The sequence below is a fragment of the Callorhinus ursinus genome, unplaced genomic scaffold (genome assembly GCF_003265705.2).
Source record: "Callorhinus ursinus isolate GAN/ISIS: 27379988/994484 unplaced genomic scaffold, GSC_fseal_2.0 scaffold41, whole genome shotgun sequence".
NCBI lineage: Eukaryota > Metazoa > Chordata > Mammalia > Carnivora > Otariidae > Callorhinus > Callorhinus ursinus.
The window spans coordinates 11,720,740-11,791,217 of record NW_027397103.1 but is presented as its reverse complement, the minus strand read 5'-3'; the positions used below and the strand labels follow the sequence as shown (position 1 = coordinate 11,791,217).

General features: G+C 43.3%; 4 protein-coding genes and 1 long non-coding RNA gene across 18 annotated transcripts in view; 3 read left to right on the top strand and 2 right to left on the bottom strand.

The window, feature by feature from the left end:
• CCDC62 (coiled-coil domain containing 62) overlaps positions 1 to 14,444 on the bottom strand; it is a 44,411-nt gene extending 29,967 nt beyond the window's left edge. For 5 of the 10 annotated variants that reach the window (XM_073881237.1, XM_073881238.1, XM_073881239.1 and 2 more), the window contains exons 1-6: positions 13,445 to 13,498; positions 12,058 to 12,250; positions 9,681 to 9,847; positions 7,216 to 7,317; positions 3,874 to 4,045; positions 720 to 821 (exon numbers count right to left, since the gene is read on the bottom strand). In XM_073881237.1, the coding sequence (XP_073737338.1) occupies positions 720 to 821; positions 3,874 to 4,045; positions 7,216 to 7,317; positions 9,681 to 9,847; positions 12,058 to 12,250; positions 13,445 to 13,489 (781 nt within the window). In that variant the 5' untranslated portion in view covers positions 13,490 to 13,498. Of the gene's footprint in view, positions 1 to 719; positions 822 to 3,873; positions 4,046 to 7,215; positions 7,318 to 9,680; positions 9,848 to 12,057; positions 12,251 to 13,444; positions 13,499 to 13,997; positions 14,160 to 14,240 lie in introns of those variants that run through there. The other 5 variants (XM_073881243.1, XM_073881245.1, XM_073881241.1 and 2 more) reach the window with 4 other exon arrangements.
• A 94-nt stretch (positions 14,445 to 14,538) lies between these two features.
• On the top strand, positions 14,539 to 17,093 carry LOC112837486 (uncharacterized). The gene is made up of 3 exons (XR_003211745.2): positions 14,539 to 14,783; positions 16,671 to 16,756; positions 16,891 to 17,093. It is a non-coding gene; the product is annotated as an uncharacterized lncRNA (long non-coding RNA).
• Positions 17,094 to 18,188: 1,095 nt separating this feature from the next.
• DENR (density regulated re-initiation and release factor) lies at positions 18,189 to 31,021 on the bottom strand. 5 transcript variants are annotated; one of them, XM_025889810.2, is made up of 9 exons: positions 30,761 to 31,021; positions 30,077 to 30,100; positions 29,865 to 29,979; positions 25,386 to 25,405; positions 24,383 to 24,467; positions 22,342 to 22,425; positions 19,839 to 19,955; positions 18,587 to 18,726; positions 18,189 to 18,481 (listed from the first exon to the last, which is right to left on the bottom strand). In XM_025889810.2, the coding sequence occupies exons 1-9, from the start codon at positions 30,974 to 30,976 to the stop codon at positions 18,437 to 18,439; spliced, it is 846 nt and encodes a 281-aa protein (XP_025745595.2). In that variant the 5' UTR covers positions 30,977 to 31,021; the 3' UTR covers positions 18,189 to 18,436. The 5 variants fall into 5 exon arrangements, with proteins under 5 accessions (XP_025745595.2, XP_025745597.1, XP_073737348.1 ...); XM_025889812.2 differs by having other exon boundaries at positions 30,805 to 30,921; XM_073881247.1 differs by having other exon boundaries at positions 30,077 to 30,184; positions 30,761 to 30,852.
• Positions 31,022 to 48,267: 17,246 nt separating this feature from the next.
• Positions 48,268 to 52,292, top strand: HCAR1 (hydroxycarboxylic acid receptor 1). Its single transcript, XM_073881236.1, has one exon. It carries the CDS (start codon positions 49,055 to 49,057, stop codon positions 50,066 to 50,068), a length of 1,014 nt encoding a protein of 337 aa, XP_073737337.1. The 5' UTR covers positions 48,268 to 49,054; the 3' UTR covers positions 50,069 to 52,292.
• Positions 52,293 to 62,805: 10,513 nt separating this feature from the next.
• Positions 62,806 to 64,856, top strand: HCAR2 (hydroxycarboxylic acid receptor 2). The gene has a single exon (XM_025889813.2). It carries the CDS (start codon positions 62,879 to 62,881, stop codon positions 63,968 to 63,970), a length of 1,092 nt encoding a protein of 363 aa, XP_025745598.1. The 5' UTR covers positions 62,806 to 62,878; the 3' UTR covers positions 63,971 to 64,856.
• Positions 64,857 to 70,478: the final 5,622 nt, after the last annotated feature.

The window sequence follows — 70,478 nt, the reverse complement described above, 5'->3', positions numbered from 1 at the left end:
CAAATCTATGATTTTCCTCATACTAAATACAAAGCCTAATAAAATTTGGCTGGCAGGGACAGAGATAAGATCTATACATCAGTGATTCTCAACCAGCAACGGAGAGGGAGAGGTCTGAACTAGTGGAAACTAGTGGGGTATATAGGGGACGGTGTGGGGGAATGTGGCTGGGGAGATGGAATGCAATTTTTATGTTTATCTGGAAGGGGGCCTAAGGCAAACTACTGATAAATTTGCTATTTTTAATTATGAAAAATTCATCCTTAACGTTATCACTTCAGGTTCATGCTGATATAACAAAACACATGTGCATTTTTCCAACTGTAATCACAGGCGATCTATTTGCAAAACTGGACAATTGAATTTCTAATTTTTACCTAGTATTTGCAAAAGTATAAACATCCTTCCTTCTTCGATTCATAAAATCCTTTCTTAATGGATTTTTAAGCACATGTGTCACGATTTTAGTGAAAAGTATAGTCACATACTCAAGCTAGAAGAGAGGGAAGGTAGCTCCTTATTTAGAAGAGGAAACAGGGTTAACTGGGAGGCATGATGACAACTTTAATATTCCCTGCCTGGTCCCTCCTGGTCCAAGTGTATTTAAAAAGTTACTATTTTGAGAGAGGTGTAATTCCTTTAATCTATCATAGTTGTACCACAGAAAGTTTAGGCTACAAAGAACTATTCAATCACTTAAATTAATTATCTATTTTTACCAGTAAAAACCAATTCATCATGCAGGCAACTTTTCTCTTGCTTGAGACGAATGATCTCTTCTCGTTGTTCATTATTTTCTGTTGTCTTTTCATTTAGATCCTCTTCACAAATAGAAGAAAACAAAAGTCCTTGAATAAATACTATTTGCTAGAAGAATATACACTGTGAGTACCTCTCATGCCCTCGGCACCCTTTCCAATTAATGTGAAGTCCCGTCGGAGCTGCAGCCAACATATATCTAAGCCTCACTGCATCCCTGGCAATGACCTCGTCAGGCTTCCCTATCCCTGACTGGTCTCTCTGCTCAAACCATGCCTCTCCTGCTACAGCCTATTGCCCAGAGAGCAATAAGGGCATTTTTTTTTTTTTTTGAAGTAGTGGGGCTCAAACACACACCCCAAGATCAAGAGTCACATTTTCTTCCGACTCAGCCAGCCAGGCACACCAGGGCAATTTTTTAAAAGTAAAAAATCTGTGGGGCGCTTCGGTGGCTCAGTCGGTTAAGCGTTTGCCTTCGGCTCAGGTCAGGATCCCAGGGTCTTGGGATCGAGTCCCGCATCGGGCTCTTTGCTCAGTGGGGAGTCTGCTTCTCCCTCTGCCTGCTCCCCCTGCTTGTACTTGTGCTCTCTCTCTGATAAATAAATAAAATCTTAAGAAAAAAAAAGTAAAAGATCTGCTCATGTCACTCTTCTCCTAAAAGCCCTCCTAACTCCCTTAGGATGAAATCCAAATCACTACCCTAAGCCCTGAATGGCCTGGTTTGGCCTATCACTCTCCCCCTTCTTTTGTTCTGTTCCTTGAACATGTCCCAACCTCAAAACCCACTCAGGGCTTGTGCATTTGCTGTTCCTCCTGCCTGGAAGGCTCTGGGCCCAGATCTTCATGTGGCTAGTTCTTCCCACCATCCAAGTTTCTCTCAAATGTTCTCCTCAAAGTCACCTTCCCAGTCCACCCAAACTGAGTTGATTCCCCTGTCCATTACCTTGTTGTCCTTTAAAGAGATAACAGAGTCTGTCCCTGCTGTCAAGGGGCGTATAGTGTGATTACGGTTTTATAGCTGAAGCTACAAATGTAGACAAAGCACATGATTTGCCACAAGTCAGGGCATCATAAGAAAAAGATTTTAGGGGCACCTGGGTGGCTCAGTCATCAGCGTCTGCCTTTGGCTCGGGTCATGGTCCCAGGGTCCTGAGACTGAGCCCCACATCGGGCTCCCTGCTCTGCGGGAGGCCTGCTTCTCCCTCTCCCACTCCCCCTGCTTGGGTTCCCCCTCTCGCTGTGTCTCTGTCAAATGAATAAATGAAATCTTTAAAAAATAATAATAAGATTTTAGAAGGCTGAGTCTTTTAAATTGACCACAATAAACTTTCACAATTTCAAAAGCAACTCACTGGCACAGGGTGTAGGAGTGTTGAAAATCCTGACTCCATCCTGTTCATGTCCGTGCAATGACCTCCCTCACGCCCATGTGCTCCAGGCCCTTTGGAGGTTAATGTGTGCCCTGAATGGAATTCGGGAAGGCTTATTCTGATCTTCCCTCTAGTGCACAGATGGCACCACTGTAGATGACCACCCTCTGACCTCACCAGAAAGTCCCCTGTTCTATAAAAGCTGTGGATTAAGGTCTGGAATTTGCGGAGAGTAGTTATGTAGCACCAAGGTCGTGGTCTACCTGACCCCCCATCAGTAAGTTACCCTGAATAAAACTCCATGTAAATGGTATGGAGTGACTTCCTTTGCTTTTCAGTCTCAAAGTGCCTTCCCGGTCTGGAGAGTACTCTACTGTCCCTCCTCCACCTTCTAACAATGAGGTACCCCACTATGCACAGAGGTGAGAGTAACTTCCACCAAAACATGGCTTTGTCATTCTAAGGCTGCTTGCTGCATAGTGGGAGTCTGTCTGTCTAACACGATGACCAATGACTCTGCCCCAGGGAGGGGAAAGGCCACAGAAAAGTGGGCCTACCTCCATGCCCTCTGTAGGCAAATGTAAGCTCTTACTCCACCACCTACCTCCACATTCACATAAATAGGACTAACCTATTTGGTATACCTAGCCTCCCCTTCTTTATAAAACTTTAAGTAACATTACTTAGAAGGAAATGAATCACTGAGTTACTCTGAGAACAAAAATAGAAAAGGAGAACGCAAAAAGAATTTTCAAAAATAAAACATGCGTCAAAAAGCTACCCTGGCAGATTGTGTTGTTAGTGGCAATCCTTCATCCCTCCCTGCATTCCTCCCAGAGGGACAGATATTTCTCCACTGCCTGACTTTGGGCTCAGCCACATGATGCTTTAGCCAACAGAGGGAGGGTGTGTCGGGTTCTTGCATCTTTCTGCTTCTATTTTTCATCTAATTATCTATCTATCTATTTTAAGTAAGCTCCACACACAACTTTGGGCTCCAACTCACGATCCTGAGATCAAGAGTTGCATGCCCTCCCAACTGAGCCAGCCAGGTACCCCTGCTTCTTCTCTTACATTTCTGCCTTTGGGGATGCCTGGGTGGCTCGGTCGTTAAGCGTCTGCCTTCGGCTCAGGTCATGATCCTGGAGTCCCGGGATCAAGTCCCACATCGGGCTCCCTGCTCAGCGGGGAGTCTGCTTCTCCCTCTGACCCTCCCCCCTCTCATGCTCTCTCTCTCTCTCATTCTCTCTCTCAAATAAATAAATAAATAAAATCTTAAAAAAAAAAAAAAAAGTTTCTGCCTTAACCGTGGTGAAAAGTGCCCAGGCCAGCTTACTGGTGAGAAACGAGACATGGGAAGCAGAATTGCCCCAGAAGAGCAGCTCAGCTGGGCCCAACCGGGATAAGCCAATCCCCGTCAGGCTGATACCTGAGCTTATTAGATGCTTCTGGGTGCATACCACCAAGATGTTGTTGCTGGTTGTTATGAAGCATAAATTAACAATAACTAACCGGTACAGCAAAAGCAACTTATTTTAAAAATATAATGCATTATACAGTTTCCTCCAAGTCTGTTATTTACCTTATAACATGAATACTGCAGCATAATTCTGTATAAATGAAATGAACATTTCACGCTAGGATCTAAGGCCAGCAACAGACCTCTCAATCACAAGATGAAGTGAACCCAAATGAAGAAGTATGTGCCCAAGATGAAATGCTTGAATTGATGTCTCTTTCTTACCTTTCAGTTTATTGACTTCAATTTTAAGTGTCTTCAGTTTCTGCTTGTAATCTTGCTTCTCTTTCACAATACAAGTCTCCACCATCTTCGCGTCACGCAAGGCATGCTCTAACAGTTTAAATTTTCCTGAGCAGTCTGCAATGTGATTGACAGCCTCAATAATATCTTTGTCCTAAGAACCAAATTTGAAGACTGTTCTGTAAGATTTTTTTTAAAGGGTTTTATTTTTATTTTTTTAAAGATTTATTTATTTAAGAGAGCGAGAATGAGAGAGAGAGAGAGTACATGAGAAGGGGGAGGGTTAGAGGGAGAAGCAGGCTCCCCGCCGAGCAGGGAGCCTGATGCGGGACTTGATTCTGGGACTCCAGGATCATGACCTGAGCTGAAGGCAGTCACCCAACCAACCGAGCCACCCAGGCGCTCCTGTTCTGTAAGATTTTTAAGTTTCAACTAATCAGGGGTGCCTGGGTGGCTCAGTCGTTAAGTGTCTGCCTTCGGCTCAGGTCATGATCCCAAGGTCCTGGGATTGCACCCCACATCAGACTCCCTGCTCCTCAGGAAGCCTGCTTCTCCCTCTCCCACTCCCCCTGCTTGTGTTCCCTCTCTCGTTGTGTCTCTGTCAAATGAATAAATAAAAAAATCTTAAAAAAAAAGTTTCAACTAATCAGTGTAAGATCTCACTTGTTAAGATCCCACCATGTGCCAGATTTCGTTCTAGACACTTTATTGTCGTTAATTAACGTAATCTCACAGCAACTCTCTGAGCCGGTACTACTATTGTCCCCATGTGACAAGCGAGTCAATAGTAAAAAGCCCACAGTTCTGCAACTAGTTAGGGATGGAGCTCCAATTTGCACCTAGCCAGCTGGCCCCTGCAACCACGCATGAACCACCACAGCTTACTGTTTCAGAAAGTTTATAACCACGATGTGATTACTTAAGAGACTATAATTGCAGTAGGAGAGCTGGTGGCCCTTGAAGAGAGTAAGCTGGTGGCTTACTCTCTGCACTACAGATAAATCCCATGGGCCTCTCTCCTCTACCCCTTTGTTCCAGCTTGTTAAAATGGCAGACTCCAAGACATTATTCCCAAACTACCCAAATCAGAACCTCTTATTGTTGAGGTGGTTGTTTTAATTACAAAAAAAGGTATCTGCTTGTGGAAAATTCAAACAATACCTAGAAGTATAAAAATATTAAGTAAGGGGCGCCTGGGTGGCTCAGTTGGTTAAGCAACTGCCTTCAGCTCAGGTCATGATCTCAGGGTCCTGGGATCGAGCCCTGCATCGGGCTCCCTGCTCTGCAGGAGGCCCGCCTTCTCCCTTTTCCACTCTCCCTGTTTGTGTTCCCTCTCTCGCTGTCTCTGTGTCAAATAAATAAATAAAATCTTTAAAAATATATATATATAAAGTAAAAGTTCCCCTCCCCCACTCACATGGAATAACTATTATTATAATAGCTATAATATAGAATAGTTATTAGTAACAGGTTTTCCTCCTGCTTAAGGACAAGTGTTTCTGCTACAGCACCATATATGCATTCCTGAAGATGCTCATGGTCTGCACATCTCACACCAGGAAGATTTTATGGGAAAATAAGGGTTGGCAGATCAATGGAACTTCATGATTAGACTGGTAGCAAAAAACAACAGGCCCATTTAAGTATGCAAACAGTTCAGCAAAAGCCAGCGCCGACACACCAGTCAGTCTTTTCCAGCATCTTCATTAGCACTCACAGCCTCACCAGGACTTTGCCACAACGGAAACCAGAGTAGTTGTTAAAGCCACTAAATTGGTCACTATTTGACTAAAGACAATTCCGCAGACTTTAATATTTTCTCTTCAATTTTAAGAAAGCTTGCCCATGACCACTTTAAAACATTAAAATGCAGGGAAAAAGCACATATGAACTAGCATGAGGGTCCCATTATGCCTAAATCATTCCCTATTCACCAGCTGCCAAACACATGTTATAGCAGAAGAGACTGTCAGTCAATCACTAATCATGACATGGTAGTGGCTCTAGCAACTGCTGGACTGCTAACAGTTTTTCTCTCCATTAAAAAAGAAAAACAAAGAAACATTAACAAGCAATCTGATTATCAATGACATTGTGAGAACTAACACTGGATACCTTGGAAGAAAACAAGTTAATCCAGACATGCTAAACCATGTAATGAGCCTTTGGAGACAGAGACCAAAAGTGGAGTCCTTTCTCCTCTCTCAGTGTCTTGGGGACATCATTTTAAACTTGTTTCCAACATTTCTAAAATGAGTCTTATTTTAAAGATTCATTTATTTATTTGAGAAAGAGAGCGCGCACAGGCATGCACAAGCAGGGGGAGGGGCAGAGGGAGAGATTCTTCAAGCAGACTCCCCACTGAGCCTAGAGCCTGTTGTGGGGCTCGACCCCATGACCCATGAAATCATGACCTGAGCCAAAATCAAGAGTCAGACACTCAACTGACTGAGCCACCCAGGCGCCCCCTTTTTTAAGATTTTTTTATTTTTGGGGGGGTGCCTGGGTGGCTCAGTCGTTAAGCATCTTCCTTCAGCTCAGGTCATGATCCCAGAGTCCTGGGATCGAGCCCCACATCCAGCTCCCTGCTCAGCGGGGAGCCTGCTTCTCCCTCTCCTCCTGCTTGTGTTCCCTCTCTCGCTGTGTCTCTCTCTGTTAAATAAATAAAATCTTTAACCAAAAAAAAAAAAAGATTTTTAAGTAATCTCTACCCTCAATGTGGGGCTGGAACACAAACCCCAAGATCAAGAGTCACATGCTCCACTAAGCCAGCCAGGTGCCCCTAAAATGAGAATTTTACTTTTTAAGATTTTATTTACTTGACAGAGAGAGAGAGAAAGAGAAAGAGAGAGCATAAGCAGGGGGAGCAGCAGCAGGAGAGGGAGAACCAGGCTCTCCACTGAGCAGGGAGCTGGAGGCGGGGCCCAATCCCAGGATCCTGAGATCATGACCTGATCCGAAGGCAGACACTTAACTGAGCCACCCAGGTGCCCCTATTTTCTTTTTTTATTTTTTTAAAGATTCTATTTATTTATTTGAGAGTGAGTGAAAGTGAGAAAGATCACAGAAGGAGAGGGAGCTGAGCAGACAGCCTGATGTGGGACCCGATCCTAAGACCCTGGGATCATGACTTGAGCCAAAGGTAGATGCCCAACCAACTGAGCCACCCAGGGCCCCCCCTAAAATGAGAATTTTAAAAGAGACAGCAACATTGGTAGCTCTACCATCTCATTGCAATGGGACTTAAGTAAGATAATGTATGTGACCATACTTTATAAAGTACCAAGTGCCCTGACAAATGAAGGTATTATTATTTTGAATTACCTTTAGCTTTATCATTGTAGTGAGAGCCTGTTCTCGAGCTTGTAATTGTCCTACCTGGGCAGAAAGTTCCACTAATGTGTTGCTGAGATTTTCGTTTCTAGCCTACAAGGGAACAACACATAAAATACTATATTGAGTCATTTAAAAGCTTTCATTACTAGCATTAGCTGCAGTCTGTGCTCATTCTGTTTTGTTTGCTCTTTAACTTTTATTTAGCAACAAAGTGGGCCAAGTAATCAAAAAAAAAATTTTTTTTAAATCAAAAAAAAAATACAAATCTTTCTCTCCATTACCTCTAGCATCCTCTCAATGCTTATGTTTGCCTTCCTGAATCATATTGGTTATGCTTATAAATGTCTATTTCCCAATCTCTCTTATGTATAATTCTAGGTTGGCAAAAAAGAAAATGAATGAAAATTGGATTAGTAAGAGACTTCCTTTGCTGAAATAAAGTAGCATTAGTGAACTTCTATGCACATATATGTGTGTGTGTGTATAATTTTTACTCTACATTGAAAGACCTTCACTTCATATTGGGGTATTCCCATTTATCAGGTTTTTGGGGGGTTTCTTGGTTTTTTTTTAACCCCAGAACTACATATTTATTGGTTGGAAAAAAAGAATAATGAGACTTTTAAATGGTATCTCCATGAAGGAAGTTTAAATACATGCTACAAACTAAAAGAAGCCAATCTGAAAAAGGTACATACTATACGATTCCAACTATAGGACATTCTGGAAAAGACACAACTATGGAAATGGTAAAAAGGTCAGTGGTTCCAGAGCGGGGTGGAGGGATGGAGCACAGGATTTTTAAGGCAGTGAAACTATTCTGTACAATACTACAATGGTGGATACATGTCATTACACATCTGTCAAAACCCACAGAATATATAACACCAATAGCGAACCCCAATGTAAACTATGACTTTGGGTGACAATGATGTGTTAACAGATTCACTGATTATAACAAATGTACTACCAGGGTGCAGAACGTCCATAGTAGGGGAGACTGTGTTTGGTGGTGGAGGCAGGGGGGTATAGGAGAAATTTATGCATTCTACTCTGTTTTGCTGTGAACAAAAAACTGCTCTAAGAAATAAATCTTATTAATAAAAAAAAATCCTCCTGCTATGAACTGAATTGCATCCCCCCAAAACGCGTTATGTTGAAGCTCTAACCTCCAATATGGTATTATTTGGAGATGCTCCTTTGAGAGATAATTAGGTGTAAAAGAGGTCATGAGTGGGGCCCTCATGATGGGATTAGAATCCTTGTAAGAAAAGACACCAGAGATCTTGCTCATTCTCTCTCATACATTTCCTTTTTTTTTTTTAAAGTAAGCTCTATGCCCTATGTGGGGCTTGAACTCATGACCCCAAGAACAAGCGTCACATGCCTCACCGAGTCAGCCAAGCACCCCCTACATTTTTATTTTTTAATTCAACATATCAATAGAATAGCTTTTACTTATTTTTTTTTAAAGATTTTATTTATTTATTTGAGAGAGAGAGAATGAGAGATAGAGAGCACGAGAGGGAAGAGGGTCAGAGGGAGAAGCAGATTCCCCGCCGAGCAGGGAGCCCGATGTGGGACTCGATCCCGGGACTCCAGGATCATGACCTGAGCCGAAGGCAGTCGCTTAACCAACTGAGCCACCCAGGCACCCTAGCTTTTACTTATTTTATAGCTAGAAACTGTCTAGAATAATAATCTGAAAGAATAAACAAGGCATTATCATTATGAAACAAGAATACAAATGCTATAACAAAAATATGGCTCTCTGTGCCTCTCATAAAACATGAGTTCAAAAAATATCTGATGACCAGTTAGAACTGAAAAGTGAGGGGCGCCTGGGTGGCTCAGTCATTAAGCATCTGCCTTTGGCTCAGGTCATGATCGCAGGGTCCTGGGATCGAGCCCCACATCGGGCTCCCTGCTCAGTGGGAAGCCTGCTTCTCCCTCTCCCGCTCCCCATGCTTGTGTTCCCTCTCTTGCTGTCTCTGTCAAATAAATAAATAAAATCTTTAAAAAAAAAAAAACTGAAAAGTGAAAAATCAGTCTTACAAATTTTATTCCCCATATGCCACTAACATGATGTAGATACTGTTTATCGTATCAGATAAGGCACATTTAGAAAGCATCATGTGAAGCTACCAAAATTTGATGCTATTCATCTGAGACTTTGAGAAAGGCTTTCTAAAATAACCCATTGTTGATAAAGTGACAGATGCTCCTCGACCAAATGGGCTGACAGTCAGAAAAGGTGGTAATGAAGTTTATCTCCCAGACAACTCAGCACTGTGCAGCCAACCAAAGCCATACAGTGAGCACGAAACTATGGTGGCAGATGGACAGATCGACTTTCATACACACATACATTTTAATGGAAACATTTAAATCTAATTTCTCAATACCTGAAACAAAATTTGGGCTAGAGAAGCTTATCACAAAATAAAACCAACCTCAAGGTCTTCAGAGAGGAGAGAGGAATGGGTTGCCTTTTGAGCCATTTCCTGAAGCTGTAGCTGAGTCTTCTGAAGAACCGTTTGGCATTCAATCTGATTAGATTCAAGGGTTTTTACCTTCTTTGTGAGTGACCTGATTATTTCAGTTCTTTTATGTAGTTCACCTGAGGGAAATTTCATCAATAACTATCTTTTGATCAGATCTGAAGTTTAAAATGCATTTTCAAACACACAATTAAAAGGTTAAGTGTGCTAAATAATTTTTTAAAAGATAATTCTTTTTAAAGAATGTATTATGGAATCCACGATACTGGATAGTATAGAAACAGAATAGTCAGCAACCCAGAAGCCCCATAGATGTCATTTCCTAAACACAATGTCTCCAATTCCCACCTTCCCAACCACTGTCCTGATCTTAATCATTTGCCTGCTTTTTAATTATAGTGTTACCACCCTATGACCACATTCCTAAAACACAGTTTGATTTGAACTGTATATAATTGGGATTATACTCTGAGTTCTTCCCTTCACATTTTTCTACCTAAGATGATCCTGAGATTTATCCACATTGTTGTATGTGACTGGTGTTTGTGCACTGTTGTTGCTACATAATATCCCATTATATGATTATGCCAAATAGTATTTACTACTATTGGTAGCCACTTCAGTTGTTTCCATTTTGCAGCTATTATGAACAATGTTGCTCTGAATATTCTTAAATGTGTATCTTGGTGTAATTTTGCAAGAGTTTTTGTAGAGCCTTGCTACTCAAATGGGGTCCTTGAGCCAGCAGCATTGACATCACCTGGTAATTTGTTAGAAATGCAGACTCAGGCCCCAGACCTGTTGTATCAGAATCTACATATTAATAAGATCCTTAGGTCATTTACTTGTACTCTGACCCATGGGTATATTCCTAGAAGTGGAAATGCGGGGCCATGAGCTATGTATATCTTTAACTTTACTAGATACTGTCAAATGATTTTCCAAGTAGTTGTACCAACTGACACTCCCACCAGCAGTGAATGAGTCTTCCCTTGGCTCCAAATACCTGCTACCTTTATATATACCTGATATCTTTACCAATACCTGATCATTTTTGCTGGTCTGATAAGTGTAAATGGTATCTCATTACGGTTTTAATTTGCATTTCCCTAGTCACTAATGAGAATGAGAATCTTTTTTTCTAAGTAGGCTCCACGCTGGACTTGGAGCTCCAACACAAGACTCATGACCCTGAGATCAAGACCTGAGCTGAAATCAAGTTAGATGCTTAACCGACTGAGCCACCCAGGCGCCCCTCAAGTTTCTTATTTTAAAACCAGATACTGTTGGCTATATGCAATGTCATCTTCATCTTTAACATATCTGTGTAAGATATATTACATCTAATGTGCAATCAAATCAAACATGATGCGTATGTGTGTGTGGCTGGGTATGGTCAGAGTAAAATCAAATGATCATCAAAGAAATGGAAAATTATGCATATTCAGTTTGTAATCCTTTGGGTAACAGAAGATAAAAAAAAGGAGGTGCAATATAGTTATCTATTAAACAGATCTAGTGTTTTCCGTTCTAATACAGTCTGGCATTGATGTAGTGTCACTAGAACATTCAGACCTCAGGGCAGCACTAAAGGGATGACAGAATTAAAATATGGTACAAAGAAAATTTTTGCAAGCCATTTTTGAGACTGCTATATTTTTAAAAGGTGACTGTTTTAGATACTTAAGATCAAGTTCAACACTAAAAATTTAAAATCTTTGAGTCAGTTCAACAGAAATGGCTAGTCCTGTGGCATTTCTATTCATATTCTAGCTCAAAACTAATTTCATTCAGATTCACTCTTGACACTTCAGATTAATTGGAGCTCTCTCTCCAGCACCCTCTCTACACTTAAACTGTCTGCCCAACTTCAATTCACATTGTGTTTGTTCAATTGTGAGTGTTCATAAAGGCTTCCTATCTTCAATTAAACTAAACTCTAGGGCAGCGGGGATTGTGTTGAGATATTCTATCTCTTATCTCTCCTGTGGGCCCCGCTTTTTTCCCCTAATGTATTTAATATTTAAATACATTTGTGTCTCAGGTGCCTGGGTGGTGGTCAGTTGAGCATCTGACTCTTGTTTTAAGTTCAGGTCATGATCCTGGGTTCCTGGGACTGAGCTCTGCATTGTGCTCCATGCTCAGCAAGGAGTCTGCTTGGGGATTCTCTACCTCTCCCTCTGCCCCCCTCCCTGCTCACATGTGCGTGCGTGCTCTCTCAAATAAAAATATTTATTTTAAAATAAATACATTTGTGTCTAACCCATGAACCCTTTGAATATGCTGGCATACAGAGATATATAACAGATACTGCTAATGTATTTCTGACCCTCTAATTTGCTGCAACGTTCTTCCAAAGTCAACACTTTCTGCCGATCCTCTTCCCATGAAAGAAGTTGTCTCTGATGTACTGCAACCATATCATTGAGCTCTTTATCGCGGTCTTTTAATTCTCCAATAAGCAGCTGCAGCTCTTTCCGTTGTTTCTCGATAGTGGAAATCTCAACTTCTGACCCGATGTTCTAAACAGAGAAAGTGGTTTTACATCAAAATAAAACTAATCAATAACATAAATGAGCAGAAGCATTTTTTTCCAAATAATTGTATCTTCTTTTGCTGCCAATTCAAGACAGTTAAATTATTTTTTATTCACTGCTTATAACATGGCATCAAAATTATGTATATTTAAAATGAGTTCATGCCTACCTACCGTGCACTCTGCCTCTATATAATTTTCTGTCATACCAAACATGCCACTCTTAAAAAGTGGGACCGTTTGTAAAACCTTCATTGGCTAATCACAAATAAACTCATTTTGGCATTTTTGTCTTTGCTGTCAACCCATTCCTTGTATCAGTCAACAATATTACCCCACACTTTGCCCCAGCAATTCTGGTTCAATCAAGTAAAGGAAAACATAAAATAATCACTGTTTGAATGTAAATAATTCTCATAACATCTAGGGCATATACTCAATCTACCAAGAACAATGTAATATTGTGATTGGTCCAAACTCAACACACCTGTTTATAAAGGAAAATTTTCAAACACACACAGAAGGAAATTGTACAATAAACTCTCTTATGTTCAGTACCTAAGTTCTACCATTATCAAGATTCTACCACATCTGTTTCAATTTTCCTTTCTCTTTTTGTTGTTTAAAAAACTCTTAACGTATTTTGGCATGCATCTCTAAAAATGAACATTTTTCATATCACCATGATGTCATTTCATACCTAATAAAATTATCTACAGTAATTCCCTTTATGCATATGTCATTTTAAAGACTAGATCGTGAAGCTGGTCTGACCTAAATGTGAATCCAGAATTAATCACTTGAGTGGCTCTATAACATTGCACAAATTACTTAACCTCTCTAAGCCTTGGTTTCCTCACCTGTAAAATGGTAATAACACTTTAACTTCTTAGTTCTGTGGATTAAGCATGATAAACTGTGTAAAGCACTCCACATTACTTGGCACAGGGTAAGCACTCAACAAACATTAGCTATCGTTATTTTTTTTTAAGGAAAAATTTTAAGATACCAACTTAAATACGTGAAAGGGATATAGTTTTTCCAAACATTACCTATTATTGATTGTGAAGCACATTTTGAAATATGGTACTGCCCCATCCATGAAATAAAAGAACTGAAAGTATTACTTCAAGAATTCTACCTTAAAAAAATTTTTTTAATTAAAATAAAAGAATTCTACCTTAAAACTAGTAGTTAAAACTTCACGAGGCCCATTTTGTATCATTACTGCTTTCTGAAAAATAAGGTTTGTCAATAAATAATGATGAATGAATTACAGTTACTTACTAGTAACTAAACACAGAAAGTGGAATTTGGATCAAGTGATTCCAAATCACAAGATTTAAATTCTAAGTCTTTGGTAAACCATTCGTTAATTCATTGATTCACTGAACAAGTATTTGCTGAGCGCCAAGTGTGGCTGGGGATGCAGTAATGAGCGCGCCGGCAAGGAGCACATATTGTAGGATAGGAAAACAGGCAATTCGCCAAACATGCCAAAAAAAAAAAAAAAAAAAAAAAAAGCTCATTTCACCGTACTGATGAATGCAAAGCTCACTTTTCTTCGTACACTCATAAATGCAAAGCTCGCTTTCAACGCTTTCTGGTAAAACGGAGTTACGAGAGTGCTCGTCCCCTCGCAGGTTACCGTGAAGGAAATTAAGGACAGGAAGCGAGGCGGCGCACAGAAAGGCGCTCTCCAAACGCCCAGGTGTCGTTTAAAAAGTGAGCACCTGGTCACTCGCCGCCCGTCTCGGCGCCTGGGCCGGATGTCGTTCTTACTAAAGTAAGGGACCAGATGCGACGCTCCGCTTCTCCTCTTCGTACTGTGTATCTATCGTTTTACATTTTTAAGCAGAAACCGTTCCTTAAAAACCACCCGGGTTCGGCCAGAGTGCTCCCCGTCCCGCGAGGCTCGCTGTCCACTCGCACCCGGACGCTCCAGCGGAGACGCTGAGCCGGCGGCGGCCGCTCACCTGGCGCCCGACGAGGAAGGTCGCCGAAGGGTTCATGGGTGCTTCCTCCGCCCCCGGAGAAAGTCGGTGAGCGCAGCGTCACCTTACAAACGCCATAGGCGCGCCTGCCCGGAGCGGGGGGCGAGCCCCGAACCCCGGAGCCCCGCGCCCTCGGGCGGTCCGAGTAAGCACCCAAACCGCCCGCCCAGAGGAAAGCGCCCGCCGGCCCCGCCTACGGCGTCGCCGAGGGACCATCCCGGCTCTCGCGAGACCTCAGGTGCGCCCTCCTGGCTCTCGCGCGTGCAGGGCGGGGGCTGCAGGCTCCGGGAAGGTTGATGTGCGGTTGAGGTCCACCAGCCACCGTCCGCGAAGAACCGGTTCTTCGCCGTTAGCCAGCGAACGAGGAAGCAAATTAAAGGCCGTTTCTGCCCCCGTCACCCCAGTTTTGACAGTTGAGCTGCTCACTTCTTTCCCGGTCTTGAAAGCCGCTGTGTACACCGGGCACTGAGAACGGTACCTGGCCCGTTCACACGAATACCTGGACGGACGCAGACGCCAGCCCCGGTAGTTAGCAGCTGCTGGCCATCCTAGCACACAGCTCGAAACTACGAATCACAGATTGAGGCGGGGGGGGGGGGGGGGGGGGGGGGGGGGGGGGGGGGGTATATGTGTGTGTGTGTGTGTTTTGTTTGATTCTTCATGCAGCTTTTGAATAGCAATGAGAACTTAGGCACTTGGTCATGACAAAATCTACCACATTCTGGGATGAATCTAAGCTTTTTCTCGTGTTAGCTCAGTCACCCTGCTTCCTTTCACTTGTTATACAGGAACTGAACTATGAAAAAAAATAATACATTTAACCCCTGATCTCCCATCCCCTACTGTTTAACCCATAACATGGCATTAATGGCAAGACAGATTACAAAAAATGGTGTGATAGTATCTCAGCTTTACTTTTTGATTGACTATGAATGAGCAAAGCATGTCCTTGTGTTCATAAAGGATAATCTGAAAAATGGAAAATTTAAATGTCTTGCTTTGAGGCTTTACTGATTGAGTGGCATTTGCCTCCTTGGGATAGGATTGTTGAGGAGAACCAACAAGACAATGTCTAAGATCTAAAATCGGGAAAGCAAATTCTGACTAGTTAAAAGCATCCTATCAGTAGATGACTGTACAATTAAATCTTGGTGGAATGAGAAAGATAAAAAGGAATGTGGCTGAATGTCAACTTACCAGTTAAGGACCATTTCAATTCAGGTTTCCCAAATTTCACGATTGTTAAAATACGGCGTTTTTCTACCAGGCAACCACATACCTAAAACTCTCTAAAAGTATGTGTACAGGGGTGCCTGGCCAACTGGGTGGAACTGCTACACTTGATCTCGGGGTCCTGAGTTGGAACCCCACATCGGGCGTAGAGATTACTTAAAAAAATAATGTAAGGGGCGCCTGGATGGCTCAGAGGGTTAAGAGCCCAACTTTGGCTCAGGTCATGATCTCAGGATCCAGAGCTCCCTGTTGGGCTTCTTGCTCATCAGGGAGTCTCCTTGTTCCTCTGCCCCTCCCTCACCCTACCCCATGCACTCTGAAATAAAATCTTTTAAATATATATATATAGTATACTTTATGTACAGAAAATAGTAAGAAATGAGGCTCATTTTATGGGATTATGTTTGTAAGTAAATTCAATGTGGTAAGAGTATGACGACTAGTTGCATATCAAAAACCTCAGTATTTTAAGTTCACTCACTCCCACAGGTTTTCTTTAAAATAGAAAAGAGAGACGCCTGGGTGGCTCAGTCAGCTGAGCATCCCACTCTTGATTTTAGCTCAGGTCATTTTCTCGAGATCAGCCCCACCTAGGACTGGCTGCACACTGGCCATGGAACCTGCTTAGGACTCTCTCTCGCTCTGCCCCTCCCCTCCTCAACAAAATAAAACAGCAAAGACCTTTACAGATATCTTTTAAAAATACATAAAATGTTTTATGAAAGCTCCAAGCAGGGGTACCTGGTGGCTCAGTCAAAGTTTGCCTTCAGCTCGGGTCATGATCCCAGGGTCCTGGATTCGAGCCCCACATCAGGCTCAGTGGAGAGCCTACTTCTCCCTCTCTCTCTGTCCCCACCCCATGCACTTGCAAGCTCTCAAATAAATAAATAAATAAATCTTAAAGAAAAAAAAAGACAGCCCCAAGCATTATACTGCATCTGATTTTACACTCAGTCTAACCGATGAACTAAACAGACTCATTCCTGTCTCCCTACCTTACTTCCTAATTTAGAAAATAACAAAAACAGGATCTAAATGGTAGACTTCATCTTTAAAATTGCAATTTATCAAATTTTTAACTAAGTGTAAGAAAGCTACCTTGTATCTTTTTTTTTTTAAGATTTATGGGGCGCCTGGGGTGCACAGTCATTAAGCATCCAACTCTTGGTTTTGGCTCAGGTCGTGATCTTAGGGTCCGGAGATGGGAGTCCTGCCAGCTTAACTGCGGCAAATCGTTTACGATTATGACATAAGGCTGTTTAAAGGTTAGTACTCTTTTTGCTAAAAATACTAGACTGCAAAAACATTTACATAATAAAGAGAATGTATGAATTAAAGTCAATCCTTGAATTTAGCACATTTTAATCAGATTAAACTAATGCTCCATTTTAAATTTCAGGTCAAAGAAAAAGATTCACACATGTTATACACAAGGACAATTTTAATCCTCCATTATCCTGCAGTAACATCCACTGCTGGCTTTATATGGATTAAAACTGCATTTGCCAAGAACTGTGAACACTGAGAATCTTTACATGAAGTCACATAGTTGATACAGGCACAGACATCTTCCAGCACCAACAGAATACATACACAACACATACCAAATGGTCTTGATGGATAAATTTGCTTCATCAGATACTCCTATTTAGTAAAATTCAGTTAATGCAGAATTTTGTTTTCTTAATTTGCATCTTTATTACACATTTTTTCTTAAGATTTTAATTATTTAAAAAACCACGCATTCAAGGTTGTAATTTGCATGGCAATAAACAATGGGTTCTAAATTTCTTAAAGGTGTCTATAGCGATTTAAAATAACAGGAGTCTTCTTTTCAATCTGTAGAGCCTGACTTAAGACCTTTATAAAAACAAAGTTTAAATTCATTCAGTGCATTCATCAAAATTCACTGTCACTGTTTCTCTTCTGAGAAAGACTCATTTCAATTGCTATTTCCCAGACCATATTTATAGTGAGTATCGGTGTATATTCTTTTCAGTTGGCTAGCAGAATGCTAGAACAAGAACTCAGCAGCATCCCTGAATGGCCTTCCACTCAAAACAAAGGTGGTGATAACGTATAAAATGAATTTGGGGTCTGCTCCCCACTTAAAATCACCAAACAGGTTTCCAAAATATTTTTGGAAAATATTTAAAAATATATGCATAATATTCTACCATATGGTGCACCATCATTCTTTAACCATTTCCCAATCGTTCATTTATCAGTTGTAATTTTTTTGCATTTATGAGTAACATTGTGATGAGCATCCTCACCCACAGTTTTAAGCAAGAATGATTCTATCTTTAGGATAGTGTCAATTAAGTGGCTTACTGGGTCAGACTGCAGATGGTTTTAAGGCTTTAATATACTTTACCAAATAATCTCCAGAAGAGTGTGAACAACTCCTACCAACATTAAGTTAATGTGACCACGAAGTGGACTTGGTTGGTAACAATGAAGCAAATTCAACCACAAATCTATCAGATGCCCAAGCATCTCAAAAGTATCACACCAAAGAAGCAAGGAGACAGTTATTAATGGTGATGAAGCCAAAATTCAAATCCTTTAAAATATTACTCAGCCTTAAATCATGATTTCATTAAATCATGATTTTTAATAAACAAAAAAGCTTTGCACAAAAAATCTAGTGTTTTTCCAAAAATAAAAAGTTAATAAGAGAAAGAGAAAAGTCAGTACCAAATGACCAAAAATTTTTATTTGACTAAATTCTACTTCATGCATAAGCATGACAGTCTCCCCTGTTTATTAGACTTTGGCAATAAAAAAAACAAGCAGCCTTATACAGAACAGTGAAAATGCCAAGGGTGAGGGTAATCTACAGTTTTACTGTAGGATAAATATATATATTTTTAAAAGGCCTCTCTCCCTTTGGCCATATCAACTCTCAGTTCAGATCATTAAATAGAGACAAATTTTCAAAATCACTTCTTTACTTCTCCAAGATCTTCGATGCTATCATCATCCACCTATAAAACAAATAATTACATCTCATGAATTGTGGTATCAGGTAACATGGAAGCAACTTGCTTTAAAAACTTATATCCACAGGTGCACATGTTCTACCTACTCACCTCTGGCCATTTTTCCTGAATGACATCAATTATGTCATCTGTAAAGTCTCCCTGAATGATGATTTCATCTTCTCCTGTTACTGAGGCACCACAGGAGAATTTCTGAGCAAAAAATCTTTGTGCTTCTTTAAGATCAATTTCTGTTATTTAAAAAAGAGAAAGAACAAGACTATAATTGGAATTGTGTATCAAAGATATTTTTCCATTTTGAAATTTAATCTGTATCTTAATTTCATAAAACAGATTACCTTAATGGGTTTTATATTCCTTTCATGATAATTACAAACTACCACAGGCAGTGGTCTTAACCATTCAACTTATATTTTCAAGGTCAAATAAAGCTTCAGTACATAAAAATAGCGCTATTTGGGGGGATGGGGTAACCGGGTAATGGGCATTAAGGAGGGTACATTATGTAATGAGCACTGGGTGTTATATGCAACTGCTTAATCACTGAACTCTACCTCTGAAACTAATAATACACTATATGTTGATTAATTGAATTTAAGTAAAAATTTAAATAAATTTTAAAAAGATGCATCCTATCACACACACACAAAGCATTATTCATACTATTCATAACTCATATGGTTAAGACCAAAATAAATCCAGGAACACATTAATTCCAAGCATTACATATACATTTCCAAGTACAATGAAGTTCTTTCATTTATCCTTTTTTACAAGAGAAATAGTTACAGAAGGGAAACAAACCTACTTTCTAATGACTGTTTTTCAACTGTCTTGTCACAGGAAGGGACCTTGGTTTATAATTTCACTGTTCATTCAAGGCCTTCAGAAGGAGCTCTGAAGCAGGACATTCTGCTGATACCCACATTCCCTCACCCTCTACTACTGTTCCCAGAGGGCACAAGCCATTGTGCAGCCTTTTGCCATCTAGCCCGCAGGGACAGAGGAGCAGTACCGATAGGCTTCAAAGGGAATCCTACCTAGCCCTCCTCATTCCACATAAAATGTGCCCAAGCAGGTATTCTGAAAAGGAAAAAGTTAAACTAGTTCCCTTTGCAAAACATTTTTCAATTTCTTCAAAATCTGATTTCGAAGCTATAGTTAGACATGCAAAATCTCATTTTGTATCGTCTTAGCGAAAAATAGACCTATGAAATTTTCATGATGCCAGATTAAAAAAGAGACAGAAAGGGCAAGACACAGAAAGAGGGAGGGAGAGGGGCAGAGAGCAACAGAGAGAATACAATTCACACATTTTAAACATACTTAAACTTGAACTCACCGAAAGTTGCAAGGCCACATACTCTTGTTACATATTTCTTCTTTGCTCTAGGAATTTTGGCTATTGTAACTTTTTGTGGTACAGTCTTCTTTTTTTGCTTTATTTGACCCCTTCCACCTTTATTTATGTAAAAAAAAAAAAAAGAGCTCCGCATTGTTTTGGGTTTAACATAAATACCGTCTTTCAGCTTATTAATTTTCAAAAGTTACCAAATATTAATTTCTAAAGTTTCTTCTTCTAACACAAAACTAATAAACACATGCATGAGTATTCATTCAATAAATATTTATTAAGTACTATGTCCAAGCACTGCACTAAGGGTTGAGGACAAAAAGATGAACAGAAGAAAACATAGTCCCTGCCCTCCAGGGACTCTCAGTCAAGTGAAGGAGACAAAAAAAAGTTTAATAATTACTGCAACTGATATATACTGTAACAGGAACCATGAATACTGCACCACCATAGCTTGCAGAGGAATGGCTTACTTAGCTTCTGGAGGACAGAAAAGGTTTCCCAGAAGAAATGGCATCTAAGTTCTTGTAGAAGGAACTGTCCAGAGGAAAGCAGAAGAGCTGGAGAGATATGGTAAGAAAAGATATCCCAGGAGAAGGGAACAAGTACAAAGATAAGAGAAGGCATTATACTTGAGAACTACAATTGTCTCAATGAAGGATGCTTATGGATATGTAGGGGATAAAGCCAAAAGAGCAAACGATTAAATTAAAGGACCAGCACATCAAGCTCTGTTATTTGATTTTATATTAAGGCCGAAGAAAAGCCACTGAATGAATACAGGAGTGGAAAAAAACAGATTTAGGTTTTAGGAGATCACTCTATACCATGAAGGGTGAGCCTTTGAGGAATAAGGCCGACAGAGAGCTACTGGAGGCTCCTACATTAGTTCAGGTGGAAATTAATCAAAATCTAACAAAGCAGTGGTAACAGTAATGGTGATTAGGCACAGGGTAGAGTAAGGAGGAGAAATAACAGAATTTACAACTGATTAAACGGAATTAAAAATAATTAGTACTAAATAAATTAAGGAAGATGACTATTTAAAAATACTGATTAAAAGGAGCAAAGAAGGGACGCCTAGGTGGCTCAGTCAGTTAAGCAGCTGCCTTCCACTCAGGTCATGATCCCAGGGTCTGGGATCAAGCCCTGCATCAGGCTCCCTGCTCAGCAGGGAGCCTGCTTCTCCCTCTGCCTGCCACTCCCTCTGCTTGTGATCTCTCTCTCTCCTCTCTCTCTGACAAATAAATAAATAAAATCTTAAAAAGGGGGGGGAGGGGAGCAAAGAAAGAGAACCCAAGATGAATGTCAGGTTCTGGCTCAGATGAATGGATAAAGTATGCTGTCATTAACCAAAAGATACAGATTTGGGACTTAGTAAGTTTGGTTTTCTTGGAAATACTGCATTTGAAGTGCCTGTGGGACCGTGCACATTGCTAGTCTAGAGACACGGGCCAGGACCAGAGGTACAGATTCAGGAATTTCAAATGTAGAGTGGTGTTAGAAGTTAGGGATGTGAAAGAATCATTCAGGGAGAAAACTGCAGAATGAGGAGGTAAGATGGCCGAGCATAGGATCCTGGGAAATAACAACTTTTTAGGGACAGAAAGGAGAAGAGAAGTCTGCACAGAAGACCGAAGAGGATTGACAGGGAGGATGAGGAAAGAAGGCTGTGCAAAAACCAAGGAAGTATGATCAAAAACAAATGATGTAATATATGGTGATTAACATAACAATAAAAATTAAAACAAGGAAGTATGGCATTTCAAAAAAGGGCGTGCTCAAATGCTCTTATTGCTTAGCCATTACTGAGCCACTGATGACCTCTATTAGAGGAATTTCAGTGGTGTGACAGTCAGCTTAAGGACAGAATGAAGCATGAGCAATGAAGGCCAGAAGAGCAAGAACAGTGAGTCTAATCTTACTACAAGTCTGGCTAAGAAGGGCAGGGCAAGGGATAAAAGCAAAGACATGGGCTCTTGGAGGAATTTCTCTTGAAAGATGCAGAGTCCTTATTTATAAGCTAATTTTAGTCATAGGGGAGAATAATTAAGGCAGAAGAAACAGGCAGGGACAGGATCCAGAGCACAGGAATTCATTTTAAGGAGGTAGGCAGTTATACACAACAGCTATTGAAAAAAAAAAATTCAACTGAGCTGACAACATAATGAGAATAAAATCTTTTATCAATGTCCTCAACTCTATTTTAATAAGGTAAAGTTTTCAAGTCATCAACAAGCTGGTTGGTTGCTTTTTGCATATATATACAGCAAATAAAGCATATTTTCTTAGGTCCAATTTACTGTAAAAGCCCAAATCATATGACATCCAGTCATCCTGAGTATATGATTCTGTGTCGCTCTGTAGGGTATACATATGGAACTACAGCAGCAGGGACACATTACTGGCTTTGGGACTGTGCTCATTATGTATTTCCTCTGACAGAGGGAAGGTGTCTTTATATAAATCAAGCCATGGATTTAGCCCTTACCTCTCTTCTGCTTTTTCTTCTCTTCCTCTTCCCCTGCTGTGCCTTGACCCTCACTAATTCCAGCTTCTTGTTTTGGTGAATTTTCTAGACGTTAACAATGAAATCCAAAGCATTAACATTACTTCAAAATAACCTTTAAAAAATCACCTTTGAGCAACTTCATACACAAAGAAGGCATCTTGCCAACAACAACATGCCATTTATAATGCAAATGATTATATTGCTAAATTCCCATTCAGTCTAATTCTGGTCATTATTAAGTCCATGGTGACAGAAGACAAAACAAAGTCTTTGATATGTGAAGATTAGGATCTTTTTAGCACATGAAAGGAGAACAAAACACTCAGACTCTGCAGGCATGTTTACATCTAAACATACTAATCTAGGTAACAGGAAGTCTGGGCCTAAGAAGACTCCTTCCTCAGGTCTTATCATGTCCTAGGCAGGTCATGTCCCAGGCTGACCATGACCACGCAGACTGTAACACCCAACTTTAAGGTTCTTATCCAACCACGGATGATGACTGTGGCTACTATCCAGAAAGGCCTTCTATGAAGTTTCAGGGGTTGTGCCTCTTGGAAACAATCTGACAAAGCAGCAAATAGTGGAATAGCATCAGGTACATCTGACACGACTGTTTCCAGCCCAGGCTTTCCCTTCTTCCTGCTACTGCCTTCATTTCCACCAATCTCGTAAGAGAAGCCACAGTTTTAACAAAATGAAGAAATCTGTTCCTTCCGTCTTCCCTTCCACTGGCAACAGCAACTCCATTCTTCTAGTTGCCAAAACCCTAGATGCCTCCTTTTCTCACATCCCACATGCAGCACATCAGAAAGCCCTGTCAGCTCTACCTTCAAAACACATCGAGAACCTGCCTACTTTCCCCGCCTCCACTGCTACCATTCTGATCAGGTCACCATGGTCTCCTGACACGATTACAGCCACAGCCTCTCATCTGGTCTCCCTTTACTGCCTGGGCCCCTCTTCAGTCTGTTCTTTAGCACAGTAGCCAAACAGATGTTGAAACAAAAGTCAGACCTTATTGCTCTTCTCCTCAAATCTCTCCAAGAGCTCCACATCTCATTCTGAGTAAAAGCCAAGACTAGGGGCGCCTGGGTGGCTCATTCGGTTGGGCATCTGCCTTCAGCTCAGGTCATGATCCCAGGGTCCTGGGATGGAGTCTGACGTCGGGGACATCGGACTCCATCCCTGCTCAGCGGGGAGTCTGCTTCTCCCTCTGACCCCTGCCACCCCCTGCTCTCTCTCTGCAATAAATAAAAATCTTAAAAAAAAAAAAAAAAAAGCCAAGACTAGACCTTTAAGGTATGGTCCTCCATTACTTCTCTCTGACTTCATCTCTGACCCTTCTCTCCCCCCTTCTTCAATAAGCTCCAGACACACAAAGGCTTCCTTGATGTTTCCTGAATATGACAGGTAAGCTTTTACCTCAGGGCCTTTGCACTTGCCCCACACCTGGAATATTCTCCCAGATATCCAAATGACTCACTCCCTCACTTCCTTTAGGTCTTTGTTCAAATGCAGTTTTTTCAGCAAAATCTTTCCTGCCACTACCTAAAACTTCGAATTCTCTCCCCAACAATTCTTATCTCCCTATTCCCTGCTCACGACGATTTAACATACTTATTTCTTATTTTACTTAGTCTCCCATTCTAGAATATAATTTTCAAATAGATCTTTTGTTCACTGCCTTATCCTAAACATCTAAAACAAAGTGTAGCATATAGTATGCTCACAAGAAATAATTTGTTAAATGAATGAATGAAAATACATTTGCTCCTAAACCATTACTCTTCTTATAAGAAGTTATCCTAAACTGTCTCAGATAAGACACATGAAGCAGTGTGTGGTTCTATATAAGGAATTTTAACCCAAGAATATAAAATGGTTTTGAAGCTAATAGGTATAAATACAATTCTGTAATATCCTACTAAAGGAGCACTTTCTTATCTTTAAAATAATGCCTTATGTGCATTTGTTTCAGAAATACAAGCTTTCAGATTAGAGAAAAAAATGTTCATACCTACAGTAAGTTTTGCAAACTCATTTGGAAAATTCTTCTCTAACCACTGTCGACATTTAGCAACATCAGGCATATATTCACAGTACTGGGGGAGTGGGGGGGGAGAACAAACTGCGTCACAACAGAACATTTTCAATCAACCAATACATTTTAATTAAGTCCTTCCCTATATTTGCTATATTAAGAATGATGAAACCAACTACTCCCACCCGATATCTTATCCACAGGAATTCTGTGTTTGACCAGGAAATGCCCCATAAAAAATTAGAATTTAAAAAGGATTAAGCACCTCCTCACTGTAGTAACGTATTTTTTGTTGCATCAAAGAGAAGGGCCATTAGAAAAAGGAGCAAACAAAAAAAACGAGCATGTTCATTTCTTGCTTTGGGCACACAGGTGTCTATTTTTGTGACTTGCCCACAGATGCTGACTCAGAAGCATATTAACAGAAAATCCTATAATTTTAATTTATGCTTTCCTCTGCTTATACATTAGATTTTTGGCTTTAAGGCTACTCTTGTTTTATTACGTAACTATTCATAAGTTCCAAGCAGAAGTCCAAACTGGATAGCCAAGTACAAAAGATGTACACATATGATACAAAGTCTAAAGAAAACAATTTGTAAGACCATAAAATAATTCCAATCCAAAGTTTCTATAAAAGTTGAAACTCTACTATCAAATGACAGAACATGAAAAATAAAAAAGTTCTCAGGCTAGTTCTAAAGTCAATGACCTCAAATGAAGAAGTTAAAAAAAGAAAAGAATTTTAGGGCGCCTGGGTGGCTCAGGCTTGGTTAAGCAACTGCCTTCGGCTCAGGTCATGATCCTGGAGTCCTGGGATCGAGTCCCACATCGGGCTCCCTGCTCAGCAGGGAGTCTGCTTCTCCCTCTGACCCTCTTCCCTCTCGTGCTATCTCTCATTCTCTCTCTCTCTCTCTCAAATAAATAAATAAAATCTTTAAAAAAAAAAAAAAAAGAAAAGAATTTTAAAAGGACTTACCTCTGTTGGTAATGAACAAACTGGGGAAATGGAGAGAAAAAAGATTAGAAAATTATATATAAACACACATGGTTCATCCTTTTAAATTGGACAAAATGCTTCATTTCTACTTTTTCCTGTAATTCTGTATCACTTTTCAAATACCACCCATCATGGTTTTTTTTTTTTTTGAGGTAAAAGGCACATGGTTCATATGAGATAGGCTCTTAATTTTTTTTTGTTTTGTTTTTAATCTAAAGAACACCATAACCTCAGTGGATGGAACATCAAACTATATTAGCCTGCATATCTTAAAGTTTTACCGTAACTATCTCAATGGGTCTGAAGTTAAGCTGAGAACAATTCCCAATACAACACAGCTTGAAAGGAACTGGTTATTTCCTTTGATAGTTTTACCAAAACAGCCACCAGTTTTTATTCATACTAACATATTTATAGACTTCAGTAGCACTTTTGCTACCATTTCTTTGCAATATACGTTTCCTTTTCTTTTTCATAATGTGCTTTCAGATCGTGCAACTGTAAAGCTAGAGGGAACGCAGGTTCAATTTTGTCCTCGTACAGGCTCCATGGGCTAAAGAACCAAAAGAACTCAAAAGGTTTCCAGATTGTAAACAGAATTCTGTTACCAGGTCAACTATTTTTTTTTACTTTTAAGGGAAACAACTGAGTAGTTCAGTGTGCCCAATATCTTGAGATTTGTGAGGGAGAAGAGGGGTGGTGCACCATTACTCATCACAGCAATTATCGTTATATGATTATGTGTCATCGTCACCACCCTGTAAGTAAGAATCACCACATCTGCATTACCGTTAGGTAAAATAACCTGCAGCATCTGGTTAGAACAGGATGGTCAGTTTCTGAAGCTCTTAACCACGAAATCAGATTACATGACACACAGAGATAGCGTAGCTGTGTGCCAGCCACGTGACAGTGGTTGGCCTCTTCCTCATCCCACCATCACTTTTTTATAGATGAAGCTCTAAAAAAGGTTCAATAGCTCAGCCAAGGACAAAGGTGGTAGGTATGTGGGCGCCTGGGTGGCTCAGTTGGTTGGGCGACTGCCTTCGGCTCAGGTCATGATCCTGGAGTCCTGGGATCGAGTCCCACATTGGGCTCCCTGCTCAGCGGGAGTCTGCTTCTCCCTCTGACCCTCTTCCCTCTCGTGCTCTCTCTCTCTCTCAAATAAATCTTTAAAAAAAAAAAGGTGGTAGGTATGTGGCAGAAGAAAACTGGAATGTAGCACCTCTTTATTTCAAGTGTGGAGACCTTTCCACCAAAGCTCTCCCTGGTTAACCAGAGCTCTACAACCCTCAGTAGCTCAAGTTCAAATACAAGTAGGTACAGATATTCAGCCACACTTTCAGGACAGAATTATAGGTTAAATACCATTACAGCAAATACTAAAGCTATAAACCTTTGTACACCATTTCAAAGAATATTCAGTTCAACAAAATTCTAATGCAATGGGAACATTTGGACAATTCACTGTCACTTGCTTGTAAAGTCAATTTCCCAGGGCGCCTGGGTGGCTCAGTCAGTTAAGCATCTGCCTTTGGCTCAGGTCATGATCCCAGGGTCCTGGGATGGAGCCTGCTTCTCCCTCTCCCTCTGCCTGCTGTTCCCCCTGCTTGTGCTCGCTCTCTGAAATAAATAAAATCTTAAAATAAAATAAAATAAAGTCAATTTCCCTTTCTGCAAACCATAGCTTTTCGACACACAGATCTAGTAGCTACCATCAAACTTCACATCACTGGGCACCTGGGTGGCTCAGTCGGTCGAGCGACTGCCTTCGGCTCGGGTCATGATGCTGGAGTCCCGGGATCAAGTCCCGCATCGGGCTCCCTGCTCGGCGGGGAGTCTGCTTCTCCCTCTGACCTGCCCCCCTCTCATGCTCTCTCTCTCATTATCTCTCTCAAATAAATAAAATCTTAAGAAAAAAACAAAAAACAAACCTTCACATCACTAATAGTGCAATAACCTGACGTTATGTACTTGCTGATGTGATGCAACATGAAGAACAAGGCATCATCAGCCATAAAACCTTCTGCTATGGTCTGAATGTTTGTGTCCCCTCAAAATTACTATGTTGAAATCCTTTTATCCAATGTGATGGTGTTAGGAGGTGGAGCCTTTGGGAGTATTATTCATTCTTCTCGGCAGCCTTCTGAAGTAGGCTCCTTAATAGATGAGGGAACTAGCCAAGGTCACACAAGTAAGTAAATGGCTGAGCCAGGATTCAAACACAGATTGAGTCTGAAGTCACAATCAAGAAGACAAAATGTCTCCCCAGAAATGACCCCATTCTACCTACCCGTTTCTCACTCTACTCCAACCAGCACTCTGTTCCAATAAGCCCTTTCTTTTCCCTCTCTCCTGAAGACACCATATTAAATCTTACCACCATACTGTTCTTATGAATTCCTTCACCTTTCCTTACAAATTCTACCCTTTATCTAAGGCTTCTCATTTCCTTGGACATTACCCTACTTCCTCTGAACAAAGATCCCTCCTTTTCCTCAACTCCTAATTCATAGTTATAATCAGTACTATTTAATTTACCCTAAGTGCTTCTACAACTAGACCGTAAACTCCTTGAGGAAGTAACCCTGTCCCCAGCTTAGTGCCTGGAATATCAATACAAACTAGGAAGGGAAATGAAAATAAACCTTTCTCAAAAAGGTTAGGGACTGGGGCGCCTGGGTGGCTCAGTCATCGAGTGTCTGCCTTCGGCTCAGGTCATGATCCCGGAGTCCTGGGATCGAGCCCCACATCGGGCTCCCTGCTCAGCGGGAAGCCTGCTTTTCCCTCTCCCACTCCCCCTGCTTGCGTTCCCTCTCTCGCTGTGTCTCTCTCTGTCAAATAAATAAATAAAATCTTAAAAAAAAAAAAAAAGGTTAGGGACTGCTGGTCAACACAAATTATCACCGGGGTGGTTTGCATATTTAGTGCAGTTGTTCAAGTCACCTTAGCAGTCACATAAGCAATTTAATAAGATGGTTTTCATATGCCGTATTTCATCAATCCTAAGTTTTCTTCATTTTAATAGGGATACACCTTATAGTTACGGCATGTCAATGTGAGTTTTTTTTTCTAAGTGGAACATAAAATAGTGGCGACTTATAAAATATGGAGTCTTAGATTAGATAAAATAGGGTACAAAGAACAACAGCTCTTAACTACATCTGACAAAGATAAATAAACCATACTAAACTAGTATACTTATCTAATAATAAAACTTACTGTACTATGTTCTTGTGTTAGTTGCTACACCAGAAGCTTTATACAAATCACCTGACTTAGGATATAATTATCATTTTCATTGTACAGACCTTAAGAAACAGACCTTTAATCCTTAATTGAATTAGGTAACTTGCCCAAGGTCACATAACTAGTAATGCTGGAATCAGGATGCAGTCCCTGGTCTGCGACTCCAAAGGCAAACAAGATGACCAAATAAGACCAATACTGTAACAAAAATCAATCAATCCTACAAAAAGTTCCCCTGCCTTATTCTTACGGAGGTATTTTATAATAATTTTTACTCCCCAAGATATTCAATAAATGGCACGTTGACAAAATTTTTTAACTCAGTGACATCCCACTCCTTCTATAGTACTTAAACTCCAGATGATGTCTCTATTACACTCACAAAATGTAAATTCTCCAAACACAAGGACCTTTCCTGACTTACTCACTCACTACTCAGTCCCTAGCACCTAAAACACTGCGAGGCACAGAGTAAGTGGTCAAAAATATTTCCTGAAAAAAATCAGTACTTACTTGCCCCTTTGCTGTCCTGTACCTTCGAATTTTTCTAAAACTTTCCAAAATGCTAATAAAATTAGAGCATTTCCAATTCACAAATATTTCTGCATTGAAAATGAGGAAGAACACTCCAAGAAAAAAAAGAATCCAGATTCAATCTAATACATGTATTATTAATCAAACCAAGAAGACTTCCCCAAGACTGTCCTACGACCCATCGCTCCAACCTCATCATCTCCCACTCCTGATACCCTCCCTATACTATATCCACACTATACTAATCCAAAGCTGCTCATTTCTCCACAGACGTGCATCAAGTCTTTTCTTGCATAGCCATTCACTTCATCTGGGATGCCCTTCCCCACTTCCTCATCCAGTCCTTGTCATCTCTTCAGACTCAGTATCTCCCAAGAGGTCCTCCTTTAGTAGCCAGACTATCAAGTAGCATTAGGTTGAAATAATCTATTTGCATGTCTCTATTCCAACTGGACCGGAAGCTTCTCCAGGCCAAGTAGCAAGGCAAAAGTCATACGGGTCTAGAAAATCTGTTAACCCATGCCTCCCCTGCCTTACCAACGCCCCCCCCCGCCCCCAATTAAGGATTTCCCAAAGACAGATGAGAAAAGGATTAATAGAATCAAATGTGATACTACTATTACAATGCATAAAAATAAAGTGAGCAAAAGCCATTTTCTGCTCTGTAACACTTGCCTCCACAGTAAAGGACTCGAAGTGGGTAGTCTGCATCTAACTTGGTATTGCCCCTCGGGTCTCCTTTGCAATCATGCCCACCGGATTCAGAAATATCAGCAGCCATCTCACAAACCTGTAAGCAAGGAAAATAACACATTTTCACTATTTTGGACCAAGACCCCAAAAAGGCAGTGTTCAGGTGTAGCCTCACCTCCTCCCACTAGAAATACCTCAACCCTAAATTTGTTCCAATTCTGTTTTTAAGTGAAGGATAAAAGCTGCATTAGGATCCATAAAATATGAGCAATTCCGGGCGCACCATTACCAGCTCCACAGGTCTACAGGGAAGCAAGTGCCAGTAGCAAAAGGACCGTGAAGAATTGGGGCGGGGGGGGGGGGCGGAAAGAGGAAGCAATGGAATAATAAGATGGGGAGGATGATCCGCAGTGACGGGACAAAAGGTCTGGGGGTGATCTGGAAGGGATGCAACCTCAGCAATAAAGGCCACAAAGCAGCTGGACGAAAAGAGGCTGGAAAAGCCTACGAAAAAGGGGTGGGTGACTAGAGGTGCCCAGAGTACAGGGTGTGCGGGCAGCTCAACGCCAAGAGAGGGCCACAGGAATCAGGGAAGGGGATGGGAGTGGGAGGGGGCGGGGAAACCAGAATCTGAAGAGAGAAAATAGGGACAAAAGAACCAGCAAGGGGCAGAATGTAAGAGCACTGGGGCGACAAAGGCGGCCAAGAGTTAGGGGAAGATCTGAGGCGAAGGGGCAATCCCGGGGACACCAGAGGGGCCCATGTGGGCGGGGGTGTGGAGACGCCCGGCCCGGCCCCCTTCCGCCGGGCAGCACCTCGGCTTCCCCCACGCTCTCTACGAGCTTCTCGGAAGAGGGAGAGGCACGAGGGGTCGTTACCCGGGCGGTCGCACAACCCCCGCCGCCTCCGCTCCCGCCACTACCGCCAGCTGAAGCGACACATGCAACTCCTCTTCCACGGCCAGGGCCGCCTGAAAGCCCGTCTGCCAGCCGCGGTCCCGCGAGACAATAAGCCTTTATCGCGAGATTCAGGCCGCCGCTGGGCGGCTGTCGCGAGAAGCCTGGAGGTGGGGGCGAAGGGGAATTGAGGAGCATGCGCGTTTTGCTCGGGGGCGGGGCCAAACCGCCGAGCGGCTGACTTCCAGTAGGCGGTGCTCGTTACCCGCGTGAGAGAATGGGCGGTCGGCGTGCGGCGCGTGGAAGCGGGCGCGGATAGCAAAGTGGGGACGTGCGCTGAGGTCATCAATGACTCCCTATTAATGAGCTGGGGAATGTTGCCCTGCGTCTGGGGTGCATCCTGGAGTCCTGACTAACCTCCAGCCTGTTGGATAAGTCACTCCTTCGCGGGGAGATGGCAGCTGGAAAGGCGTTTGGTTTCAACACCTTTCCCTACATTGGCTGAATTATTCTTGAAAAGATAATGTCAACGCTACAGAGATTGTTCTCATCACCCATAATCTCACTACACTAACAGCTATTTTCATCACCTTCCTCGTATTTACCTATCCTTACATGTGTTGCAAATTGAAATTAATCTCTCCGGTCTCAGGCTTTCTCTCAGCAGCCAGAAGCTGGGTAGACATAACCACACGCGGGGCGTCTTAGCTTTGCTTCCATCTGGTTGTTTTCATTCGGGAAAATCCCTTCCTAACCTTGTTCCCCCTGAGTCCCATTTGTGAAATGGGAACAACACTACGGTGCTTGCAGACCTATGAGGATTAGGAAAATGATGACCAAAACGTGCTTTGTAGCTGGTGGAGGTTGCTCTTCTATATTCTGTCTTCCACCTCATTCCCCTCCTTCCCTGCCAACTTCTTTTGCTGCCGCCACCACCACCCTTAAATTTTCTGCTCACGATTTACTTTGTGTGCACAAAGCCATCTGGCATAATCTTTTCCACCAGAGACTGTGGCGTCCACTCTGACATCTTTCTTAAATAAATGAGGAGTCCTCCCACTCCCCCACAGAAGAGTCAATTCTAAGTAACCAAAGATCTTGTTCCCAAACATCATTGATTCCAATAATAATAGTTTTCTGTTCCAATAATAACTTCCATTTATTGACACCCACCTGCCACTATGTGCCAATAACCTTGATCATTTGGGAATATAGAGTCCAGGTGGATTCATTCCACAAAATTTTCTTGAGTTCCTATTATGCGCCAAGCACTGTGCTGGGCACAGGGGATACAATGAACAAGAGACAAAGAGCCTACTCTTGCTAAACTTAACAGTCTTAAAAGGGTTAGCTGATTTAATCCTTACAATAACCCCATGAGGTAGGTATTGTCTTCAATTTCAGATGGTAAAATCGTAGCTCAAATGTGGAAATGAATTAAGTTGACACGTGCTTAAGATCACACAGCTAGGGGCGCCTGGGTGGCTCAGTCAGTTAAGCGGCTGCCTTCGGCTCAGGTCATAATCCCAGGGTCCTGGGATCGAGTCCTACATCGGGCTCCCTGCTCCTTGGGAGTCTGCTTCTCCCTCTCCCTCTGCCTGCCTCTCTGCCTACTTGTTCTCTCTCTGTATCTCTCTGCCAAATAAATAAATAAAATCTTTTAAAAATATATTAAAAAAAGATCACACAGCTAATAGCATATTTTATTGAACTTAAGATGTATATTTTTTCACATTTTAATATCTCATACCAAGACACATTGCAATGGATGAAGTTTTAGCATTGTATCATAGTTTAATTGACAGCTTTTTTCTTTCTTTGGAATGCATAAAATAATGGCATCCCATAATCAATGGCATCTTAGATGTGATGAAATATGGCTTAGTGGCCAGTCCTGTGTAGTGGACCCAATGGCTTCAGTTCCATTCCTCACCCTTTTCCTGTTCTGCTTCTTAAAAAGGGGGTGCTGGACCCCCAGAGACATTCCCAGGCCTTCTTATTCCTGAGCTTCCAGCTAGGTTCAGCCAGCAGGAGGCAGCAATAGGAACAGCCACCTTCCTAACCATCCCACCCCACCCCTGTGAGCAGCAACTCTGACGTAACTGGTTCTCCCTCTGTATTGTTAGGGGATCCCAGACCCTGGGTATCTGTAACATAATATCCTCCTGGATCTAATCTGTAGCCTGGCAGTGGTGATTGGTGGCTTCTTGCTGCTGTTAATCTCTGAATTGCCTCAATCCCGTCTGGCTAGCTTTGCAATGCTTTATTTCCCAGGTAACTAATCCCCTGAATGACCCCCCCCCCCGCCCTGTGCCCTGCTTTAAATACTTAGATGGGGTTACTTTCTGGGCAGACTGTGCCTGACACCACTGGCATTCAAACCCAGACTTGAACTTCCTAGCACACACTACAGCCTATAAACTCTCAAATTCTAAAAGCAGGAGCAACATACTAAATAAACTTCCCGAGGTTTCTCACCAGGAAGCCACAGACTCTTTGAGGAGCAGTGGGATTATTGCAAAGAATATAGGCATCCACTTGTGCACCAAGCATTGTCAGGAAATTGACTAAACACCTTTAGGCTTAAATATTACTATTTTCTAACCTAAATCACACTTTCATTCCAGTGAAATTTCAAAGATTGAAGTCTAATTGGCCTGGATCCAGCTGCATCAAATCAATCACCATAACTAAACAAGCCCAGAGTCAAGTGTTCACCTTTAGAGCTGGGTTTAGAGAGTGGAGACAGGGTACAGCCTAAAGGAAATATGAAGTACTGTGACCAGAAGGGGGAATGACGTTAAAGTATCAAAACAACAGGTGTCCACTGTAGTCATCCTCATACTCATGTATGCTAAAAATTATTAAGTAATCTAGTGCAGTTACATCAAGTGGGTATATAGATGAGGCAGACTTCCCTTACTAACGGAATCCTACTTCGCTTGAGAGAGCAGTGTGTCCAGCTAGAGGCTTGATTTCCAGCCTCCTTTGCAATGAAGGTAACTATATGACACAACTCTGGTCAATGAGATATGGGTAGATGGTTGGGGGGGCATCCCTTCTGTCAGGAAACATTGTGAAAGATTTTTAAATGGACAAATATATGGTGTCCTAGCACTCTTTGGTGTCATCTCCAACTTTCACTATCTTTGAGCTATTTTACAATTTTGTAAATTGTGGAAAACTGATAGGAATGCAATTGGCTCTTGTCCATAGAAATGCAAATGAATTGTGTCTGGTGGAGCTGCAATCGATTATTTCTCTGTTGACTAATTTTCCACCTGTCTGTAAATTCATTGTAGCATTCTCGAGTGCCTGTGTATGTGTATATGATTGCCTATGTGCGAATGTTTTCAAGAATTCTCCTTTGAATTGGTTCCAACATCTTACTGATTTCCTTATTAATCAGTGAAATAAAATATTTGACACTTGTTTATTTTATGATAAGAGTCACGCTTTTATTCTTTTAGAAATTCATCATTCAATACTTCTCCAATAAAAACACAAGACCTCACGTTAAACCAAAACAAAACAAAACAAAACAAAAACAGCACACACACACCTTTGACCTTTCTCTCTTCTTTCTGACTGCAACATGAACATAAACCATCTTGCAACCATGAGGATCTAGCCTGAGCATGAGGGTACCTATGCTAAGGATTTGGGATTGAAAATGTATAAAAAGCCTGTGTTCTTGATAGCATTCTTGAGTTACTGGATCAGTTCTTGACCGCCTCCCTTCCATGGCTCCCTATTATGAAAATTTCCTACTCTTCCGCCCCCCAATCAGTTTAAACCAGTGCAGTAGGGTTTTCTATTATACTACAGAATGCACTCCTAAATTATACTATCAAAGAGCCAGAAAAAGCAAGCAAGCAAGCAAGCAAGCAAGCAAGCTAGACATTTCCTTTTTTTTTTTTTAAATAGGCTTCACATGGAGCCTAATGTGGGGTTTGAACTCAAAACCCTGAGATCAAGACCTGAGCTGAGATCAAAACCTGAGCTGAGGGGCGCCTGGGTGGCTCAGTCATTGGGCGTCTGCCTTCGGCTCAGGTCGTGATCCCAGGGTCCTGGGACTGAGTCCCGCATCGGGCTCCCTGCTCTGCGGGAAACCTGCTTCTCCCACTCCCCCTGCTTGTGTTCTTTCTTTCTCTTTTTTTCTCTCTGTCAAAAAAAAAAAAAAAAAAAAAAACCTGAGCTGAGATCAAGAGTCAGACACTTAACCGACTGAGCCACCCAGGTGCCCCTAGATGTTTCCTTTAGCACAAGGGGGAAACCTGTGGCCAAGCAAAGCATGACTGAAAAAAGGAACAAATGGGTGAGCCCTTGCTAAAGGATGATGGGGAAATAATGTTGCAAGACCAATTATTCAGATGAAGCATGGACGAAGGGGCATTCTGACACTCACTTTCTGAGAAGTCCCCTAGCAAAGAGAATGAAAGAGTTCTCCCTGGGCTTCTTGGATTAGAAGTGACTTCTTACCACAGGTGACACCACACCTTATCATAAGATCATCTATTTTTTTCAAGAAGTCATGGGTTTTGGGCGCCTGGGTAGCTCAGTTGGTTAAGCGACTGCCTTCAGCTCAGGTCATGATCCTGGAGTCCTGGGATCGAGTCCCACATCGGGCTCCCTGCTTGGCAGGGAGTCTGCTTCTCCCTCTGACCCTCTTCCCTCTCGTGCTCTCTATCTCTCATTCTCTCTCAAATAAATAAATAAAATCTTTAAAAAAAAAAAAAGAAGTCATGGGTTTTATTTTTCCACTGTTGAGGCAAGACGGGCCCTTAGCCAGACATTTTCTACTACCTGGTTCCTTCTGGGCATTTTCAAGATGGTCACTTGGGGGTCGATTGGATATTTGTTGATTGCCTTTCTAGCGTCCACTCTCTGTAACAGGCCCATTTTAGTTTGGAAGGGTTTTTCTCTCTCCTCCCTACTATACCCATGTGGTTCAATTGGACCTTCACAACCCCCGTCCAGAGGTGGAGCATGTGACCCAGGTCTAAGGCAATCAGCCCATGGTACCCTGTTACTAGCAGTGATTAAATAATTCAAGGGTAGAACAATCACAGTGAATTTCAGCACGTTTTTGAGGGAGCTTCTAGAAAAGACGTTCTCTCCTCCTCATGGGACTGAGTCTCAGAAGATGAGCGAGAGTTGCTGACAGACATCTTGCCACCATGTGGCCTGAGAATAAAGTCAATATGAAGGAGAGCAGAGCTGAGAGATTGAGAATGTTGACCCCTGATTCCAGCCACATTCGAAGTCAGCTCTAACCCTGGGCCTTTAGGTTATAAAAGTCAACTAATTCCCATTTTTGCTTAAGCCAGTTTGCATCGGAGTGTCACTTTCAAATTAGTTCTGATGAACACATAGGTTTAGGGGTTTATGAAGACGGGTTCTAGCCTAATGTTTCCCAACATCTTTTCCCCCACTGTAAAACATACAATGGACATTATGCCCTTGCAGAGCACAATCTCATTAAAAAAAAAAATAATCTACATTTTGAAGAAACCCCAAAATGACTGCTAAGATGTAAAACATTTAAAAATTTATAATTTTTAGGGCGCCTAGATGGCTCAGTTGGAAGAGCACGCAACTCTTGATCTTGGGGTGGTGAGTTCCAGCCCCACGTTGGGTGTAGAGATTATTTAAACAAATAAAACTTTTTAAAAAAGTAATAATTTATAAATTCCACAATTACTTACAATTCATTTGTAAGATAGGTTGCTATGAACTATGGCAGATTCAATGGATTATCACTTTTTTTTTTTTCCTCTCTTACTCAAGAAGGCATTTTAGAGTTCTTAGAACAGGGGCTGGCCCAAGGGTGCCTGGGTGGCTCAGTCAGTTAAGCATCCGACTTTTTGTTTCAGCTCAGGTCGTGATCTCAGGGTCTTGAGATCAAGCCCCGTGTCAGGCTCCCCGCTCAGCGGTCTCAGCTTAAGACTCTCTCTCCCTCTGCCCCTCCCCCTGCTCGTCTCTCTCTAAAATAAATAAATAAATCTAAAAAAAAAAAGTCTCTCTCTCAGAGAACAAAAGCAAATGTGAAAAATGTTTATGTTTGGTAGTTCTGGGTAAATGTATGGGACTTACTTTGTACTGGACTTGCAGCTTTTGTGTAAGCTTGAAATTATTTCAAATTTAAATGTTTTTTTATTTTTATTTTTTTAAAAGATTTTATATATTTATTTGACACAGAGAGAGAGTGAGCATAAGCAGGGGGAGAGGGAGAAGCAGACTCACTGCTGAGCAGAGAGCTGGACACGGGGCTCGATCCCAGGACCCTGGGATCATGACCGGAGCCAAAGGCAGATACTTAACAACTGAGCCACCCAAGTGCCCCCTTAAATTTTTTTTTTTTTAATTTCATCTCTTGGCTCCTTCCCTATGCTTTCCTCACATTCCCTAAATACTTAGGTTAGGTTCTGCTAGTTTAGTGATCCCCGAAGAAAGAGAGATTATCTTTTCCAATAGTTACAGCAACTCAGGTTATTGTCTGCCAGGATGCCTGAATGTTTGTGTCCTCAAAAAATTCTGTATGTTGAAATCCTAACATATGATGGTAACAGGAGGCAGGGCCTTTGGGAGGTGATTAGGTCATGATGGTGAAGCCCTTATGATGGGATTAGTGCTCTTATAAAAGAGACCCCAGAGAGTTCCCTCCCTCCTTCTGTCATGTGAGGACACAGAAGGAAGACAGCCAGCAATGAACCAGGAAGCAAACCCTCACCAGACAGTGAACCTGATGGCACCTTGACCTTGGAATTTCCAGCCTCCAGAACTGTGAGAAATAAATTTCTGTTGTTCGTAAGCCACCCAGTCTATGGTATTTTGCTACAGCAGCCCAAATGGACTAAGACACTGAATCATTAGCCTTTCAAGTCCTGTGCCCACCCCAATCACCTGTGGGGTGGGGATGAAATGATCTGATTTGCCAGGCCAGGGCACAAGCCCATTCCTCAAGCCAAAGGATGGAACCAAATCCTCCCAAACCTCAGAGCTGGTCAAACCTCAGGGATGGAGGGATCACCAAAGGAAATCAAGGTGTTAATGGCAAAGGAGGGCACATGGAAGCTGGGAAGGCAAAAACAGCATCTAAGAACCCCATCATATGAGCTCTTGGCCCCAGAAGCCCTGCTCAAAGGGAGAAAGGGCAGGGGACTGAGATAATAGGAAGGAGCAGACATGACAGAGGCTAATGGAGACCAACCTGTTTGCTTCTCCAAAAAGCAGATCTTTAATAAGGTCATTTGCTCTTCTTGCAATGCAGGACTGATGAGGGACATAACCAGTTCTGCCACAGGAGGCCCATAAATATTCAACATAGAGGAAGACTAATTTACAAAGATGATATAATTTTATCATGATGGGCAGCGCTTTAAGTTTGCAGTGAAACCTGTCTTTGCTTAGTCTAACCAAAGACCCTCCCACTCCCTCATGTAAAGGGCCCAAAGCTCCTTGATAGTCTGAGAGTCATGTTGCAGTACATTTACCTATATCTCCGGCACCTGGGTGGCTCAGTCGTTAAGCGTCTGCCTTCGGTTCGGGTCATGGTCCCAGTGTCCTGGGATCGAGCCCCACATTGGGCTCCCTGCTCAGCCGGAGGCCAGCTTCTCCCTCTCTCACTCCCCCTGCTTGTGTTCACACTCTCACTGTGTCTCTCTCTGTCAAATAAATAAATAAAACAAAAACAAAAAACATTTACCTATATCTCTCTTTTATTATAAAAATATTACTGGGGCTCCTGGGTGACTCTGTCACCTAAGCACCTGACTCTTGATTTCAGCTCAGGTCATGATGTCAGGGTTGTGAGGATCAAGCCCAACAACAGGCTCTGAGCTGGGCGTGGAGCCTGCTGGAGATTCTCCCTCCCTCTCCCTCTGCCCCTCTCCACCCCCACCCCCTCCTCACATGTGCACACTCACTCTCTCTGTCTCTCAATTAAAAAAAAAAATTAAACAAAACAGAAGTCTGTATAGTAAAAAATGAAAGTTTCCCCCTCTCCAGAGTGCTACTAACAGTTTGGTACAGGGGGCACCTGGCTGGCTCAGTGGGTAGAGCATGTGACTCTTGATCTCGGAGTTGTAAGTTTGAGTCCCACACTGGGTATAGAGATTACTTAAAAATAAAATCTTAAAAAAAAAAAACAGTTTGGTGTATATAATAATAATAATAATAATAGAGATATTAGTTAAACCATATATAGCATCCACACTGTTATGCCCTGTTCTAAGCACTTTACCTAGATTAACTCATTTTCCCTTCATATTAGAATGATGTGGGTAACATTGTTTCCATTTCACACGAACAAACTGAGCCTTAGAGAAATGAAGTAGATTGTAAAATATCACAACCAGAAAGTGAGAGAATTAACTTTAAACCCAAGCAGTCTAACTCCAGAGTATGTATTATTCTAGGTTTTTAAATTGTATATACATATTTTTTGAGTTGTGCTTCACATAAAATTAACCATTTAAAGTGTACAATTCAGGGACACCTGGGCGGCTCAGTTGTTAAGTGTCTGCCTTCGGCTCAGGTCATGATCCCGGGGTCCTGGGATGGAGCCCCACATCCGGCTCCCTGCTCCGCGGGAAGCCTGCTTCTCCCTCCCCCACTCCCCCTGCTTGTGTTCCCGCCCTCCCTGTAGCTCTCTCTGTCAAATACATAAATAAATAAATCTTTTTTTTTTTGAATGTTCACAGCAACTTTATTATAGCCAAAATTTGGAAACAACCCAGATGTCCAACCACAAGTGAACAGATAAACAAATGGTGTAGAGTCATCCAGTAGAACACGCCTCAGAAATAAGAAGGGATGAATTACTGCTCTACCAATCACATGGACAAATCTCAAAATGCTCATGATAAAGCCAGATGCTAAGGAATGATACTGTATGATTCCAATTAGATGAAATTCTGACAACATACTAAGAAAATGAAGAGAGTTATGGCAGTCCATAGTACCTTCTCTCTAAACTGGATTTTCCTTTCAGGTTTCTGAATTTCTGGTAGAACTGCACAGAAAGGTTTGATAACTTCTAAAAATTTGATGCCCATGGCGGCGGCTGGGGCGGCCCGGCGGGGCACCGCGGCCTGGGCGCTGCCTTCGCTCGGGTCCCACCGCTCGGGTCTCGCCGCCTGCTCCCTAAATAAATAAATCTTTAAATAAAATAAAATAAAGTGTACAATTCAGTGGCATTTAGTACATTGTTGTGTAAACATCACCTCTATCTTGTTCCAAAACATTTACATCACCCTCTCCGTACCCATTAAGCAGTCACTCCCCATACCCATTAAGCAGTCACTCCCCATTTTACCGTACCATATTCGTCCCTGAAAAACACTAATCTACTTTTTGTCTCCATGATTTATCTAATCTGGGTGTTTCATATGAACGGAATCATACAATATGCTACTTTTTGTGTCTGGCTTGTTCCACTTAAAATGTTTTCTTTTCTTTTTTTTTTTTTAATGTTTTTTATTTATTTATTCATGAGAGTCAGAGAGAGAGGAGAGAGAGGCAGAGGCAGAGGGAGAAGCAGGCTCCCCACTGAGCAGGGAGCCGGACGCAGGGCTCGATCCCAAGACCCTGGGATCACGACCTGAGCCGAAGGCAGATGCTTAACCATCTGAGCCACCCAGGCACCCCATCACTTAAAATGTCTTCAAGGCGCACATATTTTGTAGCATGAATCAGTACCTCATCCCTCTTTATGGTGGAATGATATTCCTTTGTATGCATAGACCACGATTTGTTTATCCACCCATCTGTTGATGAACGTCTGGGTTGTTTCCCCCTGCATGAGTCCCGGTTCTTCAGAGAAACAGAGCAAAGAGGATAGGTATATATTTGGAGAGAGATTTATTTTAAGGAATCGGCTTATGCAATTGTGGAGACTGGCAAGTTCAAAACCTTCAGGAAAGCCTGGCGGGCCGGAGACCCAGGGAAGAGCTGACGTTGCAGTCAAGTCTGAAGGCCATCTGCAGGCAGAATTCCTTCTTGCCTGGGGGGAGGTCAGACTTTGTTCTAGTAAAGCTTTCAGCTGATTGGATGAGGCCTACCCACATCATAGAGGGCAGTCTGCTTTAAAAGTTCACCAGTTCACCCTCACAGAACATCTTAAATATATGACCAAATATGTGGGTACAGCCAAGTTGACATATGAAAGAAATCATCACACCACCTTTTAGCTATTGTTATTAGTGCTGCTGTGAGCATTCATGAACAAATATTTGTCTGAGTCCTATTTTCAGTTCTTTGGAGTATATAGCTAAGAGTGGAATTGCTGGGTCATATGGTAGTCCTATGTTTAACTTTTTGAGGAAGCCCTAAATTGTTTTTCACAGCAGCTAAACTATTTTACATTCCTTTCAGCCATTTACGAGGGCCTATCTATGATTTTTTAACTTCCTAAAGTGGGATTATGCTACACAAGGTGCATTTTTGGTGTTTTGTTTTTGTTTGACACTTAACAACCTATCTCGGACATCTTTCTGGGTCAGTACTTATAACGCAGTCCCATTCTCTATGGATCGCGGAGATGCTTAGAACTGGGCCTGGCCCAAGGGATTGTTATACAAATGAATGTTACTTTTTTGTTGCTGTTGTTGTTTTTTCAAGTAAGTTCACAGCATGGGGCGCCTGGGTGGGTCAGCGGGTTAAGCATCGGCCTTCAGCTCAGGTCTTGATCCCAGGGTCTTGGGGTCAAGCCCCCATTTGGCTCCCTGCTCAGCAGGGTGTCTGCTTCTCCCTCAGCCGTACCCACGCCCCCACCCCCTTACCCCCCATGCACCTTGTGCTCTTTCTAGCTCACTCTCTCAAATAAATAAATAAAATCTTTAAAAAAAAGTAAGTACACTGTACTTTATTAAACGAATAAACCATAATTTATCTTATTCCCCACTGATAAAGATTTAAGTTGCTTTCAATTTTTTTTTTTTACCTTTTATTATGAGAAATACATACGAGTAGGGAGAACAGGCAATGAATGTCCCCACAATCCAGCTATGACATTCAAAAACCAAAACCCTCCCTTTTTTATTTCCGCCCCCCCCCCACTGGACTCCTTTGAATCATATCCCAAATATCATATCATTTTGTCTACATGTATTTCAGTATTTCAAAGAGATTAGGAGCTATTTGTTTAAACATAACCGAAATACCATTATCATATTGACAAAATTTAGCAATCATTCCTTAATTAGCCAATCAGTGTTCAGATTTCCCCAAATGTCTCATACTTTTTAACTGTTGGAATTGAGCCAGATTACAAACAGTTGGTTAATATGTCTCTTAAAGCTCTTTGACTCTATAGTTTCTCCCTCTCTCTTCAATTTCCCTTTCACCTTATATATACACAAAAACCAGTGCCTGCAATTTTTAAGACTCATTTTGAAATGGCCAGGAAGTTCCTGTTAGAGCTTGTTTTAGATCAATGTAACCCCTCCCCCCATCACACAGTGAAGCAATCCATGTCCCTCTGCTTAACTGTTGGGCCCCCAGCTTTCTCCTGGGCTGCAGCCCCACAGAGCAACACAAACAAAACATAGGGTAAATCATTCAGTCCTTAAATCTGGTCAGTTAATTCCTCCTCCCTTCCAGAGAGGACATTTTGAAACAGTTGGGTAGAGAAAGGAATTCAAGGATGCAGACACTGACACTGGAAACGTCAGTGGGTTGCCATGGGTTGGGCAGTGGGCTGTGGTTGTGGGTTGAATGGTCGCCACAACAGATATGTCTACATCCTCGCCCCTGAAAACTGAGAATATGACTTTATTTGGGAAAAGGGTTTTGCAGGTGTAATGAAGTAAATTATCCTGAGATGAGATCATTTTGGATTATCTGGGCCCTAAATCCAATGACAAGTGTCCTTATAAGAGGCACGCAGAGAAGGCCATATGACCCTGGAGATTGGGGTGATGAGGTCACAGGCCGAGGAGTGTGGACAGCCACCAGAAGCTGGAAGAGACACGATGCAAGCTCTTTCCTAGAGTCCTTGGTGGGAGCGTAACCCTGCTGACACCTTCATTTCAGACTTCTGTCTCCCAAACTGTGAGAGAATACAGCTCTGCTGTTTTAAGCTCCCCCAGCTTATGATAATTTGTTAGCACAGCCCCAGGAAGCTAATACAGTCACATACTAAGGGCCCTAGCTAGGAAAGGCATTTTGGGGAAGCAGGGCCCCTGGATTTCTACCTGTGAAATAATAAGAAATATGTATATTGCTCTCTGCCCTTGGTTCCTGATACAAAGCTCCTAAATCTCTTGGAATTTCCTGAGTAATGGGAGCATCTGACACTGAGCTCCTAAATCTGTTGGAATTTCCTGGAGTGTCTTTTGTTCTAATGAGGCGATTCTTGGTGAGCTCCTAGAGGGAGGCTGGTCCCCAGAAAGACCCAGCCATGATTAAAAGCTTGCAATTTTCAACCCCAGCCCACCCCATCCTCCAGAGAGGGGAGAGGGGCTGGAAATGGAGTTAATAATCTATCCTGTCTATACGATGAGGCCTCCATAAAAATCCCAGTAGAATGGGGTTGGGGGCTTCTGGGCTGGTGAACCTCCATGAACCAGGAGGGTGACACACCCCAGCTCCATGAAGACAGAAGCTCCTCCAGACCTCACCCTATGTACCTCTTCATCTGGCTGTTCATCTGTATCCTTTATTATATCATAAACTGGTGAACAAGTAAGTGTTTCCCTGAGTTCTATTAGCTGCTTTAGCATATGATCGAATCCAAAGAGAGGGGTCATGGGAACCTCAAGTTGTAGCCAAGTCAGACAGAAATTGTGGGTAACCCAGGAACCTACAACTTGCAATTGGCATCTGAAGTGGGGTGGGCAGTCCCATGAGATGGAGCATGTAACCTGTAGGGTCTGCACTAACTCTAATTAGTGTCCGAACTGAGTTGAATTGTGGGACCCCCAGCTGGGGGCACAGAGCCTTGCTTGACGTGGAAACAAAATTGCCCACATCCTTGCGTCAGACGTGGAACACACAGAGGGAGGATGTCTTTCCAGCCCCCACCCCACGGACTGTTCCTCCTTCTGACATGAGCCAGGCCTCCCCCGCGGGATTGTCCACTTCCTGCCCCTGTCACATATAAAGTGAGATGTCATTTCAGAAAACACTGGAGAAGGAAGCATGCAGGGCCCAGGAGCCCCAGGCTCACGCCCCCTCAGTCTGGCAGGTGTGTTCTGAAGTGTTTTCAACCTGCCTTTCCTTCTCCTCACAGCCAGGAGAATAAGTAAACTGCAGAGGTCTACACTCATTTGTTCCTTAGGTCGTTCATTTATTCAAGGTGTACTTACTGAGTGTCCCCTTGGGGTCAGGCACTGGGCTGTGTCCTGGGCATGCAAAGCTGAATCCAGTGCATGTCTTTATAGAGACAGAGGCAGAGGGAAACACACACAGGTAAATAATGTGTGATAAGGAGTGCCTGGGTGGCTCAGTTGGTTGGGCAACCTCTTCTTGATTTCGGCTCAGGTTGTGATCTCGGGGTCCTGGGATCAAGCCCCACTTTGGGCTCCATGGGCAGGGAGTCTGCTTGTAGTTTCTCTCTCTCCCTCTCTCCCTCCCTCCCCACACTCGAGGGCATGCTCTCTCTCTCCAAAATGAATAAATAAATCTTTAAATAACAATAATAATAATGTGTGGTAAGCACATGGGTACCAGAAGCAGGGTCGAGAAGAGGGCCTAACCCAGACTGGAGAGGGAGATCCACAGAAGGCTTGGCACTTGTAGGAAATGGGTTAGCCACAAACCACATATGGCTTTTAAACTTTAAATTAATTAAATAATATTGAAAATTCAGGCTCCACTAGCCCCACTTCAAGGGCTCAGTAGCTACATGTATATTACAAAGCATTTCCATCATTGTAGAAAGTTCTATTGGAAGATACTGGTCTAGGCTGAGGCTGACAAAAGAGGAGTTATCCAGGATTGGGGGGAAGGAAGGATGTCCCCAGAAGCTTCTATAGGACAGCCTCTGGATACTAAACACAGTACAGCTGCTGCGGGAGGTGTCCAGACCAGTTCCTGCCGTGCCTTGTTGGTCGTCTTGAATTCTCTGCTAAGGACAACAGGAGAGCCGCTGGAGCGTTCAGCCAAGTGAGTAGCCTCATCAGATTTGAGTTTTGGACAATGGATTGGAGGAGGAGCAAGGCAGGAGGCAGGAGGACCCGTCAGGGGACGGTCCCGTTCCTCCAGAATCTTGGACCAGCCGTAGTGGTAGCAACATGGGTGGAGAGAGATTTAGGGCGTAGAGCTGACAGATTGGGGATTGTGGTTCATGAGGAAGAAGAGGGAACCAAGCTTAGGGCTTGTGCTACGTGGATGGTGCTAACTGCTCCCTTTGTCTGGTGTAGAATCTGAGGGAGAGGATGAGAAACCTTTTTCTTCAGTGCTGGTCCTTAAGGGAGTGGGCTTCAGTGATCCCGAGGCCCGCATTCCCCAGTAATACCCGCTCCGTGGCTTACCGCAGACCACACTAGAGGGAACACATGGATCTGAGCCTAAAGAATTCCTGGGGGCAACTGTGGGCAGCTCTGTGGCTCTGGAGCAGGCAGGAGAAGGGGGGTGACAAAAGCCTGTTGCTCCCCTTTCTCTCTTTTTCAACCATTCCCCTGATCTTTCACGATGCCGCTCACTCCAAAATGGCTCCCCACTCCCGCTGAGTTCAAAGTGTCCCGTAAAACAGCTCCAATCAGCGTGGACTGTTTCATTCCTCGTGGTTCTGTGACGTGGACTCCAGATTCCAAACTTCTCAAATGCCTCTCTTCTTACTTCTTCCACACTCTTCATTTGGTCTGGAATGTCTGTTCCTTTCATTTCTGCCCCTACAAATTTTAACAGCTCTCCCTTATTCCCCTCATTCATAAAACTCTGGTGGACCAGTTGGATTTTTTTTCAAACAGATTTTTAAAGTAAAGTTGTAGCTACAAAGTCAAAATATATATGTATATTACACCAGATCATCCACAATAACCTCACATATCATTTGTGGTGTGTCTACTACGTTTTGAAAGATACTACCTCAATCTGCTTGTTCAATGTGCTTCCTTTTTTTTTTTTTAAGATTTTTTATTTTTTATTAGAGAGAGAGTACAAGCAGGGGGAGTGGCAGGCAGAGGGAGAAGCAGGCTCCCCGCTGAGCAGGGAGTCCAATGTGGGACTCGATCCCATGACCCCGGGATCATGACCTGAGCTGAAGGCAGATGCCTAACCGTCTGAGCCACCCAGGCACCCTCAATGTGCTTCTTAAAATCGTTACTTACATAGTTGTCTTATTTTCCCTACTAAACACTCAGCTCCAGACAGCGAATGTTATCTTCCTCATTTGGGGGATCCTAAAGCATCTAGCAGAAACACCTTATAGGTTCATTGACTATGCATTCTTAAATCAATAAGGCCTCAATTTGCATTAGGCTTTGTGATCAGTAGCTAGGAGTAAAAAAAGATCAGTAATAAAATTTGGTTTGAATTTTTTAAGACTATTTCTTTATTTTATTTTTTTTCAAAGATTTTATTTATTTATTTGGCAGAGAGAGAGAGCACAAGCAGGGGGAGCGCCAGAGGGAGAAGCAGGCTTCCCACTGAGCGGGGAGCCTGATGCAGGGCTCGGTCCCAGGACCCTGGGATCATGACCTGAACCAAAGGCAGATGCTTAACCCAGTGAGCCACCCAGACGCCCCAGATTACTTCTTTTTTTAGAGAGGTTTTAGCTTCATAGCAAAACTGAGAGGAAGGTACAGAGAGTTCCCATATGCCCCTGCCCCACACATGCACAGCCTCCCCTATTATCAATAGCAGATTTACAGGGAAATGGAAACCTTTCTTCCTTAATCCTCTGCCTTCCAGAGAATTCTGTAGTCAAAGAGAAACAGAAGGTGATTTGGCAAGAACGTGGAAAAAGGAGGCACGTGTTAGTCATTTGAGAAAAGGGAAACACTCATGTTTACAAGAATCTCCACAGTGTCTGCTCACACAGAATGAAGAATATTTTCCACTTGTTGAAAAATCCAGCCTGACCATATTAAGGTATTCACCAAGAACATGGACTTTATCTCCCAAGACCTCTTGGATTAGTGGGGGAGCTAAGTGGACATGTTTGATGGACACATTTGTTTATTAGAAGTTATGAGACTAACAAGTAAAGTGTGAGGAGAAAATGTAGGAGGATGACATTGGAAAGGTAGTTGGGGAACCATCTGTGAAGGGCTTTGTATACCAATCTGAGGAATGTGCAGAGCAGAGGTGGCAAACTTAAAATCCCACAGAGACCAGGCACATAAATGAGTGAAGCTGACCAGGTAATAGGGAGTGGTGGGGACTGGGGCAAAATGGAGAATGCTTACCCTGTCTCAGGGAAGCAGCTACTCTCAGCTCTAGCTGATTGTTACTCTGTGTGATTGTTGGCCCACAGCAGCCAGATCTTCCAGTTTTCCAAGAGACTCTGGAAATCTAGGTTTTTATAGGACAGTCCTAAGTTTTTAAAACATGTGGCCCAAATCCAACTGGCTTTAGAACCCAGTCTGGCTCACAGGCCATACAGCGATAGCCGTGGCAGCTTGGAGGGAGTGAATGAAGTTTGTCTTTTTTTTTTTAAAGGATATGATCCCATCTGTGCTTTAGAAAAATCACATGGTGGTGTGGGAGAGAAATTACAGGGAATAGATTAGAGAAAAGGAAACCAGTCAGGAAACTCTCTCAATAGTTTCCACAGGTGGGAGGTGGCAACAGTCATGGTGGGGTAGGGGGAATGTGGTTGGGCTGATTTGAAGTCCGGGATTCAGTGGGAAGACCTTTGCTTTAATCAGCGTCTGAAAAGGGGCACCTGGGTGGCTCTGTCAGTTAAGTGTCTGCCTCCAGCTCAGGTCATGATCTGCCTTCAGCTCAGGTCATGATCTCGGGGTCCTGGAATCGAGTCTCGCATCAGGCTTCTTGCTCAGCCGGCAGCCTGCTTCTCCCTTTCCCTCTGCTGCTCCCCCTACTTGTGCTCTCTCTCTGTCAAATAAATAAATAAATAAAATCTTAAAAAAAAATCAGCTTCTGGAAGGAGTCTATGCATTCTCTCAATGCATTTCCCACCCCTGTACCCCTTTCCTGAGCTGGGAGCTGAAAGGCACAGAGCAGACAGATCACCTCTAAAGCCAAAGGATAGGAAATTTTAGCAAAGGACTCTGCTCTTGGGTGCTGTCTAAATTTACCCATGATTATTTTAGAGATAGACTCCTTGACCAACTGCTGACCCTCACTTGCCCCACCAACGGGCTCTGCACGTAGTTAAAATTAAAAGCCTATCTATCATTTGGTATTTGGCTTCTTTGAACAGTTAGTGAGAAACTCAGAGCCAAAGCCTCTTTTGCAAACAGCAGAGAGAGGAACTGGCTCCCCAAGAGGCAGTTGTATGGAGACAGACACATGAGAGGTGACCTCAGATCCATTGCATGGTCTTGCTAGTTATGCAACCGGTCACTTGGGCCCAGGGAAGGATGCAAAGGGCAGGGGGTATGAATGGAGGGAAGGAAAGAAGAATTGCCTCGCAGAATTTTTCTAACACCCAGCAAGTGCTGTTTTTAGAGCTTTTTTTTGTCCACAGACCCTTCTGAGTTTTGAGTGTTGTCTTTCTGGGTGTGGGCAGAGGAAATGGCTCTGAGGAGCTGTGGAGCAAAGCCTCCCCCTCTGGCACTGCCTGGGAGAGCCCCATGGGATGGGGAGAGAACGGGGCAGTCAGGCAAAAGGTTAGGGGAGGAAAGCAAAGGCAGAGGCCCAGAACGGCTCCAGGAAATGTTTGTATTTCTCCACCGGGAGGGAGGACAAACAAGCTTTTTTCGTGCCTTCTGAGCAGCTTTGCATGCTCCCCAGCACAGGAGTCTGAAGAGCAAGAGTGAGGCTGGAAAGAAAAACCATTCCAGAGCTGGACCCAGCGACGGCTCTAGGGCATGAATCTCACTGGACCCACCTGCCGCGCCCCAGAAATGACCACCTGCGTGTCACAGTCTGGCCGTGCTCCGTGCTTCACCTGCTAGGGAGACAGGTAGCGTGGGACAGCCAGCCGAGAAAGGACCTCCCGGAGTCTCTCGTCTCTTTGGCTGAGTCCCTGCTCGCCTAGCAGTGGCAGTGTCCACCCACACGTGCAGTCGGGACCTGCATCCCAGGGTGAAGAAGTCAGAAAACCAGCGGCCGGGTGAGTGGGTAGCATTCAGGGGAGCATCTGTGTCTTTGTGGGGACTCCTGGGGCCACCCGGCACACAGAACACCCGTCCTCTGTCTACCATGGACAACGGGTCGTGCTGCCTCATCGAGGGGAACCCCATCTCCCAGGTGATGCCACCGTTGCTGATCCTGGCCTTCGTGCTTGGTGTGCTGGGCAATGGTGTCGCCCTGTGTGGTTTCTGCTTTCACATGAAGACCTGGAAGCCGAGCACTATTTACCTTTTTAACCTAGCTGTGGCTGACTTCCTTCTCATGATCTGCCTGCCCTTCCGGACAGACTACTACTGGAGACACAGGCAATGGGCCTTCGAGGACATCCCCTGTCGGGTGGCCCTCTTCATGCTGGCCATGAACAGGGCGGGGAGCATCACCTTCCTCACGGTGGTGGCCGTGGACAGGTACTTCAAAGTGGTCCACCCCCACCACGTGGTGAACACCATCTCCAATCGGACTGCGGCTGGCATCGTCTGTGCCCTTTGGACCATGGTCATCCTGGGGACTCTCTATCTTTTGTTGGAGAACCATCTGTGTGTGCATGGGAAGACCATATCTTGCGAGAGCTTCATCATGGAGTCGGCCAACGGCTGGCACGACATCATGTTCCAGCTCGAGTTCTTCCTGCCCCTCGGCATCATCCTGTTTTGCTCCTTCAAGATCGTTTGGAGCCTGAAGCAGAGGCGGCAGCTGGCCAGGCAGACTCGGATGAAGAAGGCTACCCGGTTCATCATGGTGGTGGCCGTTGTGTTCGTCACGTGCTACCTGCCCAGTGTGTCGGCCAGACTCTATTTCCTCTGGACGGTGCCCTCAAGCGCCTGTGACCCCTCGGTCCATGTAGCCCTCCATGTCACCCTCAGCTTCACCTACATGAACAGCATGCTGGACCCCCTGGTGTATTATTTTTCGAGTCCCTCGTTCCCCAAATTCTACACCAAGCTCAAAATCTGCAGTTTGAGACCTAAGAATCCAGGACGCTCCAGGACCCAGAGGTCGGAAGAGATGCCAATTTCAAACCTCTGTCGCAAGAGTTGTGTCAGCATGGCAAATGGCTTCCAGAGCCAACCCGACGTGCAGTAGGATCTCCAACTGTGCGGAATGGCGCTGAAACAGGCAGACAAAACCAAGGAGGACAGACTGATGACCTAGAAATATTTCGTGCAAAGGGGGTGAGAGGCTTTGAAAATGCTGCCCTTCCTTGGCTGTATCCTCCTCACTCTGTCTGGAAACGGAATTCAGGTTACTATGCCTTTTTGGAAGGTTCCAGCTGAGAAGTGAGTCAGTTGCCTTTCTATGACCCGATTACAATGACGGGACAAGACGTGCATGAAATGGGGCTTGTGTGTATTGGATGGGGCCATGGGAAGAGCCCGGCTCCTGTGTAGTTTTAAACGGCTGAGGAAATAGGCATCAATGTGTAAACCAGTCATGTTCTTTCTCCGGGGGAGTGGGTGAACTTAATGACAGCAGTATTTCCCATCCTCTGACCTTAAGTTGTTACTTGTTTTGGAAAGCAGACACCAGAGTAAGTCAATAGCTTTATTTCAGGCTGAGTGAAGCTCTTTAGAGGGGATGTCTTGATCCTGATGATTGTCATCTTCGCAGGGTCCCTGTGCGGTATGGTTCTGATTTCTCAGTAGCCCAAGAAGAACGGCAGGAAAACAATCTGCTCTTCTCGGAGCTCCGGTTTTTCTGCAAGTCTTTGCATTTCAGAAGAGGTGCTGGGGGCTGTGCTTACCTGCCCTGATTTTTCCAGTGGGAGCTGAGTGCTTGGAAAAAATCCTGTTGGCCTTTGGGAAGTGCTGAGTCCAGTATGATTGCTTTTGACCGCTTGTTATGTGACTATGAGTTGAGATTATTTATTCATTCATTCTCCAAGTATCTGCTGCATGTTTATTCTGTGCTGGGCACTGTGCTAGCATCCCTTTTACCTGGAGGGTCCTTAGTCAATTCCTGTGTGACAGCAAAGTATTTGGGGGGAGGGCAAACAGAGAGGTTAATACTCTCACCCCCTCAGTGAATATAGTTTCTAGACCTGTTCATGGCAAACATCAGTATATTCCTCTTGTTTCAGGCTTCTGTACAAACACCAAAGGGTGGAAAAGTTAATGTCCCTTACGCACATGAATTTCCCACACATATACCTGGGGCCCTCAAAACTGGATGATTCTATGGAATGATAGGCTGCCTCTGCCCTGTATTGAGGGGGAAGGAGTCCAAGCCAACCTTAGCTCTGTTCTCAAGCCACAAGAGTGCTGAAAATCATTCTTGGCTCTTTTGTTTACACTTTCTCAAATATCCAGGGTACTCTCTGCACCAGATGACCTTCCGAGTTTTTAGTTCTTTGGGCCTCGAAACACCCCTATCGGCTGTCTTTTCTTTCTTTCTTTCTTTTTTTTTTAAGATTTTATTTATTTGTTTGACACAGAGAGACAGCGAGAGAGGGAACACAAGCAGGGGGAGTTGGGGAGGGAGAAGCAGGCTTCCCGCCGAGCAGGGAGCCCGATGAAAGGGGCTCCATCCCAGGACCCTGGGATCATGACCTGAGCCAAAGGCAGACGCGCTTAACGACTGAGCCACCCAGGCGCCCCTTGGCTGTCTTTTCTATTTCCTTTTGCAGAGGCACCGCACAGCCCAGAGATGAGAAGTATTGGCTCTGGAAAGTCTGACGAACCTAAATTTGAATCCCAACTCGACCACTTACTAGATGTGTGATCTGGGGGCAGATTTTATTTCAACACTCAGCTTCTATTTCCTCATATGTCAAGCAGGAGGAGCAATAATATGGATTTCAAGAGGTTGGTGGGCAGATTCCACAAACGTAAGCTCCCAAAGCATAGGGATTCTGTTCACTGTTACGTTCTCCCCAGGGCCTAGAAGAGTGCCCGCACATAGTAGGTGCTCAATAAATATTTGAATGAATAAACAAGTGTAGGCAAAGCATGAGGCGCTGTGTCTGGCAGGAAGGACTCAATAATATGACTTCTGACATTAACGCAGTTTGCACACAGAGATGCTGAGGCATAGAAGTCATTTCCCTCAGGGTTCAGAGTCCCCGAGTAGCTGCTCTTTTATCACTACCCGAATTTCCCTGCTCCCCACCTGCCTGGGGAGGAGTGAAAGCAGGATTCTTATCTGCATCAAAGAACCATATATCCTCCTGAAAGAAATTTGTGGAAGCTCACACTTCTGCTTTGGATTCTATCCCTGCTCATAATTCTTTCCTGGACTGCCCCTCCTTTGTTGCTTCATGTTAATAAAAATGGTTTCCTAAAGCAAGGCCACATCCTGTGTGTGATTCATGAAGACTTTACCCTCCAAGAAAAAGAGTGTAAAAAGTCCAGAAGCTCAGGGTAAGCAGAGGTTCTCACAAAAACAAAACAAAACAAAAACAAAAACAAAAAACCCCCAGCAAGAACAAACAAAAAAGAGGGAAAAATGAAAAACCCAAACACAGTTTAGGCTCTAATTTCTCTTCCCTTTTTAAATTCACAGAATGTGATGAAAAAGAAATCTTATCAAGTGTTCTTCAGAAACTGTAAGAACAAGGATTACAGCTTTGTTTGAGTCAACCCTTTTGAGCTCATCCATGAAGCTAGAGCCCTAAATTTTATATATACACACACAGACACACACACACACACGGGTTGAGATGGAGTAGAACAAACAGATGGGTTCACATATGGACCTAACTATATTCACCTTCCAGTGATGATACAGTAGGAGTGGGAAGGGGTTAATATTTTATCCCTTGAAAAGATTCATTCATTCATTCATTCATTCATTCATTCCATCTTTCAAGGAACATTTATTAGGCACCAGCTCTGTACCAGGCACAGTAGAAACACAAATGGAAAACATAGCCCCTGATCCTGTGGGTTCTATTGTAGAAGCCAAGGGAAAAAAATCAAATCACCATTCAGAGTAACTGTGTGAAAGTGGTAAGTATACGGGTCTGCAGGAGAGCCCAAGAGCTTCATCCTGACCTCAGGGGTTGGGGAGGGCTTCTCAGAGGAAGTGACTCCTGAACTTAGCCCTGAAGGTTGCAAAGGAGGCAACCAGATGACTCAGTGGGGAAGGTATCCCAGTAAGAGAGAGTGTGGTGAGAAAGGTCCCTTGGAAGCTGTGGGAAGGTCAATGGGAAAGGAATGAAAGGCCCTGGGTGGTCTGAGGCAATCTGGGAAGAGGTGAAGCCATGAGATCCACTGCGGAGAGAAGGTCTGTTCACAATTCCTTTTTTTTTTTAGAGAAGGAGCGAGGGAGAGGCAGAGGGAGAGAGACAAACTCAAGGAGACTCCCTGCTGAGTGTGGAGCCCCACATGGGGCTCAATCTCACAACCCTGAGATCACAACCTAAGCTGAAACCAAGAGTCGGATGCTTAACCAACTGAGCCACCCAGGCACCCCTCACAACTTCTTGCTGGAAGATTCATGAGTAACCTTTCAGATTCTTTGCTTTTTAAAAAAAGAACTAAATTTCTTTTTTTTAAGATTTTTATTTATTTATTTGAAAGAGAGAATGAGAGAGAGAGAGAAAGAGAGAGCACATGAGAGGGGGGAGGGTCAGAGGGAGAAGCAGACTCCCCGCTGAGCAGGGAGCCCGATGCGGGACTCGATCCCAGGACTCCAGGATCATGACCTGAGCCGAAGGCAGTCGCTTAACCGACTGAGCCACCGAGGTGCCCAAGAACTAAATTTCTTTAATTATCAGAGGCAGATATGTTTTTGATCAGAATTAAAATATATAAAGAAGTTGAAATCTTCCTTCCATTCCCCTTAATCTCATTTCCTAGAAGTGATAACACTTGCATACAGATGACGAATCTCGTTTTGTCTGCTGAAGTGGGATACAGAGAAAGATAGTTTTTGGGTTTTTTTGTTTTTTTTTTTTAGATTTTATTTATTCATTTGACAGAGAGAGAAAGAGGCAGGAGAGAGGGAACACAAGCAGGGGGAGTGGGAGAGGGAGAAGCAGGCTTCCCGCGGAGCAGGGAGCCCGATACAGGGCTCAATCCCAAGACCTGGGATCATGACCTGAGCTGAAGGCAGACACCTAACGACTGAGCCACCTAGGCGCCCCACAGAAAGATAGTTTTGCAAGGTATTTTTGTCATGAATAGCTTCTTACATCAGAACAGAGATCAAACGCATGGTTTTTAACTCTATTTCATTGTATAAACAAACCGCATATGGTTTATCTAACCAATGCCTATTTATTTATTTATTTATTTATTTAAAGAGTTATTTATTTATTTGAGAGAGAGAGAGAGAGAGAGAGTGCAGGGGGAGGAGCAGAAGGAGAGGGCGAGAGAGAATCCTAAGCAGACTCCCCGCTGAGCGTGGAGCCCGACTCAGGGCTCGATCCATGACCCTGAGATCACGACCTGAGCAGAAACCAAGAGTCAGATGCTCAACTGCCTGAGCCACCCAGGCGTCCCAACCAATGGCCTTTTAATGGACATTTAAGTGATTTCCAATTTTCCCCGATTGCCACCATGCTATGGTGAATAATCTGAATGATGTGTCTTTGGGCACATGTGCTAGAGTTTTCGAAAGAAGATTAGGAGACACTGAAGTGCTGGGTCAAAGGACAGGTGTCCTGGGTGAGGCAGTGCACGCGGTGGCTGAGAGCATACCCTGGAGCCCGACCATCTGGGTTCAAATCATATCTCCTTTACTTACTCGCTGTGTGGCCTCAGGCAAGTTACTTAACCTCTCAATGCTTTACTTGCCTTCTCTGTAAAACGGGGACAAGAATAGTACCTACCCATAGGGTTGTTGTGAGTACTAAATGAATTTAGATGAATAAAGCACCTAGAATAGTACCTGACATAGAGTAAACACTAAAAAAAAACCAAAAAACAAAAAACACCAAAGTCCTACTCTTTTAAAGCGATGAAGTTCAATAATCGGCTTTGTTATTGTTGTTTGTGTGTTTGGAGTTATGCAAAGGAAGGTTTGCCTAAGACAAGGTTGTGAAGCCTCACTCTCAGGGTTTTCATCTAAGAGTTTTGTCTTACATTTAGGTCTGTAATCCATTTTGAGTTAACTTTTGTGTTTGGGGCAAGAAGGGACCTGAAGAGCATGTGGCTCTTCAGTTGTCGGAGCAGCGCTGGGACTTTTGTTTCCCCGCTGATTTTTCTTAGAACCCTTGTTGAAAATCGGCTGACGACAAAGGCGAAAGTTTATTTTCGGACGCTCAATCGTTCCCAATTGATTTACATGTTTTTTCTTATGCCGGAAGCCCACTGTCTTGATGACTGTAAAGTGAATTGGGAAGTGTGAGTTCAACTTTCTTCTTCTTTTTCAAGATTATTTGATTATTCTGGTTTGTCCTTAGGTTTTTTACATGAAATTTAACACTATATTTCAAAACCCTGAAATGCGGTTCTCTCTTTTTTTTTAGATTTTATTTATTGGGGCGCCTGGGTGGCTCAGTCGGTTAAGGGTCTGCCTTCGGCTCCGGTCATGATCCCAGGGTCCTGGGATCGAGCCCAGAGTCGTCATGTCGTCCCCCCCCCCCCCCCCGCCCCCCCACATCAGCCGGGAGCCTGTTTCTCCCTCTCCCCACCCCCACTCACTCTCGCTCTCTCACATAAATTTAAAAATATATATTTTATTTATTTATTTGAGAGAGAGAAAGAAAGAGAATGCCCCTGCATGCACATGACTTGAGGGAAGGGGCAGAGGGAAAGATGCCCGACACGGGACTCGATTCCAGGACCCTGGGATCATGACCCGAGCTGAAGGCAGACACTTAACCGACTGAGCCACCTGTGTGCAAATGCTTTAAATCCATGATCGTGTTTTACCCTGACTGCAGTCCACAAAGTAGGGCTCATTACTGATTCTGATTTCAAAATGAGGGAAGTGAAGCTCAGAGAGGTTGGTAAGATTTAGGGCTACCCCAGCCAATGAGAGCAGAGCCTTGGGTTTGAATCTAGCACAGGCTTCAAAACCTGTGTCCCTAACCATGAAACTACATGGACTTTTATACTATTGCCTCATTTGTAGGGCTGCACTGGATTGAGGTCATCTTATGTGGGTGTATTAAAGCTCTAGTGTAATGGTATTTGTTTCCTGTCCTTGCTGCCTGTGAATATCCTGCTTCCTTCTTGGATGAATGTAGATTTGTTGGTGATATTCAAACCTAAGGACTTTTATTAACTTTATTAACTAAGAGTCAGAAAAACTGACTATTGACAATATTTATTTCCGGGAGCTGGAATTTGCAAGGTACCCTCCCCTTCTAAGTTTTACAGTTTTATCATATTTGTGTGTGTGTGTGTTTAAAATAGTTGTTGGGACCCCTGGCTGGCTCAGTTGGTAAAGTATCTGCTTCTTTGATCTCAGGGTCATGAGTTCAAGCCCCATGTTGGGCATGGAGACTACTTAAAAAAAATAAAATAAAATAAAAATAAAAACAACAATCACGGGTAAAATTAGGAAAGAATAACAAATATTGTTAAGTTTGAAAAAAAGAAAAGCTGGAGGCCTGGATGCTTGGTCTGGAGCTGTCATCAACTACCGTGAACCCTCTTAGCCCCCGAGCTTCTTCATGTATAAATTGAGGGATAGGGCCACCTGGGTGGCTCAGTTGGTGAAGCGTCTGCCTTCGGCTCAGGTCATGATCCCAGGGTCCTGGGATCGAGCCCCTCATCGGGCTCCCTGCTCATCCGGGAGCCTGCTTCTCTCTCTCCCTCTGCCCCTCCCCAACTCGTGTTCTCTCTCTCTCTCTCTCAAATAAATAAAATAGAATCTTTGAAAAAAAAATAAATCAATTGAGGGGGTAGGTAATCTTCCAGCTCATTCTGTGATTATAACCGAAAGTTCACCACCACTCAGACCAAATATAAATTCCGGCCTCCCTGGATTCTGATGCCTACTGTAGAATTTCCGGTCTTCCCGCTGTGCTATGGGCAGGTTTTGTCTTGTTTGTGTTCTTCTTGTATGTATTTATGTTTTTTCTTCCTGTTGCATGAGTTGTACAGAAACTTGTAATGAATCATCTCAACAGCTAAGGGAGTGAGTGATCCCACCGGGTTTTGTGGCAAGTCCACTTGGAATCTGTGACTTTCACAATTACCTTGAATCTTTATACCTAGTTATCTTATCACAGCTTGGATGTGTGCCACTGAACTGGACTGAATAAATTTTTTTTAATTAAAAATGATAATAGCGAGGTGCCCCTGGCTGGCTCAGTTGGTGGAGCATGTGACTCTTGATCTCCAGGTTGTAAGTTTGAACCCCGAGTTGGGTATAGAGATGACTTAAAAATAAAATCTTAAAAAAAAAAATGGTATTATTTATTATCTGTCTGCTTTGTGCCAGGTATTGTGCTAAGAGATTTGCGTACGTGATCTCATTTAATCCTCACGAAAACCCTGTGAGTGATGTTCTATGATTATCCTCACCATCATTTTCATTTTACAGATTAGAAAACCAAGACTTAGGTTAAGTTTTCCCTATTTGTCTTTGGACTTAGCTGGGATTTGTGTTTTAGTTATCTATTGCCACGTAGCAAACCACCACAAAATTCAGTGGCTTGAAACAACCACGGTTGTATTATATTTCCTGAGCCCATGAGTTGACTGGCTCGGCTGGCCATTCCTTGTCTGGGGGCAGCTAGGCTCAAGTGGGACCCCTGGCCTTACCCCCCTCTCCATATGGTGTCGTATGTGCCTATGGGGCCTCTTTGAGTGTTCTTTCCACAGGGTAGGCTGGGCTTCTTACGAAGCTTCTCAAGGCTTTCAAAAAACAGACAAACAGAACTTCTTATTGCCTGGGCTTGGAAACTTCACTTTCAGCACATTCTGTGGGTTAAAAAGAGTCATAGAGCTGGTCCATATTCCACCAGGAGGGGTCACATGAGGGTGGGAGTACAGGAAGCGTCGTTCATTGGGGGCATTGTGGGAGATTTGCCCCTGCAAGCCATAAGTAACTCTGAGTTGGGACACTTGGCTGGTGGGAAATAAGAAACCTCTGGACCACTACGGAAGATGAAGGAGAAATTGAGAAGTAGTAAAGAAATAGAGAAGAAGCTGGCCTTAACAGCTGGCAGAGAACTTTGAAAAGAAAAGAGAAGAGGGGGTGCCTGGGTGGCTCAATCGGTTAAGCATCTGCCTTCAGCTCAGGTCATGATCCCAGGGTGCTGGGATGGAGCCCAGAGTTCCCACCCCCATCCCCACCCCCCGCTCAGCAGGGAGCCTGCTTCTCCCTCTGCCTGCCGTTCCCCCTGCTCGTGCTCTCTCGCTCTCTTTCTCTCTCTGATAAATAAATAAAATCTTTAAAAAAAAAGATTTATTTATTTATTTATTTGAGAGAAAGAATGAGAGGGAGAGAGCACATGAGAGGGGGCAGCGTCAGAGGGAGAAGCAGACGCCCCGCTGAGCAGGGAGCCCGATGCGGGACTCGATCCCGGGACTCCAGGATCATGACCTGAGCCAAAGGCAGACGCTTAACCAACTGAGCCACCCAGGCGCCCTAAATAAAATCTTTTAAAAAAATAAAATAAGGCATTTATGCATGGGGTCTGCAATATCGGAAGCTCTCTGTAATGTACGAGCCAACATCACCTTAACTTCTTTTTTTTAATTGAGGAATAATTAACATAAAACATTACATTGGTTTCAGGTACAACATAAAGATTTAGTATTTGTGTATATTGAGAAATGATCACCACAATGAGTCTAGTTAACTCTGTCACTGTACATAGTTACAGAATTTTTTCTTGTGCTGAGGACTTTTAGGATTTACTCTCCACAACTTTCAAATATGCAATACAGTATTATTAGCTAAAGTCACCATGGTGTACGTTACATGCCCAGGACTTATTTATTTTATAACTGGAGGTTTGTACCTTTGGACTCCCTTCACCCATTTTGCCCACCCTCCACCCCCTGCCTCTAGCAACCACCAATCTGTTCTCTGTATCCATGAGTTTTTTTTATGATTCCATATGTAAGAGAGATCATAGGGTATTTACCTTTTTCCATCTGACTTTTTTCCCTTAGCATAAATACCCTCACAGTCCATCTATGTTGTCACAAATGGTCAGATTGCACTCTTTTTTATGGTTTAATAATTTCATTCTTTTTTATGGTTCAATAATATTCCATGAATAGATAGATAGATAGATAGATAGATAGATAGATAGATAGATGATAGATACACTTTTTTTTAACCCATTCATCTGCCTATGGACACTTAGGTTTTTTCCATATCTTGGCTATTGTGAATAATGCTACAAGGAACATGGGCATGCAGATACCTTTTCAAGTTAGTGTTTTCGTTTTCTTCAGATAAATACCCAGAAATGGGATTGCTGGATGGTATGGTATTTCTTTTTTTAATTTTTTGAGAAACCTCCATACTGTTTCCCATAATGGCTGCACCAATATCCATTCCCACCAATAGCACAAGAGGGTTCCCTTTCCTCCACAGCCTCACCAACACCTGTTATTTCTTGTCTTCTTGATAATAGCCATTCTAACAGGTGTGAGGTGATATTACATTGTGGTATAGATTTACATTTCCCTGATGACTAGTGATGTTGAGCATTTTTCATGTACCTATTTGTCATCCATATGTTTCCTTTAGAAAAAATGTCTATTCAGATTCCCTGTCCATTTTTTAATCAAACTGTTTTGTATGAATTATTTGTATATTTTGGATGTTAATCCCTTACCAGATATATAATTTGCAAATATTTTCTTCCATTCAGTATCTTGCCTTTTCATTTTGTTAATGGTTTCCTTTGCTGTGCAGAAGCTTTTGAGTTTGATATAGTCCCACTTGTTCATTTGTGCTTTTTTGTCTTTGTCTTTGATGTCAAATCCAAAGAAATCATTACAAAGATGAAGGTCAAGGAGTTTAGTGCCTATGTAGGGAGTTTTATGGGTTCAGGTCACACGTTCCAGTCTTTAATGTATTTTAAGTTAAATGTTTTTGAAGATTTATTTATTTTAAATAGAGAGAGGGCGCGCTCGTGCCCATGTGCACGTAAGTGCGGGGAGGGGCAGAGGGAGAGAATCTTCAAGCAGACTCCCTGCTGAGTGGGGAGCCTGATGCAGGGCTGAATCCCACAACCCATAAGATCACGACCTGAGTGGAAACCAAGAGTTGGACACCTAACCAACTGAGCCACCCAGGCGCGCCTTTTTAAAGTTAATTTTTGTGTATGGAGGAAAGGAGGGAGGGAAAAAAATAAGTTAATTTTCGTGTATAATGTAATTTGCATGTGGCTGTCCAGTTTTCCCAGTACATCTATTGAAGAGGTTGTCCTTTCCCCAGTATCTTGGCTCCTTTGTTGTAAATTAATTGACGATATTTGCATGGGTTTATTTCTGGGCTCTCTATTTTATTCCATTGATCTGTGTGTCTGTTTTTATGCCAATACCACACTGTTTTGATTACTATAGCTTTGGTATATAGCTTGAAATCAGTAGTGTGATGACTCTAGCTTTGTTCTTCGTTCCCAAGATTGCTTTGGCTACTTGGAGTCTTTTGTGGCTCTGTACACAAAATTGTTATTTTTTTCTATTGAATTATTTGTTCTATTCTACCAAAAAAAATGCTACTGGAATTTTTGTTCTATTTCTACAAAAAATAAATTGTTGTTCTATTTCTACAGAAAATGCTATTGGAATTTTGATAGAGAGCACATTGAATCTGTAGATTTCTTTGGGCAGTATAGAAATTTTAACAATATTTGTTCTTCCTGGGCACCTGGGTGGCTCAGTTGGTTAAGCGACTGCCTTTGGCTCAGGTCATGATCCTGGAGTCCCTGGATCGAGTCCTGCATCCGGCTCCCTGCTTGGCAGAGAGTCTGCTTCTCCCTCTGACCCTCCCCCCTCTCAAGTGCTCTCTCTCTCATTCTCTCTCTCTCAAATAAATAAAATCTTAAAAAAAAACAACAACAATATTTGTTCTTCCAATCCATCAGCATGGAATTTGTCTTCCCATTTCTTTGTGTCTTCTTCAATGTCTTTCATCAATGTCTTACAGTTTTCAGGGTACAGGTGTTTCACCTCCTTGGTTAAATTTATTCCTGTGTATATTATTCTTTTTAAAAAATATTTTATTTATCTATTTGATAGAGAGAGAGAGAGAGAGAGAGAGCACAAGCAGGGGGAGTGGCAGAGGGAGAGGGAGAAGCAAGCTTCCTGCTGAGCAGGGAGCTCGACGCAGGGCTCGATCCCAGGACCCCGGGATTACAACTTGAGCTGAAGGCAGATACTAAATCGGCTAAGCCAGGCAGGCGCCCCCAGTTTCCTATTTTTAACTCAAAGTAGAAGCAACACATTTTAGAACCTCTTGCTCAGCAAGGATCATAGCCAAAATATTAAAGGGTAGAAATGTTCCATAGGGTTACACCCAATTATACTAAAACGCAAAGAAATGATGTGTGAAATGGTGATCTGCTGTGAGGCAGAGTTCAAAGTCCTCAAAGGTCCCATCCCTTTAAGTTTGATTTTCTGAAAATAGAGCCTTTTAAAATATCATGCACATGCACTTAGTGGGGCGAGGCTGTGGATGGGGTACAGGAGGGTACAGGAACTCTTTGTACTTTCTGCTCAATTTTGCTGTGAAGCTAAAACTCTAAAAAAATAACGCTTATTGATTTTTAAGAATCACATACTTTAAGGGCCCACCTGTGTGGTGCAGTCAGTTGAGCATCTGACTCTTGGTTTCAGCTCGGGTTGAGATCTCAGGGTCATGAGATCAAGCCCCACTTCAGGCTCCACGTTCAGCACAGAATCCACTTGAGATTCTCTCTCCCTCTGCCCCTCCCACTCGTGCTCTCTCTCTCTCTCTGAAATAAATAAATAAATAAATCTTTAAAAAAATAAAAATAGGGGTACCTGGGTGGCTCAGTCGTTAGGCATCTGCCTTCAGCTCAGGTCATGGTCCCAGGGTCCTGGGATCGAGCCCCACGTCGGGCTCCCTGCTCCGCGGGAAGCCTGCTTCTCCCTCTCCCGCTCCCCCTGCTTGTATTCCCTCTCTCTCTGTCTCTCTCTAGGTAAATAATAAAATATTTAAATAAATAAATAAATAAAAATAAAAATCACATACTTCAGAATACATTGCTTACTTGAGCACAGAAGCCTATCAAAGTCTAACACAAAACAAACAAAAACTCGGTTTATTGTAACATACCACTGGCAATCCAAACTGGGTTCAAGTTTTCAAATATCTTATGAAATTGTATGCTGTTCTCAAGTATCTTTTCTCCTTTCTCCTAACTAGAGCTTAATTGCAAAGTTCTGGTGTGGAAAAGCAATCTGTGCTGGTACAGAGAATATGGCAGGGAAACATCAAATGCAACACATCTGTCCTCATAAAATAGACAGTTACTGTCTCCTTGGTGGTTCCAAAGAAATCATATACATGTTACTGTTTCTTAAGTCATATGCATGCTAATACTACATAGTTGTTCTTAACATTTCTGGAAAACCATGCTGTTTAGCATGGGAAATTATTATTGCCGTTGTCATTCATTATGTAAGTCAACCACCCAACAGTGAATCAGTTCTCCAAAGCTAAGCGCTCGGGATGCTGGCACACAGCCTTCCAAAGGGAAGCCCTCCGCATTGCCATAACTCACAAAGGACAGACGGCTTGCCTAAACTTATCCTTTACATTTAGGAAACTTTGTGGGTTCCTGTCTTCCCCAGGGGATTTTTATTACTTGTTTATGCAAACAGCAGATTGCATAAGAGCCTTGCTGGCTTTTTTTTTTTTTAAGGGATTTCGTAGTTTCCTGGTAAGCACTCAGTCACCAGTTTCATCACCCTGACATGACATAAAGGCGGGAGCTGAACCTCGCGTTCGCCACTCAGACACACGCCTCTTTCCTTGAGCACTCGCTAGGACCGACTCGTTCCACTCATGAACCCGCACCAGCAGCAGAATCATTTTCTGGAAATAGACAAGAAGAACTGCTGTGTGTTCCGGGATGACTTCATAGCCAATGTGCTGCCGACGGTGTTGGGGCTGGAGTTTGTGTTCGGGCTCCTGGGCAATGGCCTTGCCCTGTGGATTTTCTGCTTTCACCTCAAGTCCTGGAAATCCAGCCGGATTTTCCTGTTCAACTTGGCTGTGGCTGACTTTCTCCTGATCATCTGCCTGCCATTCTTGACGGACAACTATGTGAGGAAGTGGGACTGGAGGTTCGGGGACGTCCCTTGCCGGCTGATGCTGTTCATGCTGGCCATGAACCGCCAGGGCAGCATCATCTTCCTCACGGTGGTGGCTGTGGACAGGTACTTCCGGGTGGTCCATCCTCACCACGCTCTGAACAAGATCTCAAATCGGACAGCGGCCATTATATCCTGCCTCTTGTGGGGTGTCACCATCGGCCTCACGGGTCACCTCCTGAACAAAAAAATGTTGATCAGGAACCAAGATGCGAATTTGTGCAGCAGCTTTAGCATCTGCCATACCTTCAGGTGGCATGATGCCATGTTCCTCCTGGAGTTCATCCTGCCCCTGGGCATCATCCTGTTCTGCTCAGCCAGAATCATCTGGAGCCTGCGCCAGCGACAAATGGACAGACATGCCAAGATCAGGAGGGCCATCAACTTCATCATGGTGGTGGCCATTGTCTTCATCATCTGTTTCCTGCCCAGCGTGGCTGTGCGCATACGCATTTTTTGGCTCTTGCACACCGTGGGCACGAGGAACTGTGACATGTATCGCTCGGTTGACCTGGCATTTTTCATCACCCTTAGCTTCACCTACATGAACAGCATGCTGGACCCTTTGGTGTACTACTTCTCCAGCCCATCTTTTCCCAACTTCTTCTCCACCCTGATCAACCGCTACCTGCGGGAGAAGACGCCCCAACAGTCAGATAATAACCAGAGCACAAGCATGGAGCTCACGGGGGATCTGAGCGCCACCAGGAGTGTGCCAGACAATTTAGTGGCCCACGCCGGTGAGCCATGGAACCCTTCTTATCCGACCCCAGCTTCTCGCTAAATACCCGAGCCAAGAAGTGAGATGGTCACCAAGAACCAAGGTCTCTGGGGAAAGAGTTTGGCTGGGTGCACAGAGTAACATCATGAGACGTGGCCTGTGGTTTCCTGGAATTTCCAGATTCGGAGAATCGGATTTAGAGAAGGAGTGTGGCAGAGTGGGCTGCCTGGTTGTGGAGCGTCACCAGAGGACTCTTGGGAGGAACAGAGAGTAAAGCTTCTGAGATTTCTGCTCAGTCTCTGGCACTCACAGAACCGAAGACGGCCAAACTGTCCACACTTCTGCAGAGTAGAGCTGGAGCCAGGGAGACGCCCATGAGCACCCGTGATTCACTGGCCTCCTTCCCTCACCTGCCTGAGGCAGGGATGGCTCTCAGCTCCTGGGGGCGATACCCAGTCGGTCGGGCTCTAGCCGGGATAAGGAAAGCTAAGTGGTTGGAGGGGAGTTATGGCCCCTGGGCGGAGGCCAGGAATCATTAAAGAAGCCAGTAGGTCACCCACATTCCAAGGGACCGATTCATCTTTCAGCCAAGCTTTAGCAGAAAAGCACCGGGCAGGAGACTTGTAAGCTTTGGTTAATATCTGAGTTTCCGGTTGAGGTAAGAGAGGGATTAGCCAGGGCAGGACTGAGCAAAACAGTCTTACTGAGAGAAAGAAAAGGCATTTTGCAGCGACCTGCGCCTAATCCATTCCTCTCCTGTTGACTAATTGGAAGGCTGAGGGTTAGAGGCTTCAGAGAAGACAGCTGCTTCCCACCTGTTTGGTTTTGTCGTTAAAAGGGAAATGCTGCCCAATGGTTAGAGGGAGAAGGTTCCTTCTGGTTCATTTGCTTGTGTTCCTGTCCTTATAAGAAATCTACCACTTCAATAAATTTTGATGTGAGACACACAGTCTGGTGTTGCATGTGTCTGGGTGATGGTTCACAGAAAGGGACTTCTTACTTAAGCGGAGACCTTTATGGGTTGTTAACTGTGTCCCGACAGAACATACCAAATACTGTCAAGTAAGGAAAGGAGGTAGACACTGAGCTGCATCAAGAGAGTTAAGTAAAAATTGCACCTGCTTTAGGACCAGGATGAGGAAGGGCTGGGAATAAGTAAAAATCATTTAATTTGGAAGGGTGGTGCAAACAGGGTTGCAGGGGCCCTGTACATTCTATTCAGGGTGAATATTGCTATGACTATTTGTGTCTTAAAAAAGGAATTGGGACAGACCGGGGTGTTTGCAGAAGAGGGAGGGAAAAGAAAGAATTTCCTATGGAACAGTTTCTGTTCCCAGTTCTGGGATGGAAAGGAGATGTACCGGTTTGAGTCTGTGATCAGTCCAAGTTTCTGTTACGCTTTCATCCCCAGCCTGTCCCTCCTTGATTCCTTAGCAAGATGCGGCTTGCTTTGCCATCCTGACTCAGATACAGATAAGAAAGGGAGAGACTTAGACTCCAAGCCAGAGCTTAAATGGCAAAAAATGAAGAACAGACAGACGTTCTCATATTGAAGTGCTTTCGGAGTGCTTTGCTTGCCCGGTTCTCCTGTTGATTCCTAGAAGTAGAAAGTTAAAGCAGAGATCACCTCAAAGAGAAGAAGTGGCAGACATGAGCTCAGAGGAAAGGAGTACGTTCCCCCAGCTTCCCATGCATGAGTCAGCAGCGAGCCTGGCTGGGAAACTCGGACCAGTTCAGCACTAACTCACATCCATCCGTTTGCTCAGGAGTTCCATCAGCTTTCATTTATTTATTCATTTTTAAAGCAGGCTCTGTGTCCAAGGTGGGGCTTGCATTCACAACCCTGAGATCAAGAGTTGCATGTTCTACTGACCGAACCAGCCAGGCGCCCTTCCATCAGCTTTTAGGTATTAAGCACCAACGATGTGTCAGATGCTGCTCTGGGTGGTTGGTGGAGATAGAACAAGGCACGGGGGGGACGCCTGGGTGGCTCAGTCGGTTAAGCATCGGCCTTTGGCTCAGGGCACGATCTCGGGGTCCTGGGATTGAGCCCGGCGTCAAGCTCCCTGCTCAGTGGGGAGTCTGCTTCTCCCTTTCCCTCTGCCCCTCCCTACCACTCATGTTCTTTCTCTGTCTCTCACACACTCTCTCTCAAGTGAATAAATAAAATCTTAAAAAAAAAGAAAAATCTTTAAAAAGCATTAAATCACAATTTGTCATGTCTATAAAATAAGAACATCATCATCATCATCCTTGATCATCAGTAACATTTTTTTTTTAAGATTTTATTTATTTATTTGAGAGAGAGAGAGAATGACAGAGAAAGCACATGAGAGGGGGGAGGGTCAGAGGGAGAAGCAGCCTCCCCGCCGAGCAGGGGGCCCGATGCGGGACTCGATTCCGGGACTCCAGGATCATGACCTGAGCCGAAGGCAGTCGCTTAACCAACTGAGCCACCCAGGCGCCCATCAGTAACATTTTTTAAGAGAGGAGTCTTCTACTAAATATTTCTGTTTCCCTGTCCAGAGGGAATGTCAGTATTAATGTAACCTGACCGGCTCCGTCAGAAGAGCATGCGGCTCTTGATCTCGGGGTCATGAGTTCAAGCCCCACGTTAGGCATAGAACTTACATACATACATACATACATACATACATACATAAATAAATAAATAAATAATTTTAAAAAATGGGAGCAAGTAATGTTATTCTGGACTAAACCAATGATGTGTTCCATCCAGTCTCACACTGTGGTATAGCATATGTGTGCCTGTTTCTATGTTGAAAGGGGCAGTTATTTGTTTTTAAGATTTAATTTTTTTAGGGGTGCCTCGGTGGCTCAGTTGTTAAGCGTCTGCCTTCGGCTCAGGTCATGATCTCAGGGTCCTGGGATCGAGCCCTGCATCGGGCTCCCTGCTCAGCGGGAAGCCTGCTTCTCCCTCTCCCACTCCCCCTGCTTGTGTTCCCTCTCTCACTGTGTCTCTCTCTATCAAATAAATAAAATCTTTAAAAAAAAAGATTTAATTTTTTAAATGATCTCAACACCCAACATGGGGCTTGAACTCACAACCCCAAGATCAACAGTCACGTGCTCTACCGACTGAACCAGCCAGGCACCCCTGGAAGGGGCAGTTATAATCATATATGCATTGATTTCCCATTACTTCCTCTTTATTTTGGAGGGTACCAGTTTGGGGGCTATGAGTTCTATGCGTTTATTATATAAAAAGTAGGACCTTCGGGTGCCTGGGTGGCTCAGTCGTTAAGCATCTGCCTTCGGCTCAGATCATGATCCCAGGGTCCTGGGATTGAGCCCCACATTGGGCTCCCTGCTCTGCAGGAAGCCTGCTTCTCCCTCACCCACTCCCCCTGCTTGTGTTCCTGCTCTCGCTGTCAAATAAATAAATAAATAAATCTTAAAAAAAAAAAGTAGGACCTCATTTTAACTGCTCCCAAACAATCTCTTCCAAACTTGAAGAGATTACCCCTAAGTCTAGAACCATATAATTGGGGCTTTAAACTTATGTTTGTTTCTGATTTGATGAACTCCCTTGCCTTTCCAAATTTATTAGTCTCCCTGACCCACAGTGCCTTGCCTGAAGAGAGGGGTCTAACTCACACCTAGGATCCTGGTCCTTAATACACCTTGTAGTTTCATTTTCAACATATTTCCTGATTACGATCTGTCGCTCTGTTGGCCGTCCCACCTAGAACAAGCAGCTGTCTTCCCAGATGGTCCTGACTCCTGTCTTCCCCCACTTGGCTTCTGTACTCAGAATTTTGCTGAAGAATTGGCTATCCGTGGTACCCTGGCCTGTGGTGGCATTTGGTTGGGTCACTAAGTATCAGAAATGGATCATTTACCAACCAAATTGGGCCATGGATCATCTCCTACTCTCCCCATCTTTTGGTTTGAATTGGGAACTTCTTCAAAGCAGAACTGAAATTTTGATGAAATTCTTTGACAGTTGACGCTGGGCTGTTGGTGTTACCGGCCAAGTTCCTGAGAAGGAAATTCCTTTTTTTTCCCCTCATTGTAGTAAGAAGATGCCTTATTATAATTGTTTAACTCAAGCGCCTCATAAATGCAAGTGTCTGAAACACACTTCAAATTAGCTTAAGCAAAAAATGAAAAATCAAAAGAGAGGAAAGATACTGGCGTATCTCACAGAAACTGAGAGAGAGGGTGCCTGGGTGGCTCAGTTGGTTAAGCGACTGCCTTTGGCTCAGGTCATGATCCTGGAGTCCCGGGATCGAGTCCCGCATCGGGCTCCCTGCTCAGCAGGGAGTCTGCTTCTTCCTCTGACCTGCCCCCTTGTGCTCTTTATCTCTCATTCTCTCTCTCTCAAATAAATAAATAAAATCTTAAAAAAAAAAAAAGAAACTGAGAGAGAGTTAAAGCAGGGTCAGGCAACGCCAGGGGACCAGCTCACAACCCTTCGTCCAGCTCTTAGCCATGAACCTGACTTAACCTCTCCATACCTGTGTCTCTCCAGTCAGACTCTCACACGAGAGAATCTGACTGGTCCCAAACCACTCTCTATGAAAGAGTGATGAAGTCATGAAGATTCACACAACAGCGGTGCAAAGCGTATTTTAAAATTACTGTTTGGGGGGCGCCTGGGTGGCTCAGTCGTCAAACGTCTGCCTTCGGCTCAGGTCATGATCCCAGGGTCCTGGGGTCGAGACCCGCATCAGGCTCCCCCACTCCCCCTGCTTGTGTTCCCTCTCCCCTCGCTGTGTGTCTCTCTCTGTCAAAATAAATAAATAAAATCTTTTAAAAAAATAAAATAAAATTACTGTTTGGGTAAAGACATGCTCTCTGCCAGGTGTTCCTCAGATAACATTCCAGATCACTTTCCATGCCACTCATACACAGCATGTTTGGACTTTTTTTCAGTGGATCTCAGTTCTCTTGCTGCCATGTTATAAGACGGTGGTCCCAAAAGAATGGAAAAGTAATCAGTCAACCTTCGGAAGCCACACAGTTCACGTGCCCCAAACCCATTTGGAAGTAGACCTCCAGATGTGGGTTCTAGAGCCCTTCAGAAGGTCTTCCTGGAGATTTAAAGTGTTTGAAATTTTATATATTGCTTCATAAATTTGGGGCAAAGAAATACTCTTCAGCAGGCTTAGCTGCAGGAATACCTAGCCATGACGTTCTGTTCACTAAGTTTTGTGTCTTCTACGATAAATGAAACATGACTATTCTGCAACTGGTGTTGTTGCTATTCTCTTGGAGCTCAAATTTAAGATTTGGCCACCTTGTCTCTTTAGGGCATTACAAACGTCAGGCTTGACCTATAGTCCACAATCCCACGGCCCTGACAAATGAAAGGCAAGCACTTCTATGCTCTTAACAAATATTGATATACTCAGTGTTCTGGCCATACCCACAGAGGGATTTATACCCATCAACAGGTATTGGGAAAGGTACATGATGTTCCCCATACAATCGAAAAGGAGAAAAAGTGAGTTGACCTACTGATGTCATCAGGTTGAAAAACTGGGTTCCTTTTCAACATGTTTACAAAATATCCCTCCTCTTGATTATGATACTTGAATAGGAAAATGGTACTGATGATCTGCTTTTTTTTTTTTATTAAAAACGTTTTTTTAAGTAATCTCTATACCCAACATGGGGCTCAAACTCACAACCCTGAGATCAAGAGTCCCATGCTCTAGGGACTGAGCCCGCCAGGCTCCCCTGCTTTTGGTTCTCATAAAGCAACATGAGGCAAAGACAGACCCAAAATAAGAGAAACATTGCTTTCCTCAGCATCATCATTTGATTGCCACCAAGGATATCTAAGATTTACTCACCTGTCAGACACTGAGTGAAGTATTTTATGTGGGTGATCTCACTTCATCCTCCCAATAACTTCATAGGGGAGGTGCTATTTCCATTTTGCAGGTAAGGGAACTGAGGCTCAGAGAGTTTGAATAGTTTGCCTGAAGTCAACAGTCTATGAGTAAGGGACCAAGAGAACAGAGGCCAGAGGTCTGACTTGAGAGTCTTTACCTTTAAAGTTCTGAAAAAAATGCAAAATAAGAGATAAGCAATGTGAACTGAAAAAGGTAGGGTGAATACCTTGACACATTTGGGTCAATATTCCCAGAACTTTCCAGGCTGCCCAACAACTTAGGCGCCCAGGCATCTCCCAGGTCCAAGCTGAGATCACATACTTAAGCTGCCCAGCACAGTACCTTGCACATGGAGGGTGCTCTAGATACTAGTTTCTGTTCTCAAAGCTAACTAGTGATTGGCCCCTTCCTTCCTTTTTGAAGGCCCTTCTTGTCTTTCTAAAGAAGCTACCATTTCATAAGAAGGCAGATCAAGGATATTCACTGTAACATCATTTGTAATAGTGAAAGAAAAAACAAAAAAAGGAAAAAAGAGGAAAGAACCTAGGTGTCCATTAGTAAGGGAAGAGATACATAGGGATACAGGCTCCTGGTGGAATACTAAGTAGCAGTGAAAAAAAAAGACCCAGAGGTACTTGTATCAGTAGGACTGAATCTTGAGCATAATATCTAAAGCAAAAACCAAGTTGTCAAAAGATACATTCAGG

Coding starts and splice junctions, on each gene's coding strand:
- DENR (XM_025889810.2), bottom strand. CDS start 30,976: ATGCTCCTCAATTCCCCTTCGCCCCCACCTCCAGGCTTCTCGCGACAG. Junction 22,426..24,382: donor GTTTGCAAAACTTACTGTAG/GTATGAACATTT, acceptor GTTAACGTCTAG/AAAATTCACCAAAACAAGAA. Junction 19,956..22,341: donor GAAGAAAAAGCAGAAGAGAG/GTAAGGGCTAAA, acceptor ACATAAATAAAG/GTGGAAGGGGTCAAATAAAG.
- HCAR2 (XM_025889813.2), top strand. CDS start 62,879: ATGAACCCGCACCAGCAGCAGAATCATTTTCTGGAAATAGACAAGAAG.
- HCAR1 (XM_073881236.1), top strand. CDS start 49,055: ATGGACAACGGGTCGTGCTGCCTCATCGAGGGGAACCCCATCTCCCAG.